Below are 72,089 nucleotides of genomic sequence, written 5' to 3' on the forward strand. Positions count from 1 at the left end.
AACCCTTTCCACCCTGGCATGCTCGTGTCCCGGCATGCGACTTGTCGCTTAGAATCTGGGCAAAGTCGGACACTCCATCATGTGTCTACCTGCAGCTTCATTCAGCACACCGAACTGAATATTCCGACTTCGCGCCAGTCTACACAGACGGTTCGAAGTCAGATTCATATGTGGGATCTGCTGCTGTCTTTACAGACAGGACTATATCAGAGCAGATTCCCTCTGAATGCAGCATATTTACTGCAGAGCTGCACGCTGTTGAGTTAGCCTTGGATCACATTAGTGATTGCCAATATCAACGGTTCATTTTATATACCGACTCTCTTAGCATGTTACAGGCTTTAATATTCTTGAGATATAATCCTCATCCAGTTCTGTCTAGCATTCAGCAGAAGATTCACGTTCTCCATGAACGCGAATATGACATCCGCTTCTGCTGGATTCCGAGCCACATTGGGATTAGGGGAAATGATTTGGCTGACGCTGCAGCCAAATCAGCAATTCCCAATAATACTCGCTGCCTGTTAGTCCCCTATACAGACTACAGGCAAATCATACACTAGAAAATACATTCCCAATGGCAGGATTCGTGGAATAGACAGACTGCGAATAAATTATATCAAATAAAGCCCGTAATTGAGGCCCCGGGTGCCAAGCGAATCCGAGGTCAAGCGTATCTAGTGCGAATCAAAGAGTGATATTTCTGAGAGATAAAAGTTCTTTTTATTTATATCGTTTTCTATCAGCAGTTTATTTCTCATAAATAAGTTCTCCACTTGTAAAGTATCAAGTAAGGACAGAGGAAGGAAATTCACCTTTCTTTTTGTTATATATATTATATTCTTTACTAACAACTAACTTTTCTAACCGCTTGGCCTCCTTGCGGCACTGCTCCTGCCTCCCCGTGGCGGGGCCGGAAATCTTGGCAAGTAAGTCCACTTGCCAAGGGCTAAAAGGAGCAATCATGGATAACACAAACCAAAATGACATGAATAATGACAACCCAAAGAGATTGAAGACAGATCGGATGGAGCAACCCTGCCCATCTTTCCTAATCTTCCACTCTCTCAGTAACCAGCCTATGAGCAAATTGTCTCCCTTTGTTATACAGAAACATCTAGAGGGTATAGCAGGATCTCCCAAGACGGTGAAGAGACTGCAATCAGGAGACTTACTCATAGAAACCATGAATCAAAGACATTCTGAAAAGCTTCTACAACTGACAAGCTTTGCTGGAATTCCTGTAAAAATATCCCCTCACGCAACCCTAAATTCATCTAAGGGTGTCATATCGAGTTGGGATTTATTAACTGTCACCGAGGAAGAAATAACTCAAGAACTGCAGGGACAGAACGTAATTGAAGCGAAAAGAATAATGATTAAAAAAGATAATCAACTGACACCTACAAGAAATATTATTCTCACCTTCAATACGCCAAATTTACCCTCCTCTGTAAAAGCAGGTTATTTATTTTGTCGCATTCGCCCATACATTCCCAACCCTTTAAGATGTTATAAATGCCAAAAGTATGGGCATTCTCAAACTGTATGTCGAGGAATTCCTGTCTGCCCCAACTGTGGGTCCTCAGACCATATACAAAATGACTGTACTGCTACAAAAATGACATGTACAAATTGCAAAGGCGACCATCCTGCATATTCAAAGACCTGTGAAAAGTGGAAAACCGAGAAAAAAATAGTAAAATACAAGGTTGAAAACAAAGTCAGTTATCAAGAAGCAAGAAGACTAGTTGCACCAAATATAAACCAGAATATTACCTATGCAAATGCTGTAAAAAAATATCAAGCAGTCTCCGTTCAAACCGACGTCACAATCCCTACTAATAAATCAATTTCAGATTGGGCTAGAAATGTCCTCTCTGACATGCAACCAAATGTATGCAAGCAACAATCCAAGACCACAGACCAAGCAAATAATACACCTCTGACAATACCAGCGGTAACTCCTCCACCAGTGATTGCTACCACATCTTGTATTACAAACACAAATACTGTGAAAATTATTCAGGACCCAACCATGGACACAGATGGCACATCTATTCAGGAAGATCCTGTTTTAGAAATCCATGCCGAAGAAGAAGAAATGGACATTGGTAGGCCAGTTTTCTCCAAAAAAGATAAATCTAGATTAGAACGCCATAAACCAGTCACCTTCAAAAAGCAGTCAGAATCAGCTCCATCAACTAAACACAAATAATGCCTTGTATTTTACAATGGAACTGCAGAGGCTTTCGGTGCAATACAGACGATATCCAAGATCTAATTAATCGATTTTCTCCAGTTGCCCTTTGCCTTCAGGAAACTTACTTAACTTTGCAAATTTCTCCTTCGATAAAGAACTATTGCCTTTATCGAAGGGATCGTAATACAACAAATGCTGCCCATGGTGGTGTCGCAATCCTGATAAATTCCAAGATCCCAACTAAACATATTCCACTTCAAACTGAAATAGAAGCCGTTGCTGTGCGTATAATGCTCCATATTGAAATAACATTAGTATCAATCTACTTACAGCCAAACCATACTTACTGTTTAAAAGATCTTGAAGATCTCCTTATACAGATACCTCCACCTCTCTGTATGTTAGGGGACTTCAACGGGCACCATCCCTTATGGGGCGATCCTAAATTAGATAGACGAGGACGACTCATTGAGAGCCTAATAGAGGCAGTAAACCTCACTATACTCAATACTGGCACACACACCCACGTTCAGCTCCCAAGTGGACATAGCTCAGCCATAGATCTCTCCATTTGTTCTCCATTACTGGTCCCGACCATAGAATGGTATGTTTTAAATGACATAATGGGTAGTGATCACTTCCCAATCGTATGCAACCTATTAATAGCACAGGCTCCTCCTGCTAAACCCTTCAGAAAATGGAAATTTGCCAGAGCAAACTGGCCAAAATTCCGGTCATCAGTATCTTTTGATGAGGGAAAAATCCGTCTCCAGTCTATCGATGATGTGACAGAATACATCACGTCACATCTGTTAAATGTGGCTAAAGAAGCAATACCACTATCAAATCCCTCGGTTCGTAGGCATTATAATTATTGGTGGAATGAACAATGCACAAAAGCCAAAAAAGCAAAAAATAAAGCCTGGAATTTGTTTAGGCAGTATCCAACAACACCCAATCTAATAAATTATAAGAAGTCAAAAGCAAAAGCACGTTTCATACAAAGGCAAGCCAAGAAAGAATCCTGGACCCGTTTTGCATCAAGCATTAACAAAAACACTGACACCAATATAATATGGAAAAAAATTAGACAGCTTTCTGGTAAGTTTCCTACCGTACCTTCACCAATTCTGTCCTGTAATGGGCAAGATCTATCTGGTCCTCTGGATATCGCAAATAGTTTGGGCAAAACTTTTGCTGAAATCTCAGCGGCAGCAGCTTATACTCCACCTTTCCAGAGAATTAAAAACACTGCAGAACGGCACTCTATTAATTTCCAAACTTCCCTCCTTCTGCCGTATAACAAACCCCTACAATATTCCGAACTCTTGCATGCTATTGGAGCAGCCCACAATGGTGCTGCCGGACCAGATGGAATCTATTACGTCATGCTAAAACATCTTAATGACAAAGCTTTGCGTCTCCTTCTGGTCTTTTACAATCGTATTTTTCTAGAAAATGTCTATCCAACTTCTTGGCATCATTCTACTGTTTTGGCATTCCTTAAACCCGGAAAAGATCCAACCAATCCCCATAGCTACAGACCAATATCTCTTTCCAGCTGCCTCAGCAAAATTCTAGAAAAAATTGTCCACTGTAGACTCGTCTGGATCATTGAGTCAGAACAGCTAATGAGCAATAGTCAGTATGGCTTTCGTCAAAACAGGTCATGCCTGGACCTTATGGTTAAGGCTGAATTTGCCATTCGTAATGCCTTTATTAAGCATGAACATCTAGTAATGGTTTCCATAGATATCGAGAAGGCTTTTGATACCACCTGGCGGCATGGCATACTAAGAGATCTTTACTCTCTTGGTCTACGGGGCAACCTTCCTATATTTATAAAGCATTTTCTACACAGTAGATCGTTTCAAGTACGATACCAACATGCCCTCTCTGCAACTTTCATTCAGGAAGAAGGTGTTCCACAGGGATCAGTACTGAGTGCCACACTTTTTGCTCTAAGAATAGATTCTATCACCAAACAACTTCCAAATACTGTCGAAACTTACCTTTATGCAGATGACCTTTCCATCTCCTGTCATTCCCAAAATATGAGATCTATTGAACGACAGCTTCAGATATCATTAAATAAAATACAGCAATGGGCCAGCCTTAATGGCTATAGGCTATCACAGCAGAAAACAGTTACTATCCACTTTTGCAGACAACGCAAATTTCATCTGGATCCTGAACTTCACATCTCTAATATTTCCATCCCAGTCACTAGTAACATTAGATTTCTAGGTTTAATCATGGACAACAAGCTAAATTTCTTAGAACACATTAAAAAAGTACGTACTGCCTGCTTAAAAAAGATAAACATACTCAGAGCTTTATCTGCACAAACGTGGGGTGCAGATCGTACCTGCCTTCTTCGATTATACAGGGCATTAATCAGATCCCGTCTTGATTATGGAGCTCCCATTTATGACTCTGCCAGAAAGAGCGCATTACGCTGGCTTGATCCAGTACAACACAGTGCACTGAGGATTGCACTTGGCGCATTCAGAACATCGCCAGCACATAGCCTTTACATTGATGCTCACGAGCCGCCACTATCTTTACGTAGGAAATCGCTATTGCTAAAGTATTCTGTCAAGATACAAAGTTGTACTTCGCATCCCATCCAGCCTTATCTTTTCAATCCACCATTAGAAAATCTGTACAGAAATAAACCTAGCATAGGAAAACCAGCTGGTCACCGCCTTCTTGAACTACTGCAGGTTTGGAATATATCCATCCATTCCGTACAACAAGTAGCCACATGTACTCAACCACCATGGGTTCAACCTCCTTTACCAACCTGTGACACTTACCTCTGTCAGTGGGGGAAGAATGTTTTGCAATCATCAAATATCAGACAAGTTCATGCTGTTCACACTCAAAAGTATGTTGATTTTTTACCAATATACACAGATGGCTCTAAATCCAATTCAAAAGTTGGAGCAGCTGCAGTGTTTCCGAATACAATTGTATCAGCAGCCCTTCCTCCTGATTTCAGTATCTTCTCAGCTGAATTATTCGCAATTAAATTAGCTTTAAAAAATCTCCCTTCTGACTGCTCTTTAAAATCAGTAATTTACACTGATTCCCTCAGCTCAATCAAGGCTTTGTGTAATTCCTCAGATAAATTTCACCCTGTTATAAATGAGATTAGAAAATTATTACTAAAGATAAAAGAACATCACCAACTGGTCACCTTCTGCTGGATACCAGCACATTCTGGTATTTTAGGCAATGAACAGGCTGATAAAGCTGCAAAAAACCCAACCAGCTTAGATTTAACCAATATCCCTGTCCCAGCCTCAGACTGTGCACTAATGATTCATACTGCATGCCTATCAGAATGGACAGCACTATGGCATTCCCAAACGAATAATAAACTCTTACAGATTAAACAGGTTCCGAAAATCTGGCTCTCCAGTATCCGGACATCAAGACGGGAAGAAGTAATTCTTTCAAGAGCAAGAATAGGTCATACTTACCTGACCCATCTTCATTTACTCACAGGAGATGATCCACCACAGTGTCCACATTGTTCTCTAAATTTGACAGTGAAACACATTCTCATTGAATGTCCATACTATAAACAAAACAGAAATACAATCCTGCTATCTTTGGTTAACGATCGAAAACCAATAACTCTAGAGAATATCATAGGTGACAATGCAAACATTCCGGAATTTTTTAACTTTCTGAAAAAAATTGGAGTTTTTAGTCATTTCTGATTACTGCCCTTTCTGACGTGACAAGAATTTCTTATATATTATTACATTAAAAGAATAGGCGCATTATAGCCAAAGTTGCTTATGCGCCATAAAACCCCCACAACAACAAACAACAACAACAAGCCCGTAATTGAACCGTGGCAGTCTAGTCTGCGCAGGAATCGCAAGGAGGAAGTTGTTCTAGCTCGCCTCCGCATAGGACACGGTCATCTTACACATTCGTTTTTGCTGAGGGCAGATGACTGTCCTATGTGCGAGAACTGTGGCACCGTTTTATCCATGAGACACATTTTAATTGATTGTCCACATTTTAGAAATATCCGTTTTACCGCTTTTAATTATCTGACTGAGCCATATACACTCAGTCAGATTTTATCCGACAATGGCAATGTGTCTGCAGTTTTTAGGTTTTTAAAATCAATAAATATTTTTAATCGAATATAAAATTTACATTTTCCCTTTATATATTTGTTATACCTTTGGACATAGTGACCTGGTAATTAGGTCACTGAAAGTTTAAATTTTTTTATAACTAACATGGTCTTGGCGCATTATAGCCATAGAAGCTAATGCGCCAAAAAAAACCAAAACCAAACCAACCAAACCAATCTTTCGTACCACATCGAGCGCAGGCAGGATTACCACGACAAGCTGTTTGTGAATGGCCGTATTTCTGACATCTAAAACACCTCAGTGGGTTCGGAATGTAAAGCCGCACTGGGCAGTTTAAGTAGCCTGCCTTGATGGAACTTGGAGGCCGTGGGGTGTTAAATGTTATGATGAGAACTCGGGTAGGGACGAGATTCCCATCCTTCCGCATTGATATTCTCTTGACAGCCGTCACTCCTTGGTCTTTTAATTCAGAGCAGATCTCTTCTTCAGAAACGTGAAGAAGATCCCACTCTGAAATGACACCTCGTGAAGAGTTCAATGTTTTGTGGGGGGTTACGCTGATCGGTATTCCCCCTATGGATGTCGCGTTGAGGATTCTGTCTGCTTGCTTCGTGCTTGAAGCTTCGACTAAAAGATCGCCAGAACGCAGCCGTTTTACAGATTTCGGTGATCCAGCCAACCCTTCTAATCCTTTCTGGATGAAGAAGGGTGACATCTTCCCAATTGACTGCTCTCCGGTAGAATGGAGAATGAGGAAAAGCGGTGTTATAGATGGTGTTTTATCCTCAGTTCTGGCTCTTTTGGCAGTATTGGTGTCAGTATTATCATCTCGGTTAGGTAGGGGCCTTGTTGGGGCCCCAGAAGAAAGGGGATTTAAATTACTCATATGAGTAAAGAGAAAATGTCTGATGCCTAAGTACCTCACCCACCACGGAGCCCTACGAGGGGGCGCCCACTCGTGAACTAGCAGGTACTGCGTACACGAATGGGACGCCGAGTTCGCTTAGAACACCATACCCACGTTACCAATAAGTCTTTATCCCGTCCCAGGACCATAGGGAGGGAGACTTACTGGAACGCAGTTGACCCTAGCAGTATAAAACCACCCGCCGATTGATCCCAGTCGAGCCGGTCCGGGACCACCCGTCTCGTCGAAGCAGGGGCCAAAGTGGTGTATTAAGGCTGGGCCCCTCAACCACCAGGATCCCCCTTTCCGCTTCCACGGGTCGCGGCGCACGGCTGCACACGCCGGATTCCAATGTTGTAACCCTGGAACCAAGGTATGGGCGTTGGATCCCAGTGATGCTAATCTGGAAAACCAGCAGCATCACTGGGAGGTCCCCTCACCACGTACAGGTGCCCACGTCGAGGGGTAGGTATGCTTCTTGACGTATTTCCTTTTATTGCTTAGTAGTCTATAACGAATCGAATTCTGAATAAGGAGGTATCAGCTATTACTGTGTCCAACAAATGAAAGTTGAATATTAAATTCAACAGTGTGCAGTAGTAAATAATAAAATAAAGGAAAATGGATTTTAATACAATAGAAGAACGTATTTGGGAAAATTGTCAAGAGATGAAAGGGCTTGAATAGAAACACAGTACACGTTACAGATACCATATGGATGTCATTGAAAAGAATGTCTAATATCACGAGGTATATAAGCAACTAACATTTTATTTACTTTGAAAATGAAAGAAAACTGGGTGAAGGAAAAAAAAACATTATGAGAAAACAAGTTTAAAGATGAAAGGGCATATCCCTTTATCCATGAAGTTTTCTGAAAGAGAGCTTCACAGATAAAGAAGCAAAGATTCATATCGTTCATTGTTAACCTTCCATGCGTAGCGATTGTGTAGATGTCTCGAAGAAGAATGATATGAATTATTTTTAGAACGTGTCGTGTGATTAAGGAATCTTGACTTATATTTCAGTATTATTTCTTAAGAAACTGCTTGAACCGTATACATGCCTACAATTTTGAAATGTTTGCGCACAATGCGTATGTGCAAAATTTTTGAAAAGTTTAACTTTAGGAACTACTGGAGTAAATTTAGGACAAAACCTTCATAGAGCTAAAGAACACCAATACGCGTGAGTTGATTAGTGTGCATCACTAAAAGAAAACTAAGTTGGCTCCCAAATTCTATACATAAATAGTAACACACTTGTCCGTAGTGAACAATGCTGTTTATTTGAAGTGCAAGATCGGGGCAACTCGTGGTGTCTCGCTTCACGATGTGAGATGGGATTTTGAGCAACCTTGGTTTACTTTGGCTGCGTACATTGCTTTCGCTTTATTTATTTACGCATTTAAATAGCAAAGTTTATTTTCTTTATTACGCGGCGGGATGAACAATAATAATGCACAAATGAGTATGCACATTCAACTTAATGCGTGCCGATATGTTAATGATTTCCCTGTATCAGTCAAACGTTAAAATTAGAACAAAGTAGACTGGTACACTCGTGATGCAACGCACGTCGTGAAGTAAACGAGACAAAAACAAATCAAACTTTGCTTCGTGACGTCATCATCACCAGCGCGCGTGAGCGCCTACCAAAGTGCAGCGACATAAAAAGAGAGGAAGAAAAAACGAAGTCTGTCCCTCCCATGTGACAGGGAAAGCGATGGGGAGTGGGGAGGGGAGAAAGCTGCAAGTGTGTGTGTGTAATTAACGGTTCATTTTTATGCTTAATAATGGCTGCATGGCAGAAGACGATTTAGTGACGCACTCTGAACGAGACGGCAACTCTTCCTCACGGCAACCGGAAATCTTACTTGTCCCACAGCTGCTGCTGACATTATGGTTTTAATAATCTTAAGTAATTTTCCTTTAATGAATTTTCATCATTAATGGCGGCTTCGTTTAGGTTATTTATAGAAATTATCGTTTTATTTCCGTACTCCAATTAACCACGCTGTATATAACGAAGGTAATGATAATAATAAGAACGTTGTTCCTATGTTGATATCAAAACAGACAACTTTGTTGGAAGCCACTGCCATCTAGCGTCAGTTTAGGAAACTGCTGTTCCATCTTTTCTTGTATATGCTTGAGCAGGATGTAACTGTTAGCCTATTTATTGTTTCTCCTTAAATATTCAAAATTAATATAATTTTTAAAGAAGAATGTTTAAGCTTCGGATGTTTCCAGAAGAGGATGCTAACATGTATATTAGCGCTGAAACGTTATTGCTTGTTAACGTGTTTATGAACTCCCTACTTCAAGTTCTCTACAACTTGACCACTTTAATGACTAAAAGGTTTCCATCATTATTATCCTGGCCCGAGTGCCAAGCTAGTGATCAAATCGAATTTCAAAGCATCATCTCCAGAATTAGTAGTTTTCAGAGAAATTTTAAGTGTTTATTTACAAAACTATTTATTTTCTGCTCTTCTAAAAAAAGTAGTAAGCTTTTCAAAAATAAAGGAAAGGTACCTTTCTTCTTCTTATATATAGAACTAACCTACATAACACACTAACCGCTAATCTCTAATCGCTTGGTTAAAATGGAAATTTTCCGAGGCTGATTGGAAGTTATTGGCTTCGAGTATCTCATTCAATGATGAAATTATCAAATACTAATCCATCCCAAAGCCAGGAAAAGACCCAAAAATTCCTAGGAACTATCGTCCAATTGCTCTGACCAGTTGTTTATGTAAGATTCTGGATAAAATGGTGAATGCCCGCCTTTTATATGTTACCTTGAGGCAAACGACCATTTAAACAAGATTCAGCGCGGCTTCCAAAGGAATCGATCCGCTTTGGACCATTTAATCCGATTGGAAACAACGATTCGCGATGCGTTTATGAAGCGTGAGCACTTGGTATCAGTTTTCTTTGACGTGAAAAAAGCTGACGACACAACCTGGAGGTATGGTGTTTTAAAAGACCTCTATTCTTTTGGTCTGAGAGGCCACCTTGCTATTTTTATCAGGAATTTTTTATCTAAACGACTCTTCCAGATTCGTGTTAAATCCAGTGTGTCCCGTCCTTTTTGCCAAGAGGAAGGAGTTCCCCAAGGCTCTGTCCTCAGTGTTACGCTGTTTGCAGTGAAAGTTAACTCCATTACAAAAAAATCCCTTCCATCAGCATTTAGTATCTTTTCTGCTTAATTATATGCAATAAAACTTGCTTTTGAAAATCTATATTCTGACTGTTCTTTAAAATCTGTTATTTATATTGATTCCCTCAGCTCAATCATGTCGCTAAATAATTCCGAACATAAAGTCCACCCTATTCTAGATGAAATCAGAAGCTTGTTATTACAAATCAAAAAACGCCACTAACTGGTCACTTTTTGTTGGATTCCAGCACATTGCGGTATTTTAGGCAATGAACTGGCCGATAAAGCTGCAAAAAATCCGACTACCTTAGATTTAACCAATATCCCTGTTCCAGCAACAGATTATGTACTAACCGTTCATGCTGTTTGCCTATCACAATGGACAGCACTCTGGCACTCTCAGACTAATAATAAACTCTTTCAGTTTAAACAAGATCCGAAAATTTGGCGTTCCAGTGTCCGTACATCTAGACGAGAAGAAGTAGTCCTTTCAAGGGCAAGAATAGGTCATACTCATCTGAGGCCCCGGGTGCCAAGCGTTTCCGTGGCCAAGCGATTCTTGCGAGTTTATAAAGCGTTTTTCCTCCAAGTGACAGAGTTTTCCTTGTTTTTCTCTTAGAATTAAAATTTTCTGTTAAGTAGCTCTACTTACTTAAAAACACTAAGAAGAGAGCCCAGAAGAAGGCAAGTACCTTTTTCTTTAATTTAACTAGCCGTACTAACTTACTAACTCTACGCTTGGCCACCAAGCGGCACTGCTCCTGCCTCCCCGTGGCGGGGCCGGTAACCTGGGTGGTAAAGGCAAACCCCCAGGGCAAAAAGGAGCAAGCATGGATAAAAATCATTATCCAAACTTAGAGCCTTTGAGCTCAAGAGCGGAAGATTCCAACCCTGACCATGACTCAAGTCAACCTAAAAGACTGCGAAGAGAAGCAGAATGTCATGACGATTGCCCAAACTTCCTGGTGATTCATTCCCTGTCCGCCCAACCTGTGGGTAAGTTGTCACCATTCTTAATTCAGAAAATCTTGGAGTCAATTGCAGGATCACCAAAAAAAAAAAAAAAAAAAAGGGCCCCCTCGACGTGGGCACCTGTACGTGGTGAGGGGACCTCCCAGTGACGCTGCTGGACTTCCAGACTAGCATCACTGGGATCCAACGCCCACAGCCTAGGTTCCGGGCTTACATCAATGGAATCCGGCGTGTTTGCCGTGCGCTGCGACCCGTGGAAATTCGGAAAGGGGGATCCTGGTGGTTGAGGGGCCCAGCTTCAATACACCACTTTGGCCCCTGCTTCGACAAGACGGGTGGTCCTGGAAGGCCCGGCTAGGATCAATCGGCTAGTAGGTTCGCCTGCGAGGGTCAACCGTGTCAAAGCCATGCCCCTACCCTCATGGTCCGAGGGACAGGATTCAGGCTGGCGGCGGTGCGGGTATGGTGTCTGGGTAGCCCTGGCGTCCCACTCCCGAGCGCATTTATTGCATGCCGGGTAGTGGGCGTCCCTTTGGGCTCCGTGGTGGGTGGGGAGCCCGGGCACTGAACCACTTAAAAAAACTCATGAATCCTGATAAACTAACTTCTTCAGGGGCCCCAACCCGGTCCCTATCTGCAAACATAGATGAAGATCCAGATAGTACTATTAGTACAAAGAGGCAGCGAACAAAAGTAACATCAGGGCCTGTACCCAGGTTCCTAATTATGCACTCAACCGGTGAAAAACCGATTGGTAAAATGTCGCCCTTTTTCATTCAAAAAGGGTTAGATGGGATAGCAGGTTCCCCCAAATCAGTTAAGAGGCTCCGTTCTGGAGACCTCTTAATTGAAACCAAAACTGACAGGCAATCAGAACATCTACTCCGAACAACATCAATCGGAGGAATCCCTATAACAGTGACACCACACAGAACACTCAATTCATCTAGAGGTGTCATTTCGGAGTGGGACCTTCTCGACGTATACGAGGAGGAAATCTGCTCCGAATTAAAACCACAGGGAGTCATTGCCGTCAAGAGAATCACTGCGCGAAGGGATAGAAAAATTGTTAAAACCAGGAGCGTTATCCTGACTTTTAACACTCCTAAACCTCCTGAGGAGATTAAAGCTGGATATATCAACTGTTCAGTGCGTCCATACATACCAAATCCTTTACGGTGTTTTAAATGCCAAAAGTATGGACATTCCCAAATGGCCTGCCGTGGAGTCCTTGCATGCGCTCGATGCGGTGCAAAGGACCACGAAACAACAGCATGTTCAGCCGCAAAACCCACCTGTATTAACTGTGAGGGCGAACACCCGGCCTACTCACGAGCATGCCAGAGGTGGAAAGAAGAAAAAGAGATTCAACGGCTGAAGGCAGAGCTTAACATGTCATACCAGGAGGCAAGGAAATCGGTCAAACCCCTGAATATCAACAGACCTACCTACGCCCAGAAGGTAGCAGGGAGATGTTCCGTTGGAACTCAGACGGACATGACCATTCCTCCAAAGGAGTCTTTCACTCCCATCGCGCGGTATCTCTTAACATCCCAAAAACCTGCACAAAAGGACCAATCAGATGCCACTCCTATATCGGTACCTCCTAATGCTCCACAAGTTCCAAAGTTAACTATTAAAGAAAAGAATAAAAAAGGGGAAGTACCCCCTAGTACCCAAGAAAAGATGGATGTCGAGCAGAAGGAGGTACACGAAGAGTCCGTCTTGGAACTCTTTGCGGAGGAGGAAATGGACACGGGACAGCGTCCATTCTTCCCCAAAAAAGATAAATCCAAGACTGATAAAAGTAAGCCCTCAGCACCTCGGAAGCCGCCTGACGGACCCAACAAGCCAAAATAATGGCTAAATTCCTACAATGGAATTGTCGTGGATTCCGGCGAAATATAGATGACATCAAGGCCCTCCTGCAAAAGCACGAGCCAGTTTGCTTTTGCTTGCAGGAGACATATCTAAAGGCAAGTGACGATCCCACGTTGCATAACACCACAATTTTTCGTAAGGATAGAATTGCGGATGGCTCTGTACATGGGGGAGTGGCTATCCTTGTGGGTAACCAGACCCCAGTGCAGTCCTTACTAATTACAACTAGCATAGAGGCTGTTGCAATTCGCCTTACGGTGGGATTTTTATTAACTGTGTGCTCTGTCTATTTGCCACCTGGGACTGACATCTCCCAAGCAGACCTTGATGATCTTCTAACGCAGCTGCCTCCCCCTTTCTTACTTCTCGGGGATTTTAACGGACATAACACCCTGTGGGGTAGTGCTAACGTCAACGGAAGGGGACGAGTCATTGAGCGTATGCTCAATGACAATGACCTTTCCCTTCTAAATACTGGAAATAACACCTTCTTCCACATGCCTACCCGTACTTTTTCTGCCATTGATCTATCTATCTGCTCCCCTTCTCTACTCCCTTCACTCACCTGGGAAGTGGAGGAGAATCCATACGGAAGCGATCACTTCCCTGTGATAACCTTGTTACACAGTGGGAGACCATGTCTTCCTTTTAGGTTACCACGGTGGAAGATTGATCAGGCTGACTGGACTGCCTTCCAACAACAGGCAAATTTCGATCTTAGCACAGTCAGTCAAGAGCCGATCAATGACGCAGTAAAGTTCATTACAGAAATCATCGTCCAAGCAGCTGCTAATGCTGTCCCAAAAACATCAGCCCGGTTTCCACCATTTCCCAAACCTTGGTGGAATTCACAATGCACAGCAGCAAAAAAGGCTCAAAACAAAGCGTGGGGGATATTTCGCCGATATCCTACCACGAACAACCTTATAGCCTTCAAACGTGCACGAGCTAAAGCACGCTACATCCGTCGTCAGAGCCAAAAGGAATCTTGGATCCGTTTTACATCATCTATTAACCAGTCTACCAACTCTAAGGTAGTCTGGGATAAAATCCGGAAAATGAAGGGAAAACATACCTCCCACCCTTCTGCAATCCTAGATTATAATGGATGCGCTATTGCAGATCCAACTGCAATAGCCAATGCTCTTGGGGAAACATTCTCTAAGATCTCTGCAACATCTTCGTATTCCCCAGAGTTCCTGGTCCTGAAATATAAAATAGAAAAACAGGCACTTAACTTTAAAACTAAGGGCATTTATCCCTACAACGGGGATTTCACTATTGTGGAATTGAAAAGAGCCCTCGCTCTTTCCAAAGCAAGTGCCGTTGGACCAGATGGCATCCATTATGAAATGATTAAACATCTTTCACCAAAATCTATGGATTGTCTGCTCCTTCTGTATAACAGAATCTTTACTGAAGGGCAGTTTCCGGACTCCTGGCGAAAGGCAATCGTTCTTGCCTTTCCTAAGCCAGGAAAGGATCCAAAAGTCACCACCAATTATCGTCCTATTGCTCTGACTAGCTGTTTGTGCAAAATCCTGGAGAGAATGGTCAATTCTCGTTTACTATGGTATTTAGAATCAAATGACCTTCTCTCCAACATCCAGTGCGGCTTCCGACGGAACCGGTCCACTTTGGACCATCTTATTAGAATGGAAGCATCTATCCGGGATGCATTCCTAAAACGGGAACACTTGGTGTCGGTGTTCTTTGACATGGAAAAAGCGTATGACACAACTTGGAGATTTGGCATTTTAAAAGACTTACATAGCCTTGGCCTAAGAGGGCATCTGCCTCTTTTTTATTCAAAACTTTTTAGCCAATCGATCGTTCCAAGTTCGTGAGGGATCCTCACTCTCTCGCTCCTTTAGCCAAGAGGAGGGAGTACCACAAGGATCAGTATTAAGTGTCACGCTTTTTGCCATAAAAATAAATTCCATCACAGAACAACTTCCTCCGACTGTAAACAGTGCCCTCTATGTTGATGACTTTAGCATTTTTTGCCAGTCGTGCAACATGAGGGTTATTGAAAGACAACTGCAGAAGGCCATTGATAGTCTGAATTCCTGGGCACTTGCTAATGGCTTCAGGTTCTCGCCGGAGAAGACCGTTTGCGTACACTTTTGTCGCAAGCGTAATCTTCATCCTGAACCTGAACTAAGGCTCGGACAAAATGCCATTCCAGTAGCAGCGAACATAAAATTCTTGGGACTCATATTCGATAAAAAACTGACGTTTTTAGATCATATTCGTCAGCTCCGCACAAAGTGCACAAGAGGCCTTAATATGCTTCGCTCGCTCTCCTCTACATCTTGGGGAGCAGACAGATGTATCCTTCTTCGGCTCTACAGTGCACTTGTGCGATCCAAACTAGATTATGGGTCCCATGTATATTCCTCAGCCAGAGACAGTGTCCTGCGATGGCTGGACCCCGTCCATCATCAGGCCCTACGTATTGCTACTGGAGCATATCGCACATCTCCTGTCCAGAGCTTATACGTCGAAGCAAACGAACCACCGATATCACTTCGACGTAAGCAGTTGTCTGTAAAGTATGCTTTAAAATTGAAATCCCTGCCAGACCATCCTACGTGGCCCTTCGTTTTTGAGCCACGATGGGAAAATTTATACAATACCCGTAAGACTGCCAATCGTCCTTTTGGTATTCGTTTCCAAGAGCTACTCAAAGAACTTAATATCAAGGTAGACAAGGTTGCCCAAACATCAAAGCAACCCTTTCCACCCTGGCATGCTCGTGTCCCGGCATGCGACTTGTCGCTTAGAAACTGGGGAAAGTTGGACACGCCATCATGTGTCTACCTGCAGCTTCATTCAGCTCACCGAACTGAATATTCCGACTTCGCGCCAGTCTACACAGACGGTTCGAAGTCGGAGTCATATGTGGGATCTGCTGCTGTCTTCACAGACAGCACTATATCAGAGCAGATTCCCTCTGATTGCAGCATATTTACTGCAGAGCTGCACGCTGTAGAGTTAGCCTTGGATCATATTAGTAAATGACAATACCAACGGTTCATTTTATATTCCGACTCTCTTAGCATGTTACAGGCTTTAATATCTGTGAGGTATAATCCTCATCCAGTACTGTCTAGCATTCAGCAGAAGATTCACGTTCTCCATGAACGCGAATATGACATCCGCTTCTGCTGGATTCCCAGCCACATTGGGATTAGGGGAAATGATTTGGCTGACGCCGCAGCCAAATCAGCAATTCCCAATAATAACCGTTGCCTGTTAGTCCCCTATACAGACTACAGGCAAACAGTACATCAAAAGGTACATTCCCAATGGCAGGATTCGTGGGATAGACAGACTGCGAATAAATTACATCGTATAAAGCCTGTTATTGAACCGTGGCAGTCTTGTCTGCGCAGGAATCGTAAGGAGGAAGTTGTTCTTGCCCGGACCCGCATAGGACATAGTCATTTGACACATTCTTTTCTGCTGAGGGCTGATGACCCTCCTATGTGTGCGTCTTGTGGCACAATTATATCAATTAGACACCTTTTAATCGACTGTCCAGATTTTAGCAATATCCGTTCTAGCATTTTTAATCATCTGACTGAGCCGTATACACTCAGTCAGATTTTATCCGACAACGACAACGTGTCTGCTGTTTTTAGCTATTTCAAATTAATAAAAGTTTTTAATTGTATATAAAAATTTACGTTCTTGTTACATATTTATTGGTTTACCTTTTATATCTTTGTTATTATACATATGGACATGGTGGCCTAACTACTTAGGTCACTGAATTTTTTAACCTTTTATATATGACCGGTATTTGGCGCATTATAGCCTCAGTTGCTGATGCGCCAATAAAACACAAACAAACAAACAAACAAACAAACCAAAAATGGTTAAAAGACTGCAATCCGGAGACCCTTCTGATAGAAACAGCCACCTCCAACCCCTCGACGTGGGCACCTGTACGTGGTGAGGGGACCTCCCAGTGACGCTGCTGGACTTCCAGACTAGCATCACTGGGATCCAACGCCCACAGCCTAGGTTCCTGGCTTACATCAATGGAATCCGGCGTGTTTGCCGTGCGCTGCGACCCGTGGAAATTCGGAAAGGGGGATCCTGGTGGTTGAGGGGCCCAGCTTCAATACACCACTTTGGCCCCTGCTTCGACAAGACGGGTGGTCCTGGAAGGCCCGGCTAGGATCAATCGGCTAGTAGGTTCGCCTGCGAGGGTCAACCGTGTCAATGCCACGCCCCTACCTTCATGGTCCGAGGGACAGGATTCAGGCTGGCGGCGGTGCGGGTATAGTGTCTGGGTAGCCCTGGCGTCCCACTCCCGAGCGCATTTATTGCATGCCGGGTAGTGGGCGTCCCTTTGGGCTCCGTGGTGGATGGGGAGCCCGGGCACTGAACAATTTAATAAACTACATGAATCCTGATAAACTAACTTCTTCAGGGGCCCCAACCCGGTCCCTATCTGAAACTATTGAGAAAGATCCAGATAGCATTATTGCTAATAAGAGGCAGCGAACCGAACTACCATCAGGGCCAGTCCCAAGGTTCTTAATCATGCACTCAACAAGTGAAAAACCGATTGGAAAAATGTCACCCTTCTTTATCCAAAAAGGGTTGGATGGGTTAGCAGGTTCACCCAAGTCAGTTAAGAGGCTCCGTTCTGGAGACCTCTTAATTGAAACTAAAAATGACAGGCAATCAGAACACCTACTCCGAACAACATCAATCGGAGGAATCCCTATAACAGTGACACCACACAGAACACTCAATTCATCTAGAGGTGTCATTTCGGAGTGGGACCTTCTCGACGTATACGAGGAGGAAATCTGCTCCGAATTAAAACCACAGGGAGTCATTGCCGTCAAGAGAATCACTGCGCGAAGGGATGGAAAAATTGTTAAAACCAGGAGCGTTATCCTGACTTTTAACACTCCTAAACCTCCTGATGAGATTAAAGCTGGATACATCAACTGTTCAGTGCGTCCATACATTCCGAACCCTTTACGGTGCTTTAAGTGCCAGAAGTATGGACATTCTCAAATGGCCTGCCGTGGAGTCCTTGCATGCGCTCGATGCGGTGCAAAGGACCACGAAACAACAGCATGTTCAGCCGCAAAACCCACCTGTATTAACTGTGAAGGCGAACACCCGGCCTATTCACGAGCATGCCAGAGGTGGAAAGAAGAAAAAGAAATTCAACGGCTGAAGGCAGAGCTAAATATATCATACCAGGAGGCAAGGAAATCGGTCAAACCCCTGAATATCAACAAACCTACCTACGCCCAGAAGGTAGCAGGGAGATGTTCCGTCGGAACTCAGACGGACATGACCATTCCTCCAAAGGAGTCTTTCACTCCCATCGCGCGGTATCTCTTAAGCTCTCAAAAACCTGCACAAAAGGACCAATCAGCTGCCACTCCTATATCGGTACCTCCTAATGCTCCACAAGTTCCAAAGGTAATTATGAAAGAAAAGAATAAGAAAGGGGAAGTCCCTCCTAGTACCCAAGAAAAGATGGATGTCGAGCAGAAGGAGGTACCCGAAGATTCAGTCTTGGAACTCTTTGCGGAGGAGGAAATGGACACGGGACAGCGTCCATTCTTCCCCAAAAAAGATAAATCCAAGACTGATAAAAGTAAGGCCTCAGCACCTCGGAAGCCGCCTGATGGACCCACCAAGCCAAAATAATGGGTAAATTCCTACAATGGAATTGTCGTGGATTCCGGCGAAATATTGATGACATCAAGGCCCTCCTGCAAAAGCACGAGCCAGTTTGCTTTTGCTTGCAGGAGACATATCTAAAGGCAAATGATGATCCCACGATGCATAACACCACAATTTATCGTAAGGACAGAATTGCGGATGGCTCTGTACATGGGGGAGTGGCTATCCTTGTGGGTAACCAGACCCCAGTGCAGCCCTTACTAATTACAACTAACATAGAGGCTGTTGCAATTCGCCTTACGGTGGGATTTTTATTAACTGTGTGCTCTATCTATTTGCCACCTGGGACCGACATCTCCCAGGCAGACCTTGATGATCTTCTAACGCAGTTGCCTCCCCCTTTCTTACTTCTCGGGGATATGAATGGACATAACACCCTGTGGGGTAGTGCCAACATCAACGGAAGGGGACGAGTCATAGAGCGTATGCTCAATGACAATGACCTTTCCCTTCTAAATACTGGAACAAACACCTTCTTCCACATGCCTACCCGTACCTTTTCTGCCATTGATCTCTCTATCTGCTCCCCTTCTCTACTCCCCTCACTCACTTGGGAAGTGGAGGAGAATCCATACGGAAGCGATCACTTCCCTGTGATAACCTTGTTATACAGTGGGAGACCATGTCTTCCTTTTAGGTTACCACGGTGGAAGATTGATCAGGCTGACTGGACTGCCTTCCAACAACAGGCAAATTTCGATCTTAGCACAGTCAGTCAAGAGCCGATCAATGACGCAGTAAGGTACATCACAGAAATCATCGTCCAAGCAGCTGCTAACGCTGTCCCAAAAACATCTGGCCGGTTTCCACCATTTCCCAAACCTTGGTGGAATTCACAATGCACAACAGCAAAACAGGCTCAAAACAAAGCGTGGGGGATATTTCGCCGATATCCTACCACGAACAACCTTATAGCCTTCAAACGTACACGAGCCAAAGCACGCTACATCCGTCGTCAGAGGCCCCGGGTGCCAAGCGTTCCGTGGCCAAGCGATTTCAGTGCGTTTATACAAGTGAACTATCTAAAGAGCTTTTGCCAATACATATTCTGTTTATTTCTGAATAGCGTTTTCTTCATTTCATTTTATATTTCAGTAGCTCTTTCGTTCTACAAGTAGTAGGCAAAGGCCCAGAAAGGAAAGACACCTTTCTGTTTCTTTTTCCTTTAGTACTAACTCAACTAACAGCCGCTTGGTCACCTCGTGGCACTGCTCCTGCCTCCCCGTGGCGGGGCCGGTAACCTGGGAGGTAAAGAAAAACCCCCAGGGCCAAAAGGAGCCAACATGGATAAAAATACTTATCCACCATTAGAGCCTTCGAGCTCCAGGGCAGAAAATTACAATGACCATGACACAAATCACGATATAGGTAACAACACCAAAAGACTGAAAACTGATAGGATGGAGCAACCCTGCCCATCTTTTCTAATTTTCCACTCGCTATCTAGTCAACCTATGAGTAAACTGTCTCCCTTTGTGATTCAGAAACATCTGGAAAGTATTGCAGGATGTCCAAAGACTGTTAAGAGACTGCAATCAGGAGACCTATTAGTGGAAACCAATAACCACAGACATTCGGAGAAACTTTTGCAACTAAGTAATTTTGCTGGTATCCCAGTAAAAATATCTCCTCACGCAACCCTAAATTCATCGAAGGGTGTGATATCCAGTTGGGATCTTCTAAATGTCAGCGAGGAAGAAATAACCCAAGAGCTGCAGGGACAAAATGTCATTGAAGCAAAGCGCATAATGACTAAAAAAGACAATCAACTTACACCTACCAGAAACATTATCCTCACGTTTAATACCCCTGACTTACCCACCTCTGTAAAAGCAGGTTATTTGCTATGCCGCATTCGCCCATATATTCCCAATCCTTTACGATGTTACAAATGCCAAAAGTATGGCCATTCGCAAACTGTGTGCAGAGGAGTTCCAGTCTGCCCCAATTGTGGGTCCTCTGAACACAATCAAAGTGACTGTTCGGCTACAAAAATGACGTGCGCTAACTGCAAAGGTGACCACCCTGCATATTCCAAAACTTGCGAAAAATGGAAAACAGAGAAAAAAATCGTAAAATACAAGGTTGAGAATAAAGTCAGCTACCAAGAAGCAAGAAAACAAGTTACACCTACTATAAACAAAAATTTAACCTATGCCAATGCAGTAAAAAAATATGAAACAGTCTCCACTCAAACAGATGTCACCGTTTCCACTAATAAATCAATTTCTGATTGGGCTAGAACTGTCCTCTCTGAGAAACAACCAAGTGTACGCAAACAACAGCCCAAAGTCTCAGACCAGGCAAATAATACTCCTCTGACAATACCAGCAGCATCTCCTCCTCCAATGAGTACTACTACGTCCGATATTACAAACTCAAATGCAATGAAAAATACCCAGAACACAACCATGGATACAGATAGCACATCTATACAGGAAGAACCAATTTTAGAAATTCACGCTGAAGAAGAAGAAATGGACACTGGTCGGCCAGTTTTCTCCAAAAAAGATAAATCAAAATTAGAACGTCATAAGCCAGTCACCTTCAAAAAACAGTCAGATACAGCTCCATCAGTTAAACACAAATAATGCCTTGTATTTTGCAATGGAACTGCAGAGGCTTTCGTTGCAATACAGACGATATTCATGACCTGATAAATAGGTATTCGCCAGTTGCTCTTTGTCTCCAAGAAACTTACTTAACTTCACAAATTTCTCCTTCGATAAAGAACTATTGTCTTTATCGAAGAGACCGTAATACAGCAACTGCTGCCCATGGTGGTGTTGCAATTCTGATAAATTCAAAGATCCCAACAAAGCATATCCCACTGCAAACTGAAATAGAAGCTGTTGCTGTTCGTATAACGCTCCATATTTCATTAACACTTGTGTCAATTTACTTGCAGCCAAACCATACATACTGTTTAAAAGAACTTGAAGACCTCATCATACAGATACCTCCACCTTTCTGTATTTTAGGAGACTTTAATGGTCACCACCCACTATGGGGCTCTACTAAATTAGATAGACGAGGTCGACTCATTGAAAGCCTATTAGAAGCACTAAATCTTGCCTTACTGAATACTGGCACGCACACTCACATTCAGCTCCCAACTGGAGATACTTCGGCAATAGATCTTTCCATTTGTTCTCCAGTACTGGTCCCGACCATAGAGTGGTATGTTATAAACGATCCTATGGGCAGTGATCACTTCCCAATCGTATGCAAGGTATTGATAGCACAAGCTCCTTTAACTAAACCTTGCAGGAAATGGAAATTTACAAGAGCAAACTGGGCAAAATTTCAGTCATCAATCTGTTTCGATGAGAAAAAAATCCGTCTCCAGCGTATTGATGATGTGACAGATTACATCACTTCGCATCTCCTAAACGTGGCTAAAGATACAATACCATTATCAAATCCACCGGGCCGTAAACACTATAATTATTGGTGGAATGAGGAATGCACCAAAGCAAAAAAGGCAAAAAATAAAGCGTGGAATTTGTTTCGGCAATATCCAACCACAGCCAATCTGATAAATTATAAGAAAGAAAGGGCAAAAGCACGTTACATACAGAGGCAAGCCAAAAAAGAATCCTGGACCCGTTTTGCATCAACAATTAACAGAAACACTGACAGCAAATTAATTTGGAAAAAAATTAGACAGCTTTCTGGTAAGTTTCCAACCATACCTTCTCCAGTCCTCTCCTGGAATGGGCGAGAATTATCTAGTCCCTCGGATATAGCTAATGCTCTGGGCAATACTTTTGCTGAGATCTCAGCAACATCAGCTTATACTACATCTTTCCAACGAATTAAAAACAGTCGAGAACAGTATTCTGTTAACTTCCAAACTCCCCTCTTTCTACCATATAACAAACCTCTACAATATTCTGAACTATTGCATGCCATTAAAACAGCTCGTAATGGTGCCGCAGGACCAGATGGCATCTATTATATCATGCTGCAACATCTTGATGACAAAGCTTTGAGCCTTCTCCTGGTCTTTTACAACCGTATTTTTTTAGAAAATGTGTATCCAGCTTCTTGGCACCACTCTATTCTTTTGGCTTTCCTGAAGCCTGGAAAAGATCCAACCAATCCCCATAACTATAGACCAATATCTCTGTCCAGCTGCCTCAGCAAAATCCTTGAAAAAATTGTCCACAGTAGACTTGTATGGATAATAGAGTCACAACATCTCATGAGCAATAGTCAGCATGGCTTTCGACAAAACAGATCATGTTTAGATCTCATGATCAAGGCTGAATTTGCCATTCGCAATGCTTTCGTTAAACATGAGCATCTGGTAATGGTTTCTATAGATATACAGAAGGCTTTTGACACCACCTGGCGACATGGCATACTTAGTGATCTTTATTCTCTCGGTCTACGGGGCAATCTTCCCATATTTGTTCAGAACTTTTTATACACTAGATCGTTTCAAGTAAAATACCAAAACGACCTCTCTACAACTTTCATTCAGGAAGAAGGTGTCCCTCAGGGATCTGTACTGAGTGCCACTCTCTTTGCTCTTAGAATCGACTCCATCACTAAACAGCTTCCAAACACAGTTGAATCATATCTTTACGCGGATGACCTTTCCATTTCCTGTCATTCCCAAAGCATGAGATCAATTGAAAGGCAGCTTCAGATATCACTGAATAAAATACAACAATGGGCCAACCTTAACGGCTATCGACTCTCACAACAGAAAACAGTTGCTATCCATTTTTGTCGACAACGCAAGCTCCATCTGGATCCTGAACTTCAAATTTCCAATGTCTCCATCCCAGTCACTACTAACATCAGATTTCTAGGATTAATCCTTGACAACAAATTAAATTTCTTAGACCATATTAAAAATGTACGTACATCCTGTTTAAAAAAGTTAAATATACTGAGAACGTTATCCGCCCTAACCTGGGGTGCAGATCGCACCTCCTTACTTCGGTTATACAGGGCATTAATCCGATCCCGTCTCGATTATGGTGCACCTGTCTATGATTCTGCCAGAGCAAGTGCTTTGCGCTGGCTTGATCCAGTTCAGCACAGCGCCTTGAGGACTGCACTTGGGGCTTTCAGAACATCACCAGCACATAGCCTCTACATCGATGCACATGAGCCCCCTTTAACTCTACGTAGGAAAACACTGCTACTGAAGTATGCCGTTAAAATACAAAGTTGTGCCTCGCATCCAATTCAGCAATACCTATTCAATCCACCATTAGAAAACCTCTACAGAATTAAGCCTAGCATAGTAAAACCAGCTGGTCTTCGCCTTCTTGAACTGATGCAGGTTTGGAATGTCCCCATACATTCTGTACAAGAAGTAGAAACATGCGCTCAACCACCATGGACGTGTACTCCTCTACCCACCTGTGACACTTACCTTAGCCAGTGGGGAAAAAATGTTCTTCAAGCATCAAATGTGAAACAACTTCATGCAATTCACACTCACAGATATTTTGACTTTTCTCCAATTTATACAGATGGCTCTAAATCTAACTCAAACGTTGGAGCAGCAGCAGTGTTCCTAAATACCACTATTTCAGCATCCCTTCCACCTGAATTCAGCATATTCTCAGCAGAATTATATGCAATTAAACTAGCCTTAGAAAATCTCTGTTCTGACTGCTCATTAAAATTTGTTATTTACACTGACTCCCTCAGCTCAATTATGGCATTATCTAACTCCGCAGATAAAGATCACCCTTTTCTAAATGAAATTAGAAGATTATTACTGCAGATTGAAGAGCGCCACCAATTGATCACCTTCTGCTGGATTCCGGCACATTCTGGAATCTCTGGTAATGAACTGGCTGATAAAGCTGCCAAAAATCCATCTACCTTAAATTTAACCAATATACCTGTTCCAGCATCAGACTATCCACAAATCATTCGTTGTGCATGCCTGACAGAATGGACAGCACTCTGGCACTCTCAAACAAATAACAAACTTTTTCAATTTAAACAGGATCCTAGAATTTGGCGTTCCAGTGTCCGTTCATCAAGACGAGAAGAAGTACTTCTTTCAAGATCAAGAATAGGCCATACACATTTGACTCACCTTCATTTACTCACAGGAGATGATCCACCACAGTGTCCACATTGTTCTCTAAATTTGACTGTGAAACACATTCTCATTGAATGCCCACACTATAATCAAGACAGAAATACAACCCTACTATCTTTGGTTAACCTTCGGAAACCAATAACCCTAGAGAATGTCATTGGTGACAATGCAAATATTCCTGAATTTTTTAATTTTCTGAAGAAAATTGGACTTTTTACTCATTTCTGATTTCTCCTTTTCTGACGTGACAGGAATTTCTAATATTTTATTACAATAAAGGAATAGGCGCATTATAGCCAAAGCAGCTTATGCGCCAGAAAACCCCCACAACAACAACAACAACAACAACCGTCGTCAGAGTCAAAAGGAATCATGGATCCGTGTTACATCATCTGTTAACCAGTCTACCAACTCTAAGGTAGTCTGGGATAAAATCCGGAAAATGAAGGGAAAATATACCTCCCAACCTTCTGCAATCCTAGATTATAATGGATGCGCTATTGCAGATCCAACTGCAATAGCCAATGCTCTTGGGGAAACATTCTCTAACATCTCTGCAACATCTTCGTATTCCCCAGAGTTCCTGGTCCTGAAATATAAAATCGAAAAACAGGCACTTAACTTTAAAACTAAGGGCATTTATCCCTACAACGGGGATTTCACTATTCTGGAATTGAAAAGAGCCCTCGCTCTTTCCAAAGCAAGTGCCGTTGGACCAGATGGCATCCATTATGAAATGATTAAGCATCTTTCACCAAAATCTATGGATTGTCTGCTCCTTCTGTATAACAGAATCTTTACTGAAGGGCAGTTTCCGGACTCCTGGCGAAAGGCAATCGTTCTTGCCTTTCCTAAGCCAGGAAAGGATCCAAAGGTCACCACCAATTATCGTCCTATTGCTCTGACTAGCTGTCTGTGCAAAATCCTGGAGAGAATGGTTAATTCCCGTTTAATATGGTACTTAGAATCAAACGACCTTCTCTCCAGAATCCAGTGCGGCTTCCGAAGGAACCGGTCCACTTTGGACCATCTTATTAGATTGGAAGCATCCATCCGGGATGCTTTCCTAAAACGCGAACACTTGGTGTCGGTGTTCTTTGACATGGAGAAAGCGTATGACACAAATTGGAGATTTGGCATTTTAAAAGATTTACATAGCCTAGGCCTAAGAGGGCATCTGCCCTTTTTTATTCAAAATTTTTTAGCCAATCGATCTTTCCAAGTTCGTATGGGATCCTCACTCTCTCGCTCCTTTCGCCAAGAGGAGGGAGTACCACAAGGATCAGTCTTAAGTGTCACGCTTTTTGCCATCAAAGTCAATTCCATCATAGAACAACTTCCTCCAACTGTAAACAGTGCCCTCTTTGTTGATGACTTTAGCATTTTTTGTCAGTCGTGCAACATGAGGGTTATTGAAAGACAACTGCAGAAAGCCATTGATAATCTGAATGTCTGGGCACTTACTAATGGCTTCAGGTTCTCGCCGGAGAAGACCGTTTGCGTACACTTTTGTCGCAAGCGTAATCTTCATCCTGAACCTGAATTAAGGCTCGGGCAAAATGTTATTCCGGTAGTGTCAGACACAAAATTCTTGGGACTTGTGTTTGATAAAAAGTTGACCTTTCTCGAACATATTCGTCAACTTCGTACAAAATGCACGAGGGGTCTCAATATTCTCCGCTCTCTCTCCTCAACGCGTTGGGGAGCAGATCGATGCACCCTACTACGGCTTTACCGTGCACTTGTACGCCCCAAATTAGACTACGGGTCCCAGGTATACTCCTCAGCTAGAGACAGTGTCCTCCGATGGCTGGACCCTGTCCACCATCAGGCCCTCCGTATCGCTACTGGAGCTTTTCGAACATCTCCTGTCCAGAGCTTATACGTCGAAGCAAACGAACCATCATTATCCCTTCGACGTAAGCAGTTGTCTTTAAACTATGCTTTAAAGTTGAAATCCCTGCCAGACCATCCTACGTGGGCATCCGTTTTCGAGCCACGTTGGGAAAACTTGTATAATACCCGTCAGACTGCCAACCGACCTTTTGGTATTCGTGTCCAAGAGCTAATCAGAGAGTTTAACATCATGGTAGACAAGGTGGCAGAAACACCAAAAGAAACTCTTCCACCCTGGCATGCTCATCCCCCACCATGCGACTTTTCCCTTAAGAAATGGGTAAAGTCTGAGACCTCATCATCTGTCTACCAGAAGCTCTACTCTGCACACCAAGCTGAGCACTCAGACTTCCTGTCCGTTTACACAGACGGCTCGAAGTCTGAATCGTGCGTAGGATCTGCTGCTGTCTTTCCGGACACTATAATATCTCAGCAGATTCCTCCTGAATCCAACATATACACTGCAGAGCTGTATGCTATAGAGCTAGCCTTGGATCACATTCGAACTTGTCAATTCCAAAGGTCAATAATATATTCTGACTCTTCCAGTGTACTACAGGCTCTATTATCTCTGAGACACAATTCTCATCCAGTTCTTTGTCGGGTTCAGCAGAAGATACATTCTCTTCATGAATACAAGTTTGACATCCGCTTCTGCTGGATTCCTAGCCACATTGGGATAAAGGGAAATGATTTGGCTGACGCTGCAGCCAAATCAGCAGACCCACTCATAATTGTTGCCTGTCAGTCCCCTATACAGACTACAGGCAAATAATATGTAACAAGATATATTCCCATTGGCAAGAACTGTGGCACAGACAGAGAACAAATAAATTATACCAAATAAAGCCTGTAATAGAAATATGGCAGTCTAGTCTGCGCAGGAATCGGAGCGAGGAAGTTGTTCTTGCCCGACTCCGCATAGGACACAGTCATTTGACACATTCTTTTCTGCTGAGGGCGGATGACCCTCCTATGTGCGAGTCTTGCGACACCGTTTTATCTATAAAGCATATTTTAATAGATTGCGTTCATTTTACCCATGTTCGCAATATATATTTTACCGCTTTTACTCATTCGACTGAGCCTTATACACTCAGTCAGATTTTATCAGACAACGACCACGTGTCGGCAGTTTTTAAATTTTTAAAAGCTACTAATATATACCCACATTTATAAATAACAATTTGACGAGGTAACCTTTTTAAAGGTTACCAGAATTCATCTTTATTGATATTTTAATCGTTTCATGGCGCAGTATAACCTTAGCTGTTTTTGCGCCAATAAACACAAAATCAAATCAAAGCCACCTCCAAACATTCTGAGCGGCTGTTAAAAACAACAACATTTGGTGGGTTGACAGTAGAAATTACTCCCCACAAAACTCTAAATTCATCAAAAGGTGTCATCAGCGAGTGGGACCTAATTACAGTCTCCGAAGAAGAACTACTCCAAGAACTCAGCAGTCAGAAAGTAGTAAATGTAAAACGGATCATGACAAAAAAAGATGGAAATCTTACTCCAACAAGATCCATCATTCTGACATTTAGCACTCCAGACTTACCATCCTGTATTAAAGCTGGTTATTTAAACTGCCGGATTCGACCATACATCCCGAATCCTGTTCGTTGCTTTAAATGTCAGAAATACGGCCATTCCCAGCAGGCTTGTCGCGGGGAAGCCACATGTCCCATCTGTGGCTCTAAAGATCACACCCAAGCGGATTGTTCAGTCAAAACTCCTGTTTGTCCAAACTGCAAAGGAAGCCATCCAGCCTTTTCCAAAACTTGTGAGCTATGGATAACAGGAAAGAAAATACAAAAATACAAAATTGAAAATAAAGTCACGTTTCCTGAGGCACGTAGACAAGTTATGTCGACCATGCCTAGTGGTCGTTCTTATGCAGCTCGAACTAGAAACTTTGTTTCTACTGCAGCTCAAACGGATGTATCAGTTCCGCCTAACACCTCTCTAGCGAATTGGCTTAAAGTTACACTTTCAACCTCTAAAAAAGATAATCCTCATAATCCTCCAAAAAAAACTAGCGAAGCCACAAATACTCCAATCAGTATCCCTACTCATACCCCATTGGTCTCGATTGAAAAAGAACAATTAAAATCTCACTCAGTCTCAAAAAAAATGGAAGCGCCTACCAATAATATGGATGTAGATGAGCTGCTACGTAATGAGGAGCCCATTCTAGAACTCCATGCAGATGACACCATGGATCTTGGACGCCCCACATTCCCAAAAAAAGACCGGAAAAAATGTCCCACGAACAAAAAACAGTCAGACGAATCATCCTCAGCCAAAACTAAATAATGTATAACATCATACAATGGAACTGCAGAGGACTAAGTAGTCATTCTGATGACTTAAGGGATTTACTAGCTCAATTCAATCCCATAGGTGTATGCCTACAGGAAACTTTCTTGTCACCCCAAATTTCACCAAAATTCTCAAATTATGTGATATATAGACGAGACAGGAGTTCAAACTCTGCTGCTCGTGGCGGAGTAGCTATTCTTGTTAACTCTGACATTCCATCCAGGCCGATCCAATTGAGAACCACTCTAGAAGTTGTCGCAGCTCGTATTGCAGTTGGTATTTCAATTACCATTGTTTCCATCTACATTTCACCCTCTCTACCACTTCCTCATTCAGAACTTGACAACCTGATTTCACAACTCCCAACTCCAATTTGTCTCTTTGGTGACTTTAATGGACATCATCCATTGTGGGGGTCTGCTACAATGGATAGAAGAGGCAAATTGGTGGAGGAATTCATGAACAATAACGGTCTTAATTTACTAAATTCTGGATCTCCTACTTACATACACCTAGCAACAGGATCTGTTTCTGCAATCGACTTATCAATTTGTTCACCCTCTGTCTTTCCAATCATGACATGGTCAGTATTAACTGATCCCTTTAACAGTGATCACTTTCCAATTATTTGCTCACTACAAACAAGAGTAACTCCGAATCCTGTTCAACGATCCAACTGGCAGTTTAAAAAGGCAAATTGGGAAGGATATTCTGCCCAAATACTCTTAGACAGATGTTATGTTCAAAGACAACATACTGATGAAGTAAATACTTATATAACCAATCAGATTCTCACTGCAGCTAATGCTTCCATTCCAAAATCCACGCCTTATCACAAACACAGAAATAATTGGTGGAATACAGATTGTTTAATTGCCAAACAGGAAAAAAACCGTGCTTGGAATAATTTCCGCAAGTATCCCACCACTAGTAACCTAATTTCTTATAAAAGACTCAAAGCGAAAGCTAGACAAGTTAGGCGGAAAGCGAAACGGGATTCATGGATTGCTTTTGCCTCAACCATTACCAAAGACACGTATACACGGGTCATCTGGAAAAGAATACAGGCATTAAATGGCAAATTTTCTCGGCTGCCCTCTCCGATACTTCATTGGAAAGGGAAAGACATTTCTACTCCTGAAGAAGTTGCAAATGCATTAGCAGAATCATTTGCAAAAATCTCAGCTTCTGCCACCTATGCGTCTGCCTTTCAGAACATCAAAGCAGGTGCAGAACGGTATAAAATCAACTTCTTCACGCGCCGCTCACTGTCGTACAACCAACCATTTACATTAATAGAACTGCAAGAATCATTAAACAGATCTTCCAATAGCGCTGCAGGACCAGATGGAGTTCACTACGTTATGCTAAAGCATTTACTTGATGAAGACTTGAGAACTCTATTAATTTTTTATAATCGGATCTTCACTGAAAATGCCTATCCTTCTTCATGGCGCCATTCGTTCGTTATCGCCTTACCAAAACCAGGAAAAGATCCTTCCTGTGTTGAAAATTACAGGCCAATATCTCTTACGAGCTGCATGGGAAAAATTTTCGAAAGGATGGTTCATACTAGACTCACCTACATCCTGGAGTCAGAGAATCTTCTTCCAGAACAACAATATGGCTTTCGGAAAAACAGATCAACACTGGACGTGCTTATCAAAGCCGAATCTCATATCCGCAATGCCTTTGTCATGAAACAACATCTAGTCATGGTCAATTTAGATCTTGAAAAGGCATTTGATACAACATGGCGCCATGGTATTATTAGGGACCTTTACCATCTGGGGCTTCGGGGCCATTTGCCGGAAATAATTCAAAATTTCCTGCAATTGCGCTCTTTTCAAGTCCGGTACAAAAACATCCTCTCTACATCTCACATTCAGGAAGAGGGAGTCCCACAGGGATCAATACTCAGTCCAACACTGTTTTCAATCAGAGTTAGTAGTATGACACGAGATATCCCAAAAACTGTACAAACGTTTATGTATGCAGATGACCTTACCATTTCTTGTCAATCTCAAAGTATGAATACCATTGAACGGCAGCTACAACTTGCCATAACCAAAATAGAAACCTGGACTCCACTGAACGGTTACAGACTGTCAGAAAAGAAATGCACTGTCACACACTTTTGCAAGAAGCGAACTCTCCATCCCGAACCTGAACTGCAAATAAACAATACTCCAATCCCGCTTGTTAATACCGTTAAATTTCTTGGACTACTATTAGACCGCAAACTAAATTTCCAAGCTCACATCACTTATTTGAGAACTACTTGTTTAAGGCATTTGAATATACTTCGTTCTGTCTCATCTATGTCATGGGGAGCTGAACGGTGTACTTTGCTGTATCTCTATATAAGTTTAATCCGTTCACGACTAGATTATGGTTGTCCAGTGTATGACTCTGCCAGGAGCACTACATTAAAACAGCTAAATATGATCCATCACAGTGCTCTGAGAACTGCGCTGGGAGCTTTCAGGACTTCTCCGATCCAAAGTCTATATATTGAAGCGCATGATCCCCCATTACACCTGCGTAGAAAAACACTACTGCTTCACTACGCTGCTAAGATCCAAAGTCTACCATCGCACCCAAGTTGGGAGTATCTCTATAATACTCGTTGGGATGCCTTCTACGAGAGCAAACCAAATGAAAATAGACCCGCCTCTCTCAGGATCAAAGAACTTGTTCAGACTTGGAATATCAATTTAAATGACATTTTCCAAGACACAACTACACCTGTTGCTCCTTGGACATATGTGTCTGTCTTTCAAGATACATACTTCCTCCAGTGGGGGAAAAATATACCTTCCTGCAATATCAGACAGTTACATTCAGCTCATGCTACGGACAACCATGCCTGTAAAATTTATACGGATGGTTCAAAAACTGAGAGTATGGTAGGTGCTGCGGCAGTTTTTCCTTTATTTACCCCTCAACGTGGGCACCTGTACGTGGTGAGGGGACCTCCCAGTGATGCTGCTGGGTTTCCAGATTAGCATCACTGGGATCTAACGCCCATACCTTGGTTCCAGGGTTACATCTTTGGAATCCGGGGTGTGCAGCCGTGCGCCGCGACCCGTGGAAGCGGAAAGGGGGATCCTGGTGGTTGAGGGGCCCAGCCTTAATACACCACTTTGGCCCCTGCTTCGACAAGACGGGCGGTCCCGGACCGGCTCGACTGGGATCAATCGGCGGGTGGTTCTATACTGCTAGGGTCAACTGCGTTCCAATAAGTCTCCCTCCCTTTGGTCCTGGGACGGGATAAAGACTTATTGGTGACGTGGGTATGGTGTTCTAAGCGAACTCGGCGTCCCATTCGTGTACGCAGTACCTGCTAGTTCACGGGTGGGCGCCCCCTCGTAGGGCTCCGTGGTGGGTGAGGTACTTAGGCATCAGACATTTTTTCTTTACTCTCATGAGTAATTTAAATCCTTCTTCTGGGGCCCCAACAAGGCCCCTACCTAATCGATCGTTAGATGAGAGTGAAAGTAATTCAGCTAAAAGAGCCAGAACTGAGGAGAAAACAACATCTGTGACACCTCTTTTCCTCATTCTCCATTCCACCGGAGAGCAGTCACTTGGGAAAATGTCACCCTTCTTCATCCAGAAAGGATTAGAAGGGATGGCAGGTTCACCCAAATCCGTAAAACGGCTGCGTTCTGGAGATATTCTAATAGAAGCATCAAATGTAAATCAAGCTGAAAAGTTTTTGAAAGCCACATCTATAGGGGGAATACCCATCATCACAACCCCTCACAAAACTTTGAACTCTTCAAGAGGTGTGATATCAGAGTGGGATCTTCTTCACGTTTCTGAAGAAGAGATCTGCTCTGAATTAAAAGAACAAGGAGTAACAGCTGTCAAGCGAATATCCATGCGTAAGGATGGGAATCTTGTCCCTACCCGAGTTCTCATCCTAACATTCAACACCCCAAGGCCTCCAAGTTCCATCAAGGCAGGGTACTTAAACTGCCCAGTGAGGATTTACGTTCCAAACCCACTGAGGTGTTTTAAATGTCAAAAGTACGGCCACTCACAAACAGCTTGTCGTGGTAACCCTGCCTGTGCTCGATGTGGTGCTAAAGATCACGAGAGCAAGGAATGTATAGCTCCTAAGCCTAACTGTATTAACTGCCAAGGAGAGCACCCTGCATACTCTCGAGCATGCCAGCGGTGGAAGGACGAAAAGGAGATACAAAAGTTAAAAACGGAGCTAAACATCTCCTACCCAGAGGCCAGAAAACGCATACAACCAATAAATAGCGGAAAGCCTTCATATGCTCAGAAGGTTTCTGCGAAGTGCACTATCGGTACACAAACAGATATGACTATACCACCAAGAGAGTCATTCACGCCGATTGCACGCTATTTATTGAGTTCACAAAAGCCCACCACAAAAACACAATCAGCTGCTACTCCAATATCCGTATCTCCTAGGGCTCCACCACTAACAAAACCAAGTGGTAAAAAAGAGCAACCAAAATTAACAGAATCAATGGATGTAGAGGACAAGGAGGTACCGGACGATTCAGTCTTGCAACTCTTCGTGGAGGAAGAAATGGACACCGGACAGCGTCCATTCTTCCCCAAAAAAGATAAAGCCAAGACTGATAAAAGTAAGCCCTCAGCACCTCGGAAGCCGCCTGATGGACCCACCAAGCCAAAATAATGGCTAAATTCCTACAATGGAATTGTCGTGGATTCCGGCGAAATACAGATGACATCAAGGCCCTCCTGCAAAAGCATGAGCCAGTTTGCTTTTGCTTGCAGGAGACATATCTAAAGGCAAATGATGATCCCACCATGCATAACATCACAATCTTTCGTAAGGATAGAATTGCGGATGGTCCTGCTCATGGAGGAGTGGCTATCCTTGTGAGTAATCAGACCCCAGTTCAGCCTTTACTAATTACAACCAGCATAGAGGCTGTTGCAATTCGCCTTACAGTGGGATTTTTATTAACGGTCTGCTCTATTTATTTGCCACCTGGGACTGACATCTCCCAGGAAGACCTTGATGATCTTCTAACGCAGTTGCCACCCCTTTCTTACTTCTTGGGGATTTTAATGGACATAACACCCTGTGGGGTAGTGCTAACATCAATGGAAGGGGACGGGTCATAGAGCGTATGCTCAATGACAATGCCCTTTCCCTTCTAAATACTGGAACAAACACCTTCTTCCATATGCCTACCAGTACTTTTTCTGCCATTGATCTCTCTATCTGCTCCCCTTCTCTACTCCCATCACTCACTTGGGAAGTGGAGGAGAATCCATACGGAAGTGATCACTTCCCTGTGATAACCTTGTTACACAGTGGGAGACCATGTCTTCCTTTTAGGTTACCACGGTGGAAGTTTGATCAGGCTGACTGGAATGCCTTCCAACATCAGGCAAATTTTGAACTCAGTACAGTCAGTCAGGAGCCTATCAATGACGCAGTAACGTACATCACAGAAATCATTGTCCAAGCAGCTGCGAATGCTATTCCAAAAACATCTGCCCGGTTTCCACCATTTCCCAAACCTTGGTGGAATTCACAATGCACAGCAGCAAAAAAGGCTCAAAACAAAGCGTGGGGGATATTCCGTCGATATCCTACCACTTGTAATCTAATAGCCTTCAAGCGTGCACGAGCCAAAGCACGCTACATTCGCCGTCAGAGTCAAAAGGAATCATGGATCCGTTTTACATCATCTATTAACCAGGCTACCAATTCTAAGGTAGTCTGGGATAAAATCCGGAAAATGAAGGGAAAATATACATCCCACCCTTCTTCAATCCTAGATTATTATGGATGCGCTATTGCAGATCCAACTGCAATAGCCAATGCTCTTGGGGAAACATTCTCTAACATCTCCGCAACATCTTCGTATTCCCCAGAGTTCCTGGTCCTGAAACATAAAATTGAAAAGCAGGCACTTAATTTCAAGTCCAAGGGCGTCTATCCCTACAACGGGGCATTCACTATGCAGGAACTGAAGAGAGCTCTCACTCTTTCTAATGCAAGTGCTGTTGGACCAGATGGCATCCATTATGAAATGATTAAACGGCTTTCACCAAAATCTATGGATTATCTGCTCCTTCTTTATAACAGAATCTTTATTGAAGAGCAGTTTCCGGACTCCTGGCGGAAGGCAATCGTCCTTGCTTTTCCTAAGCCAGGAAATCATCCAAAAGTCACCACCAATTATCGTCCTATAGCTCTGACTAGCTGTCTGTGCAAAATCCTGGAGAGAATGGTTAATTCTCGTTTAATATGGTACTTAGAAACAAATGACCTTCTCTCCAACATCCAGTGCGGCTTCCGAAGGAACCGGTCCACTTTGGACCATCTTATTAGATTGGAAACATCCATCCGGGATGCTTTCCTAAAACGCGAACACTTGGTGTCGGTGTTCTTTGACATGGAGAAAGCGTATGACACAACTTGGAGATTTGGCATCATAAAAGATCTGCATAGCCTTGGTCTTAGGGGACGACTCCCCATTTTTATTGAAAACTTTTTAGCCGATCGATCTTTCCAAGTTCGTGTGGGATCCTCACTCTCTCGTTCCTTTAGCCAAGAGGAGGGAGTACCACAGGGATCAGTTTTAAGTGTCACGCTTTTCGCCATCAAAGTAAATTCCATCACAGAACAACTTCCTCCAACCGTAAACGGTGCCCTCTATGTTGATGACTTTAGCATATTTTGTCAGTCATGCAACATGAGGGTTATTGAAAGACAACTGCAGAAAGCCATTGATCGCCTCAATTCCTGGGCACTGGAAAATGGTTTCAGGTTCTCGCCGGAGAAGACCGTTTGCGTACACTTTTGTCGTAAGCGTAATCTTCATCCTGAACCTGAATTAAGGCTCGGACAAAATGCTATTCCAGTTGCGGCGGATACAAAATTTCTGGGACTCGTATTTGATAAAAAGTTGACCTTTCTTGATCACATTCGTCAACTCCGCACCAAGTGCACAAGAGGGCTAAATATCCTCCGCTTTCTCTCCTCTACATCTTGGGGAGCAGACCGATGTACCCTCCTTCGGCTTTACCGTGCACTTGTGCGATCCAGACTAGATTACGGGTCCCTGGTATACAATTCGGCCAGAGACAGTGTACTTCGTTGGCTGGATCCTGTCCATCATCTGGCACTCCGTACCGCTATTGGAGCATATCGAACATCTCCAGTCCAGAGCTTATACGTCGAAGCAAACGAACCGCCGTTATCGCTTCGTCGTAAGCAGTTGTCTCTAAACTACGTTTTCAAACTGAAATCCCTGCCAGACCATCCTACGTGGCTATCCGTTTTTGAGCCACGATGGGAAAATTTGTATAACACACGTAAGACTGCCAACCGACCTTTTGGTATTCGTGTCCAAGAGCTACTCAAAAAATTTAATATCAAGGTAGACAAGGTTGCCCAAACACCGAAGCAACCCCTTCCACCCTGGCATGCTCATTTCCCGGCATGTGACTTGTCACTTAGAAATTGGGGAAAGTCGGACACTCCATCGTCTGTCTACCTGCAGCTTTATTCAGCACACCGAGCTGAATATTCTGACTTCGCGCCAGTCTACACAGACGGCTCGAAGGCGGAATCATATGTGGGATCTGCTGCTGTCTTTACAGACAGCATTACATCAGAGCAGATTCCCTCTGAATGCAGCATATTTACTGCAGAGCTGCTCGCTATAGAGTTAGCCTTGGATCACATTAGTAAATGCCAATACCAACGGTTCATTTTGTATACCGACGCTCTCAGCGTGTTACAGGCTTTAATATCTGTGAGATATAATTCTCATCCAGTTCTGTCTAGCATTCAGCAGAAGATTCACTTCCTCCGAGAACGTGAATATGATATCCGCTTCTGCTGGATTCCCAGCCACATTGGGATTAAGGGAAATGATTTGGCTGACAATGCAGCCAAATCAGCAGTTCCCAATAATAATCGCTGCCTGTCAGTCCCTTATACAGACTGCAGGCGAATAATACAGCAAAATATACATTCCCAATGGCAGGATTCGTGGAATAGACAGACTGCGAATAAATTATATCTTATAAAGCCTTTAATTGAACCGTGGCAGTCTAGTCTGCGCAGGAATCGTAAAGAGGAAGTTGTTCTCGCCCGGACTCGCATAGGACATAGTCATTTGACTCATTCGTTTTTGCTGAGGGCTGATGACCCTCCTATGTGTGAGTCCTGTGGCACAATTTTATCAATTAGACACATTTTAGTTGACTGTCCAGATTTTAGCAATATCCGTTTTACCGCTTTTAGCCATCTGACTGAACCGTATACACTCAGTCAGATTTTATCTGACAATGACAATGTGTCTGCTATTTTTAGCTTTTTGAAAGCAATAAACGTTTTTAATCGTATTTAAAATTCATGTTATTATTATTTCGTTTATTGATTTATCATTGTAATTAGATCTGGACACGGTGGCCTAATTAATTAGGTCACTGAGATGTTAAATTTTTATATATTACCTGGTCTTGGCGCATTATAGCCTTAGATGCTAATGCGCCAATAAAACCAAACCAAACCAAACCAATCCTTTATTTACAAGTTCATCCACATTACCGCTTGCCAGCAGCGTCTTCACAGCTGAATTATATGCTATTAAGTTAGCGCTTAGTAAGATAATTGAGCTCTCCATCTCATCTGCCATAATTTACACAGATTCTCTTAGTGCTGTCTCTGCCATAAGGAAGAATTCCTCCATTTCTCACCCTATATTGAAACAGATTCATTCCCAGCTATTCGCTTGCAGTGTGTCCAATCAGTCAATCAGTTTTTACTGGATCCCTGGCCATTCAGGCATTCCGGGAAATGAAAGTGCTGACTTTGCCGCTAAACATCCCCAACCCGCTCTCTCACAACATCCTCAGGTTCCTTTCTCTGATTTTAAGTCGGTCATACGCAAAGCCTGCTATGATAAATGGTCACAGACCTGGAAAAGTGAGCCTAACGATAAACTTTATCAGATAAAAGAAGATCCAAAGCTGTGGCTGTCTGGCTTCCGAAGAAATAGACGAGAGGAAGTGGTACTGGCAAGACTCAGAATTGGACACACTCACTATACTCATCTCTTCCTATTATTGGGGGAAAGTCCACCGCAGTGCTCATCCTGTCAGACGCAACTTACAGTCCGTCATTTCCTGGTTGATTGTCCCTTACATTCAACCATCCGGTCAAACACTTTTCAGTCACTCTCTACATTGAATATATCACCTGATTTATCTCGCATCTTAGGAAATGAAGCAAATATTTAAGAACTTTTATTATATCTAAAACATATTGGTTTGTACAGAAGCATATAATTTAATCTCTCTAACAATACGCTTTTGTGAATTAACGATGAAGAGACACAATTTGGCCGTAGTAGCCCTTGTGTCGTTAAACCGAACAACAACAACATACTCATCTGACACATCTTTATTTACTCACAGGAGGTGATCCACCACAGTGTACACATTGCTCTAACAACTTGACTGTTAGACCTATTCCATTGGCTGCCCCTAATATAACCAACAAAGAGCTTCATCTTTGATCTCACTGATAAATAATCGTAAACCAATAACTCTTGAAAATCTCATTGGTGATAAGGCAAATATTTCTGAATTTTTTGACTTCCTCAAGCAAGCTGGACTTTTTAATAATTTCTGATTTCAAATTTTCTTTTAATTTTATGGAAATTCCTCATCTCTTAAAATAATAAGTGAATAGACACATTATAGCCATATCAGCTTATGTGCCATTAAGCCTCCATAACAACAACAACCATTACAAAACAGCTTCCTCCTTCTTGTACGCTGATGATTTTAGTATTTTTTGTCACTCCTGTAGCATTAGAGTAATTGAACGACAATTGCAACAAGCAATCAATCACCTCAGTTCACGGGCTTTCACCAATGGGTTTAGGTTTTCTGCCCAAAAGACCGTTGTGTGCACTTCTGCCGCAAACGGAATCTACATCCTGACCCGGAACTCAGACTTGGACAAAATCCAATTCCTGTGGTAGCAGAAACAAAATTTTTGGGACTTATCTTTGATACAAAACTGACATTCCTTCATCATATCCGTCAGCTTACAGCAAAATGCTCGAAGAAGAAGAAATGGACACTGGTCGTCCAATTTTCTCGAAAAAAGATAAATCAAAATTAGAACGTCATAGGCCCGGGTGCCAAGCGTTCCGTGACAAAGTGATTTTTGTGTGTTCCAAAAAGCGTTATATCCAAAGAGCCTTTGAACAAATTATATTTCGTTCCAACTACCGTTTTCTTTATTTATAAATTACTGCAGCACTTTCGCACTACAAGAAGTAGGCAAAGGCCCAGAAAGGGAAGCCACCTTTCTGTTTCTATTTCTAACAGTACTAATCAAATAACTCAGCCGCTTGGTCACCTAGTGGCACTGCTCCTGCCTCCACGTGCTGGGGCCGGAAACCTGGGAGGTAAAGCAAACCCCCAGGGCCAAAAGGAGCAAAACATGGAATATGACAACTTCCCCCCGATTAAGACTGCAAATCTGAATAATACGGATTTGCATCAACCTGATATCGACTCTACCAATCCAAAGAGACTGAAGACGGATACTCCTCGAATTAAACACCCGAGTTTTCTGATTCTCCATTCACTGACAAACCAGCCCTTAGGCAATCTATCGTCATTTCTCATTCAAAAATGTCTTGAGAACGTAGCTGGTTCCCCGAAAATGGTGAGGCGACTAAAATCTGGCGACCTGCTTGTAGAGACCACAAGTTCTAAACACTCTGAATCTCTACTTAGACTCAACTCATTTGGTGGAATTCAAGTCAAGGTGTCCCCACATACCACACTAAACACATCCAAAGGCGTAATTTCAGAATGGGACGTAATGAATGTTTCAGAGTAGGAAATTGTTCAGGAAATGCAGAATCAGAAAGTCACACAGGCCAAAAGAATCATGATGAAAAAAGATGGCGAGCTAACTCCAAATCGGAGCATCATACTAACATTCAGCTCACCAGACCTACCTTCGTCAGTGAAAGCAGGGTATTTGCATTGTCGCATCTGTCCATACATTCCGAACCCAATAAGAGGATATAAGTGTCAGAAATTTGGACACTCACAAACAGTCTGCCGAGGTGACCCAGTATGCCCAACCCCTCGACGTGGGCACCTGTACGAGGTGAGGGGACCTCCCAGTGACGCTGCTGGACTTCCAGAATAGCATCACTGGGATCCAACGCCCACAGCCCAGGTTCCAGGCTTACATCAATGGAATCTGGCGTGTTTGCCGTGCGCTGCGACCCGTGGAAATTCGGAAAGGGGGATCCTGGTGGTTGAGGGGCCCAGCTTCAATACACCACTTTGGCCCCTGCTTCGACAAGACGAGAGGTCCTGGAAGGCCCGGCTAGGATCAATCGGCTAGTAGGCTCGCTTGCGAGGGTCAACCGTGTCAATGCCATGCCCCTACTCTCATGGTCCGAGGGACAGGATTCAGGCTGGCGGCGGTGCGGGTATGGTGTCTGGGTAGCCCTGGCGTTCCACTCCCGAGCGCATTTATTGCATGCCGGGTAGTGGGCGTTCCTTTGGGCTCCATGGTGGGTGGGGAGCCCGTCCACTGAACCACTTAAAAAACTGCATGAATCCTGATAAATTAATTTCTTCTGGGGCCCCAGCCCGGTCCCTAACTGAAAACTTTACCGTAGACCAAGAGAACGTCAATTCTGCAAAAAGACAGAAAAAGGAGGTTATATCAGGTCCTACACCTCGGTTCCTGATAATTCACTCAACTAGTGAGAAGCCTATAGGAAAAATGTCACCCTTCTTTATCCAGAAGGGTTTGGAAGGGTTGGCAGGCTCTCCTAAGTCTGTCAAACGGCTTCGTTCGGGTGACATACTTGTAGAAACCAGAAGTGATATACACTCAGAACAGCTTCTCCGTGCTACATCTATCGGGGGAATGCATGTCACCATAACCCCCCACAAGACACTGAACTCATCCCTTGGTGTTATCGCGGAATGGGATCTGATGGACGTAACTGAAGAGGAAATCTGTTCAGAGTTAAAACCCCAGGGAGTGACAGCTGCTAAACGTATATCCATGCGTAGGGATGGAAAATTAGTTTCCACTAGAAATATCATCTTAACATTCAATTCACCAACTATTCCTCATGAAATTAAAGCTGGCTATATTAACTGCCCAGTGCGTCCGTATATCCCAAATCCGTTACGGTGCTTTAAGTGCCAGAAATACGGACATTCACAGATGGCTTGTCGTGGAACCCTTGTAAGCGCTCGGTGTGGCGCAAAGGACCACGAAACAACTTCATGCTCAGCTGCAAAACCAACCTGCATTAACTGCCAAGAAGAACACCCGGCCTACTCAAGGGCATGCCAGAGGTGGAAACAAGAAAAAGAAATTCAGCGACTTAAGGCAGAGTTGAACATATCTTATCAAGAGGCAAGGAGAACGGTGAAACCTATAAATATAAATAAACCAACCTATGCTCAGAAGGTAGCTGGGAGTTGTTCCATCGGAACTCAGACCGAAATGACCATACCACCAAAGGAGTCATTCACTCCTATTGCGGCCCCGGGTGCCAAGCGTTCCGTGGCCAAGCGATTATAGTGCGTCTCTGAAAGCGTTTTCTAAAAAGAGAATTTAAGCAATCAGTTTATATTTTTAGTTTCAAACATCGTTCTCTTTATTTCTATATTAGAGTAGCTGTCTCGCACTACAAAGAGTAGGCAGAAGCCCAGAAAGGAAAACCACCTTTCTGTTTCCTTTTTCTATTAGTACTAACTTACTAACACAGCCGCTTGGTCACCTCGTGGCACTGCTCCTGCCTCCCCGTGGCGGGGCCGGAAACCTGGGTGGTAAAGCAAACCCCCAGGGCCAAAAGGAGCAAAACATGGATTTCGACAACTTTCCCCCGATCCAGACAGCAAATCCTAACTCATTGGATTTGCACCATCCCGATGATGACACAAACACCAGAAAGAGACTGAAGACGGATGCTTGCAGGATAGAACATCCTACTTTCCTGATCTTGCATTCTTTAACAAACCAGGCCATAGGCAATCTATCTCCATTTCTCATACAGAAATGTCTGGAAGGTGTAGCAGGTTCCCCGAAAATGGTAAGACGGCTAAAATCTGGCGACCTACTGGTTGAGACCACCAGTTCCAAACACTCTGATTCCCTTCTGAAACTCTCCACATTTGGTGGAATTTCAGTCAAGGTGTCACCACATGCTACACTCAATACCTCCAAAGGTGTCATCTCAGAATGTGACCTAATGAATGTCTCAGAGGAGGAAATTGTAAATGAATTGCAAGATCAGAAGGTCACACAGGCGAAAAGAATTATGCTGAAGAAAGATGGCGAACTTATCCCAACTCGAAGCATCATACTGACATTTAGTTCACCAAACCTACCTACATCGGTGAAAGCCGGGTATCTGAACTGCCGCATTCGCCCGTATATTCCAAATCCATTAAGATGTTATAAATGTCAGAAATTCGGACACTCCCAAACAGTCTGTCGAGGTGATGCTGTATGCCCTAACTGTGGCTCGAAGGAGCATACCCAAGCTGAATGTAAATCACAGTCCTCGCTCTGCCCTAATTGCAAAGGCAACCACCCAGCCTTCTCTAAAACATGTGACCAATGGAAATATGAAAAGAAAATTCAGAAGTACAAGGTAGAAAAAAAAGTCTCATTTTCAGAAGCAAGGAAACAAATACAGCAAGTGATACCAAAACATACATATGCTGATGCTACCAAAAGATTTCATACAATATCTGTTCAGACTGACACATCAATACCACCAAACATTTCTATTTCTGAGTGGGCTCGATCTATACTCTCTTCCGTACCACAGTCCTCAAAGCAACAGACTTCAACCAGATCTTGTAACACACCAGTTACGATACCACCTGTTGCTGCTGCAACTTCCGTAAGACCTGCTCAAAAAGAAAATGCTGATCCCATTAATAAGCAGCATGCTGAATCCTCTTCCGCTATGGACACAAATGAGACTTGCAATCAAGAAGAAAATGAAACCATTTTGGAAATCCATCCAGAAGACGAAATAGAAACCAGACCTGTTTTTTCAAAGAGAGAGAAGATGAAAGCTGACCGCCTGAAACAGATTTCCAAAAAGCAGACAGATGCAGCTACTCCATATAAACCCAAACAATGAAAAACATTGTACAATGGAATTGCAGAGGCTTTCGCAGCAATATTGACGACATCCACGAAATAATTATGAACCATAATCCAATTGGAATCTGCTTACAGGAGACATATTTAACACCGCAGTTGTCTCCCTCGATAAAAAATTATACTCTCTTTCGGCAAGACAGACTTACAACCACAAATGCTCATGGAGGGGTAGCCATACTCGTGGACTCACGAGTCCCTTGTAAACGCATTCCGCTAGGCCCCGGGTGCCAAGCGTTCCGTGACCAAGTGATTTTTGTGCGTTCCAAAAAGCGTTATATCCAAAGAGCCTTTGAACAAATTATATTTCGTTCCAACTACCGTTTTCTTTATTTATAAATTACTGCAGCACTTTCACACTACAAGAAGTAGGCAAAGGCCCAGAAAGGGAAGCCACCTTTCTGTTTCTATTTCTAACAGTACTAACCAATTAACTCAGCCGCTTGGTCACCTAGTGGCACTGCTCCTGCCTCCCCGTGGCGGGGCCGGAAACCTGGGAGGTAAAGCAAACCCCCAGGGCCAAAAGGAGCAAAACATGGAATATGACAACTTCCCCCCGATTAAGACTGCAAATCTGAATAATGCGGATTTGCATCAACCTGATATCGACTCTACCAATCCAAAGAGACTGAAAACGGATACTCATCGAATTGAACATCCGAGTTTTCTGATTCTCCATTCACTGACAAACCAACCCTTAGGCAATCTATCGCCTTTTCTAATTCAAAAATGTCTTGAGAATGTAGCTGGTTCCCCGAAAATGGTGAGGCGACTAAAATCTGGCGACTTGCTTGTAGAGACCACAAGCTCTAAACACTCTGAGTCTCTACTTAGACTCAATTCATTTGGTGGAATTCAAGTCAAGGTGTCCCCACATGCCACACTAAATACATCCAAAGGCGTCATTTCAGAATGGGACCTAATGAATGTTTCAGAGGAGGAAATTGTACAGGAATTGCAGGAACAGAAAGTCACACAGGCCAAAAGAATCATGATGAAAAAAGATGGCGAGCTCACTCCAACTCGGAGCATCATACTAACATTCAGCTCACCAAACCTACCTTCGTCAGTGAAAGCAGGGTATTTGCATTGTCGCATACGGCCATACATTCCAAACCCAATAAGATGTCGTACTGCTCTCTTCTTCTGCTGATCGCTTGGTCACTGGTTGGCACCGCTCCTGCCTCCACGTGGCGGGGTCGGTAACCTGGGAGAAGGAATTCCCTCTTCCAGGGCTAAAAGGAGCAACAATGGATTGTGATGCATATCCACCGCTAGAGCCCACGGGCTCCAGACCTGTCAACTCTGATTCAGAGCATGACTTGAATCGTCCGAAGAGACAGCGGACTGAAAAACAGAGTGCAGATATGCCAGCATTTCTAATAATGCACTCATTATCCACACAACCTGTAGGCAAGTTATCGCCATTTCTAATACAGAAATGTTTAGAATCGGTTGTTGGATCGCCTAAAATGGTGAAGCGTCTTCAATCTGGAGACCTTCTAATTGAAGCTTCGAAGCCAAGCCATTCAGAAAAATTGTTAAAATTGACAACTTTTAACAACATTCCAGTGTCAGTTACGCCACATAACACCCTGAACACCTCTAAAGGCGTCATCAGCGAATGGGACTTACTGAATGTCTCTGAACAAGAAATAATACAAGAGCTTAGTGATCAAAAAGTGACTCATGCACGGAGAATCATGACTAAAAAAGATGGCAACCTACTACCAACCAGGTCCATCATTTTAACTTTCAGTACTCCGACTCTTCCATCTTCTGTTAAAGCAGGTTACCTAAATTGTAAGATTCGTCCTTACATCCCAAACCCCATTCGCTGCTTTAAATGTCAGAAGTACGGTCATTCTCAAACAGCATGCCGAGGCGATGCTGTGTGTCCTCTTTGTGGTTCCAAGGAGCATTCTCAAGAAGACTGTACAGCTTCCACTCCTATTTGTCCAAACTGTAAGGAAAACCACCCTGCATTTTCTAAAGCATGTGACCTTTGGAAAACAGGAAAAAAATCCAGAAATATAAAGTTGAACATAAAGTCACTTACCCTGAAGCAAGAAAGCAAGTGCTACTAACCATTCCTAGCCGATCATATGCATCTGTTACTAGAACCAGCCGCTCAGCTGCAACTCAAACAGATGTGTCCATAGAACCGAGAATTTCCTTTGCCACCTGGGCCAAAACTATTTTATCATGCAATAAGAAACCTACAGTCAACGAAACCAGCAATACGCCGATCAGCATCCCAACTGATGCTATCTCAACTTTTCCCGAAACAACAAAATCAACTACCGTTGAAAATCAGAAAAAGGTGAAGCCACGAAATATCAACATGGAAACTGATGTTCAATCGGAGGATGACGACACAGTACTAGAATTACATGCTAATGATATCATGGATACAGGACGCCCAATCTTTCCCAGAAATGAGAAACCAAAACCAAGCAGACAGAAACCTTCTCAGAAAAAACAGTCAGATCAATCTTCCTCAAACAAATCCAACCAATGAATAAATTCCTACAATGGAACTGTCGAGGATTACGCAGTAATATAGACGACCTCAGTGATTTACTCAGTCAAACTAATGCAGTAGGTGCGTGCTTACAAGAAACATTCTTATCACCACACGCTTCGGTCAAAATCAAAAACTATACTATGTTTAGGCGAGACAGGGTTTCTAACTCTCCTGCTCGTGGTGGGGTAGCTATACTTGTGAAATCTACAATTCCCTCACGACATCTCCAACTAAATACCTCCTTAGAAGTTGTAGCAGTCCGGATAGCAATGGGAATATCGTTATCACTTGCATCCATCTATATATCACCGAATTATCCTTGCTCCCAGACTGAACTGGACAGTCTCATTACGCAACTTCCACCTCCCGTCTGTTTACTTGGTGATTTCAATGGTCACCATCCATTGTGGGGATCCTCCACCATGGATGGTAGAGGCAAACTAATCGAAACATTCCTGGATAACCATAACCTGACTCTTTTAAACTCTGGTTCTCCAACTCATATTCAACTACCTGCTGGTACTACATCCGCCATAGACCTATCCATCTGTTCAGCATCTCTTTTTCCAAGCATGGAATGGTTAGTGCTAAATGATCCATTCCACAGTGACCATTTCCCTATCATTAGTTCAATACAAACACAGGTCATGTCATACCCTAAAGGCCGTATTTCTTGGAGCTTCCAAAAAGCAGACTGGAAAACCTATTCCAGTTGTGTTACATTTGAAAAGCAATATGTACAGCAACAGAATCTTGATAACGTAACTGACCACATTACCAGCCAACTATTATCTGCAGCAGAAATTTCCATTCCAAAATCTAATCTGCACAAGAGTGTACACCAAAATCAGTGGTGGAATGAAGAATGCTCCAAAGCAAAGCGTGATAAAAACAGAGCTTGGAACCACTTTCGTAAATTCCCAACTACCGCCAACCTAATTGTTTACGGCCCCGGGTGCCAAGCGAATCTTGAGGCCAAGCGATCTTCCCTGCGAATTCTATTGCGATTATATTAGATAGATAAGCTTTTCACTTTAAGTTCACACGTTTTTTTTCTTCCGTTATTCAAATATATAATAAAAGTTCTCTTTCTTAAAGTATAAGGAAGAAGTTTCAGAAAGGAAAGTAACCTTTCTTAATTTTTCTGTGTACTAACCTTCTATTTTACTCGCTTGGTCACTTGGTGGCACTACTCCTGCCTCCCCGTGGCGGGGCTGGACCTGGGTGAAAATACATCACCCAGGACTAAAAGGAGTTGAAAATGGACCAAAATACTAATAACACAAGATTGGAGAAAGCTAACTCCAATAAATGTGACGACTTACAGCTGAACATGTCTCAGGCTAAGAGAATGAAAATCAACAGCTCTCAGCCTACTGTCCCTTTTTTTTTGGTGATACATTCGTTATCATCACAACCCGTGGGAAAATTATCCCCTTTCTTAGTTCAGAAGACTATAGAGTCCATGGTTGGATCACCAAAAATGATAAAACGATTACAATCAGGTGATCTCTTAGTAGAAACCTCATTAAGTCATCAATCGGAAAAATTACTACAAATGAAAACTTTTGCAGGACTACCAGTTGAAATTACCCCACATAATTCCCTGAATACATCGAAAGGTGTTATTACTGAATGGGACCTTTTGACTGTTTCAGAGGAAGAACTACTGAGCGAGCTAACAGAACAACAAGTAATTCATGTTAGGAGGATAATGATGAAGAAAGACGGAATTCTCATTCCAACCCGATCAGTAATTCTCACATTTAACAATCCTTCTCTTCCCCATTCAGTTAAAGCAGGATATTTAAATTGCAAAATCCGACCATATATACCAAATCCAATAAGGTGTTACAACTGTCAGCGATACGGACACTCTCAGGCGACATGTCGCAGTGATCCCATCTGTCCACTCTGTGGATCAAAAGACCACAATCAAGCAAACTGCACATTGACTACACCACTCTGTCCCAATTGTCACGAAAATCATCCTGCTTTTTCGAAGACATGCGAAATGTGGGTATTGGGAAAGCAAATTCAAAAATACAAAGTAGAAAATAAAGTGTCTTATCCGGAAGCAAGAAAACAGATACTTGCAACCAAACCTTCACGTTCCTATGCTTCAGCAGTGAAACGACAGCAAACTATAGCCACTCAAACGGAGGTAGTAATACCTCTAAATCACATTATAGACTGGAGTAAAGTAATATTGATGACAAAAACAGTTTCACAAGAAACATCCAGTGGTAAAGAGCAGGATACTTCCATGCCTGGAAAGCAGAAATCAGAAGTAAAATCTTCAAAAACAAAGCAAACATCATCTAATAAACCGTGTGAACAGAAACAAACAAATATAGATCAAATGGACACTGATGAACAGAGAGAGAACATACTAGAACTACACCCTGCAGAAGATATTGATACACCTCGTCCTAATTTTCCGAAGAAAGATAGACCCAAATATGATAAACGGAAAAACTCAAAAGCGCAGTCAGATTCAGCAAATCGTCCCGAGACCTAAATAATGCAACATATTATTATACAGTGGAACTGTCGTGGTTTACGTGGAAAATTGGATGAAATAAAAGATATAATTCAGCAGTATAAACCGGCCTGCATTTGCCTTCAGGAGCCCCTCGACGTGGGCACCTGTACGTGGTGAGGGGACCTCCCAGTGATGCTGCTGGTTTTCCAGATTAGCATCACTGGGATCCAACGCCCATACCTTGGTTCCAGGGTTACAACATTGGAATCCGGCGTGTGCAGCCGTGCGCCGCGACCCGTGGAAGCGGAAAGGGGGATCCTGGTGGTTGAGGGGCCCAGCCTTAATACACCACTTTGGCCCCTGCTTCGACGAGACGGGTGGTCCCGGACCGGCTCGACTGGGATCAATCGGCGGGTGGTTTTATACTGCTAGGGTCAACTGCGTTCCAGTAAGTCTCCCTCCCTATGGTCCTGGGACGGGATAAAGACTTATTGGTAACGTGGGTATGGTGTTCTAAGCGAACTCGGCGTCCCATTCGTGTACGCAGTACCTGCTAGTTCACGAGTGGGCGCCCCCTCGTAGGGCTCCGTGGTGGGTGAGGTACTTAGGCGTCAGACATTTTCTCTTTACTCATATGAGTAATTTAAATCCCCTTTCTTCTGGGGCCCCAACAAGGCCCCTACCTAACCGAGATGATAATACTGACACCAATACTGCCAAAAGAGCCAGAACTGAGGATAAAACACCATCTATAACACCGCTTTTCCTCATTCTCCATTCTACCGGAGAGCAGTCAATTGGGAAGATGTCACCCTTCTTCATCCAGAAAGGATTAGAAGGGTTGGCTGGATCACCGAAATCTGTAAAACGGCTGCGTTCTGGCGATCTTTTAGTCGAAGCGTCAAGCACGAAGCAAGCAGACAGAATCCTCAACGCGACATCCATAGGGGGAATACCGATCAGCGTAACCCCCCACAAAACATTGAACTCTTCACGAGGTGTCATTTCAGAGTGGGATCTTCTTCACGTTTCTGAAGAGGAGATCTGCTCTGAATTAAAAGACCAAGGAGTGACGGCTGTCAAGAGAATATCAATGCGGAAGGATGGGAATCTCGTCCCTACCCGAGTTCTCATCATAACATTTAACACCCCACGGCCTCCAAGTTCCATCAAGGCAGGCTACTTAAACTGCCCAGTGCGGCTTTACATTCCGAACCCACTGAGGTGTTTTAGATGTCAGAAATACGGCCATTCACAAACAGCTTGTCGTGGTAATCCTGCCTGCGCTCGATGTGGTACGAAAGACCACGAGAGCAAGGAGTGTTCAGCTTCCAAACCAATTTGTATAAATTGTCAAGGAGAACACCCTGCCTATTCTAGAGCATGCCAGAAGTGGAAGGACGAGAAAGAAATTCAAAAAATAAAAACAGAACTGAACATATCCTATCAGGAGGCCAGAAAACGCATTCAACCAATAAATAGCGGGAAACCTTCATACGCCCAGAAGGTTTCTGCAAAGTGCACCATCGGTACACAAACGGAGATGACTATACCACCAAAAGAGTCATTTACTCCGATTGCACGCTATTTATTGCATTCACAAAAGCCCACCCAAAAAACACAGTCAGCTGCCACTCCTATTTCCGTACCTCCTAATGCTCCACCACTACCAAAACCAAGTGGTAAAGTAAAGGTGCAAACATCGGAAGGGTCACCTGCAATACGAGAAACAATGGATGTCGAAGATAAGGAGGTATCGGATGACCCAGTTCTGGAAATCTTTGCAGAAGAAGATATGGACACAGGCCAAAGACCTGTGTTTCCAAAGAAAGATAAAGCCAGGACTGAGAAAATGAAGCCCTCAGCCCTTCGGAAACCACCTGATGGACCCAACAAATCCAAATAATGGGAAAGTTTAAATTTCTACAATGGAATTGTCGTGGATTCCGTCGAAATAGTGACGACATCAAGGCGCTCCTGAGTAAGCATGAGCCTACTTGCTTTTGCTTACAGGAGACGTATTTAAAGGCAAATGAGGACCCATACTTGCGTAACGTTTTCGTTATACGAAAAGACAGAGATGCGGATGGACCTGCCCACGGAGGCGTCGCAATCCTTGTGGGTAACCACATCCCATTTCAAGCTACACCACTTACCACCAACTTAGAGGCTGTAGCAGTTCAAGTTACTGTAGGGTTTCTTTTAACTGTTTGTTCCATCTATTTGCCACCTGGGAATGACATCCCCCAGGCAGACCTTGATGATCTCATTAGACAATTGCCGCCACCTTTTCTGTTACTAGGGGATTTTACCCCTCGACGTGGGCACCTGTACGTGGTGAGGGGACCTCCCAGTGATGCTGCTGGTTTTTCCAGATTAGCATCACTGGGATCCAACGCCCATACCTTGGTTCCAGGGTTACACCATTGGAATCCGGCGTGTGCAGCCGTGCGCCGCGACCCGTGGAAGCGGAAAGGGGGATCCTGGTGGTTGAGGGGCCCAGCCTTAATACACCACTTTGGCCCCTGCTTCGACAAGACGGGCGGTCCCGGACCGGCTCGACTGGGATCAATCGGCGGGTGGTTTTATACTGCTAGGGTCAACTGCGTTCCAATAAGTCTCCCTCCCTTTGGTCCTGGGACGGGATAAAGACTTATTGGTAACGTGAGTATGGTGTTCTAAGCGAACTCGGCGTCCCATTCGTGTACGCAGTACCTGCTAGTTCACGAGTGGGCGCCCCCTCGTAGGGCTCCGTGGTGGGTGAGGTACTTAGGCATCAGACACTTTCTCTTTACTCCTATGAGTAATTTAAATCTTTCTTCTGGGGCCCCAACAAGGCCCCTACCTAATCGAGACGAAACCACAGAAAATACCTCTGCAAAAAGAGCCAGAACTGAGGATACACCACCATCTGTGACACCGCTTTTCCTCATTCTCCATTCCACCGGAGAGCAGACACTCGGGAAAATGTCACCCTTTTTCATCCAGAAAGGATTAGAAGGGTTGACAGGATCTCCAAAATCTGTAAAAAGGCTACGTTCTGGAGACATTTTAGTCGAGGCTGCAAGCCAAAAACATGCACAAAAACTACTGAAAGCAACATCGTTAGGGGGACTACCCATCGTCGTTACACCCCATAAAACCTTGAATTTCTCACGCGGTGTCATATCAGAGTGGGATCTTCTTCATGTTTCTGAAGAAGAGATCTGCTCTGAACTTAAAGACCAAGGAGTGACGGCTGTGAAAAGAATATCGATGCGGAAGGATGGGAATCTCGTCCCTACCCGAGTTCTCATCGTGACGTTCAACACCCCACGGCCTCCAAGTTCTATAAAAGCAGGCTATTTAAACTGCCCATTGAGGATTTATATCCCGAACCCACTGAGGTGTTTTAAATGCCAAAAGTATGGCCACTCTCAAACAGCTTGTCGTGGTAACCCTGCCTGTGCTCGATGTGGTGCCAAAGACCACGAGAGCAAGGAATGTTTAGCTTCTAAGCCAAGTTGTACAAACTGCCAAGGGGAACACCCTGCATACTCTCGAGCATGCCAGCGGTGGAAAGAGGAGAAAGAAATTCAGAAACTAAAAACAGAGCTAAACATCTCCTATCAGGAGGCCAGAAGACGCATCCAACCTATAAATAGCGCCAAGCCCTCATATGCCCAGAAAGCTTCTGGGAAAAGTACCATTGGTACTCAGACTGATATGAGTATTCCACCAAGGGAGTCTTTTACCCCCATTGCGCGCTATTTATTAAGTTCCGAAAAGCCCACCCAAAAATCACAGTCAGCCGCCACTGCTATATCCGTACCTCCTAGTGCTCCACCACTTCCAAAACAGAGTACTAAAGAAACTCTGAAGAAAGTGGAACAGGCATCTACAATTCAAGAGACAATGGATGTCGAAAATAAGGAGGTACAGGACGACTCTGTCCTGGAACTCTTTGCGAAAGACGAAGAAGAAATGGATACAGGCCAACGTCCAGTCTTTCCAAAGAGAGATAAACCCAGGACTGAGAAAATCAAGCCCTCAGCCCTTCGGAAGCCACCAGACGGACCCAGTAAATCAAAATAATGGGTACATTTAAATTTCTCCAATGGAATTGCCGTGGATTTCGTAGAAATAGAGATGACATCAAGGTTCTCCTGAGTAAGCATGAACCAACTTGCTTTTGCTTACAGGAGACGTATTTAAAGGCAAACGAGGACCCTTACTTACGTAACTGCTCAGTTATTCGCAGAGACAGAGCTGGGGATGGACCTGCCCACGGAGGAGTCGCTATCCTTGTGGGTAACCATAACCCGTTTCAAGTTTTGCTTCTTACCACTAATCTGGAGGCTGTAGCAGTTCGTCTTACAGTTGGGTTCCTTTTAACTGTCTGCTCCATTTATTTGCCACCTGGGAACGACACCGCCCAGGCAGACCTTGATGATCTCATCAAGCAACTGCCACCCCCTTTTCTATTATTGGGGGATTTCAATGGACATAATCCGCTGTGGGGTAGTTCTGACATCAACAGAAGAGGTCGGATTATCGAGCGATTGCTTGAAAACAATGATCTGGCCCTTCTAAATGTGGGATCTAACACCTTTTTTCACTCGGCTACCCGTTCATTTACTGCCATTGATCTTTCCATCTGCTCCCCTTCCCTCCTGCCTCTGAGTACATGGGAGGTTGAAGAAAACCTTTATGGTAGTGATCACTTCCCCGTGTTATCCACCATTTTAAATGGGAGACAATGTCACCAGTCGAGGATACCACGTTGGAAGATCGATCATGCCGACTGGAATGCCTTTCGTCATCTGGCAACGTTTAATACCACTATAGTCGGCCAGGAGCCAATTAATGAGGCAGTAAAAGACATCACAGAAAGTATAGTCCAGGCAGCAGCAGTTGCAATTCCCAGGACATCATCCCGCTTTCCACGTTTTCCAAAACCATGGTGGAATGGAGAATGCACAGCAGCTAGGAAGGCTCAAAACAAAGCATGGGGAATATTTCGTCGTTACCCCACCACAGATAATTTAATAGCCTTCAAACGTGCACGTGCCAAAGCACGGTACATTAGACGTCAGAGCCAAAAGGAATCTTGGATCAAATTTACATCTTCCCTTACACGGGCCGCCAATCCCAAAGCCATCTGGGACAAAGTTCGGAAAATGAAGGGCAAATACAACTCACACCCTTCATCGATCCTGGAACATAATGGATGTAAAATTGCAGATGTAACTGCAATTGCAAATACTCTCGGGGAGACATTTGCTAAAGTGTCTTCAGAAACAGCTTACCCCCCCAGAGTTCCTCGCACACAAGCAGAGAGCAGAAAAACATCACCTGAAGCTGTCCTCTAACAATCGCGAGGAATACAATCAGCCCTTTACACAATGGGAGCTGAAAGCAGCACTCTCGCTATCCAAGGCGAGTGCTGTTGGGCCAGACGACATCCATTATGAGATGATAAAACACCTTTCATCAGAATCTATGGATCATTTGCTCCGTCTCTATAATAGAATCTATTTTGAAGTGACATTTCCGGACTCATGGCATATGGCAACCGTCCTTCCCTTTCCGAAACCTGGAAAGGATCCAAAAATAGCAAAAAATTATCGTCCTATCGCTCTGACGAGCTGCTTGTGCAAGATTCTGGAAAGAATGGTCAATGCTCGTCTTTTGTGGTATTTAGAAGCTAACGACCTTCTTTCCAGAATACAGTGTGGCTTCCGAAGGAACAGGTCAACACTTGACCATTTAATCCGCTTGGAAACATCTATACGTGATGCTTTCCTGAAACGTGAGCACCAGGTGTCGGTTTTCTTTGATATGGAAAAAGCGTACGACACGGCTTGGAGATATGGAATTTTAAAAGACATATATAACTTTGGTCTTCGAGGACACATTGCCCTCTTTATTAAAAACTTCCTTACAGACCGGTCTTTCCAAGTTCGTGTAGGATCCACTCTCTCCCGGCCATTCTGCCAAGAAGAGGGAGTTCCACAAGGATCAGTTTTAAGCGTTACGCTTTTTGCTATCAAAGTTAACTCTATAACTGAACAACTTCCTCCAATCGTAAACAGTGCCCTCTTTGTAGATGATTTTAGCATCTTTTTGCAGTCATGCAATATGAGGGTCATTGAAAGGCAATTGCAGCATGCCATAGACCACGTCAACACTTGGGCAATGACTAATGGGTTTAGGTTCTCGCCACAGAAGACTGTCTGCGTACACTTTTGTCGCAAACGGAACCTTCACCCTGAACCAGAACTTAAACTCGGACAAGACATCATTCCAGTAGCACCCGAGACAAAATTCTTGGGGCTCATTTTCGACAAGAAGTTGACATTTTTACCTTATATTCGTCAACTGCGGACAAAGTGCACAAGAGGGTTGAATCTCCTACGCTCTATTTCCTCCAATAAATGGGGAGCAGACCGCTCCACTTTGCTCAGCCTCTATCGTGCACTTCTCCGATCTAAACTAGACTATGGGTCCCAAGTGTACGCATCGGCCAGAAATAGCGTACTTAGGTGGCTGGACCCAGTTCACCACCAAGCCATCCGCATTGCTACTGGAGCATTTAGAACATCCCCTGTCCAGAGTTTATATGTTGAAGCAACTGAACCACCACTGTCATTTCGACGAAAGCAATTGTCTTTAAAATATACTTTTAAATTAAAATCCCTGCCAGACAACCCTACGTGGACATCCGTTTTCAAGCCACGATGGGAAAACCTATATAACACTCGTCAGACTGCCAACCGGCCTTTTGGTATCCGCGTCCAAGAGCTGCTAAGAGAGCTCGACATCATGGTAGACAATGTTGCCCAGTCACCAAGGCAACCACTTCCACCCTGGCATGCTCGCTTACCATCATGTGACTTCTCCCTTAAAAATTGGGATAAGTCAGTAACTCCACCTGCTGTCTACCACCAACTCTACGCTGCCCACCGGGCCGAATATTCCAACTTCTTGCCTGTCTTCACTGATGGCTCGAAGTCGGAGTTGTCTGTTGGATCTGCTGCTATCTTTCCAGGTCTTTCTATATCTGGAAAGATTCCCCAACAATGCAGCATATATACAGCCGAGTTGTATGCTATAGAGTTAGCCTTGGACCATATTAAAACCCACAGGTATCAAAGGTGTATGGTGTACACTGACTCTCTCAGTACACTGCAGGCTTTATCTAGTATGAGGTATAATCCTCATCCATTTGTGATCCGGATTCAGCAGATGCTACACTCTCTGTCTGAGTGTTCTTTCGACATTCGTTTCTGCTGGATTCCAAGCCACATTGGGATCGTGGGAAATGAACTGGCAGATGCTGCGGCTAGGTCACCAGAACCCCACAGCACTTACTGCCTGTTAGTCCCCTATACAGACTACAGGCAGCTAATACAGGCTAAATTACTGTCCCAATGGCAAAATTCTTGGCATGATCATGTCACAAACAAGATTTATCAGATAAAGCCTGTAATCCGACATTGGCAGTCTAGTCTGCGCAGAAGTCGCAGAGAGGAAGTTGTTCTAGCTCGCCTCCGCATAGGACACAGTCATCTTACGCATGCATTTCTGCTGAGGGCAGATGACTGTCCTATGTGTGAGAACTGTGACACCTATTTAAGTATACGTCACATTTTAATCGAGTGTCCACGTTTTAGACATGAACGTGACTTTTATTTTACCGATTTTAGTCATCTGGCTGAGCCGTATACACTCAGTCAGATTTTATCTGACAATGACAATGTGTCTGCTGTTTTTAGCTTTTTAAAATCAGTAAGCCTTTTTACCCGTATTTAAAATTGAATTTTTATTGCTTTGCTGATATACTTTTATACCTTTAACATCTATGTTATATCTCGACATGGGGGCCTAATTAACTAGGTCACTGAATACTTTAATTTTTTACACATGACCAGGATTTGGCGCATTATAGCCTTAGTTGCTAATGCGCCAATAAACCCCAAACCAAACCCAAACCCAAACTAGGGGATTTTAATGGACACAATACTCTGTGGGGTAGTGTAGACATTAATGGAAGGGGTCGGACTATAGAGCACATGCTTGAAAACAATGACCTGGCCCTTCTAAATGTTGGACTTAACACCTTTTGCCACACCCCTCGACGTGGGCACCTGTACGTGGTGAGGGGACCTCCCAGTGACGCTGCTGGACTCCCAGACTAGCATCACTGGGATCCAACGCCCACAGCCCAGGTTCCAGGCTTACATCAATGGAATCCGGCGTGTTTGCCGTGCGCTGCGACCCGTGGAAATTCAGAAAGGGGGATCCTGGTGGTTGAGGGGCCCAGCTTCAATACACCACTTTGGCCCCTGCTTCGACAAGACGGGTGGTCCTGGAAGGCCCGGCTAGGATCAATCGGCTAGTAGGCTCGCCTGCGAGGGTCAACCGTGTCAATGCCACGCCCCTACCCTCATGGTCCGAGGGACAGGATTCAGGCTGGCGGCGGTGCGGGTATGGTGTCTGGGTAGCCCTGGCGTCCCACTCCCGAGCGCATTTATTGCATGCCGGGTAGTGGGCGTCCCTTTGGGCTCCGTGGTGGGTGGGGAGCCCGGGCACTGAACAATTAAAAAAACTCCATGAATCCTGATAAACGTATTCCTTCAGGGGCCCCAACCCGGTCCCTATCTGAAAATAACGACGGAGAGGCAGATAGCATTATTGCTACAAAGAGGCAGCGAACCGAACTACCATCAGGGCCTGTCCCAAGGTTCTTAATAATGCATTCCACCAATGAAACACCGATTGGTAAAATGTCACCCTTTTTTATACAAAAAGGGTTGGATGGGTTAGTAGGTACACCCAAGTCAGTTAAGAGGCTCCGTTCTGGGGACCTCTTGATTGAAACAAAAAATGACGGGCAGTCTGAACATCTACTCCGAGTAACATCAATCGGAGGTATACCCATAACAGTGACACCACACAGAACACTAAATTCATCGAGAGGTGTCATTTCGGAGTGGGACCTTCTCGACGTCACCGAGGAGGAAATCTGCTCCGAATTACAACCACAGGGAGTTACTGCCGTCAAGAGAATCACTGCGCGAAGGGATGGGAAAATTGTTAAAACCAGGAGTGTTATCCTGACTTTTAACTCTCCCAAACCTCCTGATGAGATTAAAGCTGGATACATCAACTGTCCAGTACGTCCATACATTCCGAACCCTTTACGGTGTTTTAAATGTCAGAAGTATGGACATTCTCAAATGGCCTGCCGTGGAGTCCTTGCATGCGCCCGGTGCGGTGCAAAGGACCACGAAACAACAGCATGTTCAGCCACTAAACCCACCTGCATTAACTGTGAGGGAGAACATCCGGCCTATTCAAGGGCATGCCAGAGGTGGAAAGAAGAAAAAGAGATTCAACGGCTGAAGGCAGAGCTAAACATATCGTACCAGGAGGCAAGAAAAGCAGTGAAACCTCTTAACATCAAAAAACCTACCTACGCCCAGAAGGTAGCAGGGAGATGTTCGATTGGGACTCAGACGGACATGTCTGTCCCTCCAAAAGAATCATTTACTCCCATTGCACGTTATCTTTTAAGCTCCCAAAAACCTGCACAAAAGGACCAGTCAGCTGCCACTCCTATATCGATACCTCCTAATGCTCCACAAGTAACAAAAGCAAAAGAAAAGAATAAGAAAGGGGAAGTAACACTTAGTACCCAGGAAAACATGGATGTCGAGCAGAAGGAGGTACATGATGAGTCAGTTTTGGAACTCTTCACTGAGGAAGAAATGGACACAGGACAGCGTCCGTACTTCCCCAGGAAAGATAAATCCAAGACTGACAAAATTAAGCCCTCAGCACCTCGGAAGCCGCCTGATGGACCCACCAAGTCCAAATAATGGCTAAATTCCTACAGTGGAATTGTCGTGGATTCCGGCAAAATACTGACGACATCAAGGCACTCCTGCAAAAGCACAAACCAGTTTGCTTTTGCATACAGGAGACTTATTTAAAGGCAAATGATGACCCCACCATGCATAACATTACCATCATTCGTAAGGATAGAATTGTGGATGGTTCTGCCCACGGAGGAGTCGCAATCCTCGTCGGCAACCAGATCCCATTTCAGGCTTTGCAGCTTACAACTAGCATTGAAGCTGTAGCAATTCGCCTTACAGTGGGGTCCTTATTAACTGTCTGCTCTGTTTATTTGCCACCTGGGATTGACATCCCCCAGAAAGACCTTGATGATCTTATCATGCAATTGCCTTCCCCTTGTTTAATTCTTGGGGATTTCAATGGACATAACACTCTGTGGGGTAGTGCTGACATCAATGGAAGGGGACGAGTCATAGAGCATATGCTCACTGACAATGATCTCTCCCTCCTAAATGTGGGAACAAACACCTTCTTCCACATGCCTACCCGTACATTCTCTGCCATTGATCTTTCTATCTGCTCCCCTTCTCTCCTTCCTTCACTTACTTGGGAAGTAGAAGAAAATCCATATGGAAGTGATCACTTCCCCGTGATAACAACCCTAACTAGTGGTAGACCCTGCCTGCCATTTAGTTTACCGCGGTGGAAGATTGATCAGGCTGACTGGAATGCCTTTCAATATCTGGCAAACTTTGACATCACTACAGTCAGTCAGGAGCCAATCAATGAGGCAGTCATGTATGTCACAGAAACGATTGTCCAAGCAGCTGCAATTGCAATCCCAAAATCATCCAGCCGGTTCCCACTATTCCCCAAACCTTGGTGGAATTCAGAATGCACGGCAGCAAAAAAAGCACAAAACAAAGCGTGGGGGATATTCCGCCGATATCCCACCACTGAAAATTTAATATCATTCAAACGTGCACGTGCAAAAGCACGTTATGTACGACGTCAGAGTCAAAGGAAATCTTGGATTCGTTTTACATCTTCCATAACTCAGGCTGCTAGCTCAAAAGTAGTCTGGGATAAGATCCGGAAAATGAAGGGAAAATATCCACCATGCCCTTCAGTGATCCTCGAACATAACGGATGTCCAATTGCAGATCGAACTGCAGTTGCAAACAGTCTAGGGGAAACATTTGCAAAAATCTCTGCGATAACATCTTTTCCCACGGAGTTTTTGGCCCTGAAAAAGAAAATTGAGAAAAACCCACCGAACTTCTCTTCAAAAGGGCTTGAATCGTATAACAAGCCCTTTTTACATGAAGAGTTAAATGCAGCACTTGCCCTCACGCATGCAAGTGCTGTAGGGCCCGATGACATCCACTACGAAATGTTAAAACACCTTTCACCACAATCTAAGGATCACCTTTTAATTCTGTTTAACAGAATTTTTATTCAGAAACAATTTCCGGATTCCTGGCAAAGGGCTATCGTCCTTGCTTTTCCAAAACCAGGAAAAGATCCCAGCAATCCAAGTAACTATCGTCCTATTGCTCTGACAAGCTGTTTGTGCAAAGTCCTGGAAAGAATGGTTAATGCACGCCTCGTATGGTATTTAGAAACAAATGGTTTGCTTTCCAGGACACAGTGCGGCTTCCGAAGAAATAGATCCACTCTCGATCATTTAATCCGATTGGAAACGTCCATTCGTGATGCTTTTATTAAATCCGAGCATTTGGTAGCAGTTTTCTTTGATATTGAAAAAGCGTACGACACAGCCTGGCGATTTGGAATTTTAAAAGACCTCTATAACTTTGGTCTTAGAGGTAACCTTCCTGTTTTTATTAAAAACTTTGTTTCAAATCGCCAATTTCAAGTCCGTTTAGGATCCACCCTCTCTCGAGTTTTCTCTCAGGAAGAGGGAGTCCCACAAGGATCCGTTCTAAGTGTTACGCTTTTCGCAATTAAAATAAACTCTATCACAGAACAACTTCCTCCCACTGTAAACAATGCCCTCTATGTAGACGACTTTGCTATATTTTGCAATTCATGCAATATGAGGGTCATTGAAAGGCAACTGCAGAAAACCATTGATCGTCTCACAGCTTGGTCTTTAGCTAATGGGTTCAGATTTTCATCACAGAAGACCGTTTGTGTACACTTCTGTCGCAAACGTAATCTTCATCCTGACCCAGAATTAAGGCTTGGGCAAAATAACATCCCAGTTGTAGCAGAATTCAAATTCCTTGGACTTATTTTCGACAAAAAGCTGACATTTTTACAACACATTCGTCAGCTGAGGACAAGATGTGTCAAAGGGCTTAACATCCTTCGTGCCCTTTCGTCAACCTCGTGGGGCGCAGATCGTTCTACCCTTCTTCGCCTTTACCGAGCACTCGTCCGTTCCAAACTCGACTATGGGTCTCAGGTTTATGGTTCTGCTAGAGATAGTGCACTTCGGTGGTTAGATCCAATCCACCATCAAGCCATCCGGACAGCCACTGGAGCATTTCGCACATCTCCTGTCCAAAGCCTTTACGTTGAAGCAAATGAACCATCTCTGTGTCTTCGTCGTATGCAGTTGTCGTTACAGTACGCCTTCAAATTAAAATCCCTGCCCGATCATCCCACGTGGCCATCCGTGTTTGAGCCGCGCTGGGAAAACCTCTACAACACGCGTCGGACAGCCAACAAACCTTTTGGTATTCGAATTCAAGGGCTGTTGAATGAACTAGGCTTGACGGTAGACAACGTTGCCCAGTCACCAAGGCAATTCCTTCCACCCTGGCATGCCTGTTTTCCAACTTGTGACTTCTCCCTTAAGATCTGGGAGAAGGCTACTACACCGCCATCTGTCTACCAGCAACTCTTTGCATCACATAGACAGCAGTATTCTGACTTTGTGCCTGTCTATACAGATGGCTCAAAGTTAGAATGTTATGTGGGATCTGCTGTTGTGTTCCCTCACAAAACATTGTCTTATAAGATCCCACATGAAAGTAGCATTTATACTGCGGAGTTGCGTGCTATAGAAACAGCCCTAGATCACATTAAAAATCACGACTACCAGAGGTATATGATCTATTGCGATTCATTAAGCGTGTTACAGGCTCTAGTATCGGTGGGGTATAACCCTCATCCGATCCTGTCCAGGATCCGGCACATTCTATTTTCTCTTGTAGAATTGGAGTTTGATATTCGCTTTTGCTGGATCCCAAGCCACATTGGGATTCGGGGAAATGAACTAGCTGATACCGCTGCCAAATCAGCCATTTCCCTGGATAGTCATTGCCTGTTAGTCCCCTATACAGACTACAGGCAAATAATACGCTCTAGATTATATTCCCAATGGCAAGATTCTTGGCACGGACAGACCACAAATAAACTACGTCATATTAAGCCTGTAATTACGCAATGGCTGTCCAGTTTACGCAGGGTCCGAAGAGAGGAAGTTGTTCTTGCTCGGCTCCGCATAGGTCATAGTCATCTAACCCATTCCTACTTGCTGAGGGCGGATGACCCACCTATGTGCGAGATGTGTAATGTCATTTTAACCATCAGTCATATTTTAATAGAATGTCCTACTTTTATTGAAGCACGGTGCTTGTGTTTTACCGCTTTTAATAATTTGACTGAGCCATTTACACTCAGTCAGTTAATAGGCGACAGAGACAACATGTCTGACGTTTTTAACTTTTTACATTCTATTAATTTCTATACAAAGATATAAGTTTTATACTTTTAATTACTACCTCTTTTACCTAAAAACTAATTGCCTGACGTGGTAGCCTTGGCTACCAAAATTTTTAGTAGTATTTTAAATGTGACTTGGCGCATTATGGTCTTAGCTGCCGATGCGCCATAAAAAATCAAATCAAATCAAATCAAACCTTTTGCCACATGCCTACCCGTACATTTACCGCGATCGATCTCTCTATATGCTCGCCCTCTCTCCTTCCCATGTGTACATGGGAGGTTGAAGACAATATTTATGGCAGTGACCACTTCCCCGTGATATCCACCCTTTGTAAAGGGAGACCATGCCACCCGTCCAGGATGCCACGGTGGAAGATCGGTCATGCTGACTGGAATGCCTTCAAAAATCTAGCACTATTTGATATCAACACAGTCAGCAAGGAACCGATTAATGACGCGGTAAAGTACATTACAGACGCTGTTGTCCTAGCAGCGGCAATTGCAATACCAAAGACTTCGTCTCGGTTTCCACCATTTCCAAAACCCTGGTGGAATTCCAATTGCACTGCAGCAAGAAAGTCTCAAAACAAGGCGTGGGGTATTTTTCGCCGGTACCCCACCGCAGATAACTTAATAACATTCAAACGTGCACGTGCGAAAGCACGTTACGTAAGACGTCAGAGTCAGAAGGAATCTTGGATCAAATTCACATCTTCTATCAATCAGGCTTCATCATCTAAGCTTGTGTGGGATAAAGTCCGAAAAATGAAGGGGAAATATATATCCCACCCTTTTTCGATTCTGGAGTATAATGGATCTGCAATTGCAGACCAAACTGCAATTGCAAATACTCTTGGGGAGGTATTTGCTAAAGTGTCTGCCAAAACATCTTACCACCCTGAGTTTCTGGCCCTCAAACAAAATGTTGAAAGGCAACCTTTGAAATTGTCGTCAAAGAACTGTGAAGAATACAATCAACCCTTCACTGAATGGGAAATGAAAGCGGCACTATCACTATCCCAGGCGAGTGCCGTAGGGCCGGATGACATCCATTATGAGATGATAAAACATCTTTCGTCTCAATCTCTGGATCAGTTGCTCTGTTTGTACAACAGAGTTTATCTTGAAGATGAGTTTCCGGACTCCTGGCATAAGGCAATCGTGCTTGCGTTTCCAAAACCAGGAAAAGATCCAAAATCTCCGAGTAATTACCGTCCCATTGCTTTGACAAGCTGCTTGTGCAAGATCCTGGAAAGGATGGTGAATGCCCGTCTCATGTGGTATTTAGAAGGGAATGACCTCCTTTCCAAAGTTCAATGTGGTTTCCGAAGGAACAGGTCAACACTTGACCATCTTATAAGACTGGAAACATCTATCCGAGATGCTTTCCTTAAACGTGAAAACCTGGTGTCAATTTTCTTTGATATCGAAAAAGCGTATGACACGGCCTGGAGATTTGGAATCTTAAAGGATATCCATGATCTGGGTCTGAGGGGCCATCTAGCCTTCTTCATTAAAAATTTCTTATTGAACCGGTCATTCCAAGTTCGTGTCGGCTCTGTTTATTCTCAATCTTTTTGTCAAGAAGAAGGAGTCCCCCAAGGGTCAGTGTTAAGTGTTACGCTTTTCGCTATCAAAGTTAATTCTATTACTGAACAACTTCCTCCAACCGTAAACAGCGCCCTCTTTGTTGATGACTTTACCATCTTCTGTCAGTCATGCAACATGAGGGTTATTGAACGACAATTGCAGCATGCCATTGACCATGTAAAAACTTGGGCAATGGCTAATGGTTTCAGGCTATCACCACAGAAGACCGTCTGCGTACATTTTTGTCGCAAACGGAACCTTCACCCTGAACCAGAACTCAAACTTGGACAACACATCATTCCAGTAGTACCTGAGACAAAATTCTTAGGTCTCACATTCGATAAGAAGTTGACATTTTTACCACACATCCGTCAACTGCGAACAAGGTGCACGAGGGGATTGAATCTCCTTCGTGCCATCTCCTCAAATAAATGGGGGGCAGACCGATGCACTTTACTGCGTCTTTATCGTACACTTGTTCGTTCAAAATTAGACTATGGGTCCCAAGTGTACGCATCGGCTAGAAATAGAGTACTACGGTGGCTAGACCCACTGCACCACCAAGCCATCCGTACTGCAACTGGAGCATTCAGAACATCTCCCGTCCAGAGTTTATACGTCGAAGCAGGTGAACCACCACTATTGCTCCGACGAAAGCAATTGTCGCTAAACTATACCTTCAAACTAAAATCCCTGCCAGACAACCCAACGTGGGCTTGTGTTTTTGAGCCACGATGGGAAACGCTTTATAAAACCCGTCAGACTGCTAACCGATCCTTTGGCATCCGTGTCCAAGATCTGCTCAGAGAGCTCAACATTACGGTAGACAATGTTGCAAAGTCACCAAGGCATCTACTTCCACCCTGGCATGCTCGCTTACCATCATGTGACTTCTCCATAAAAAGTTGGGGTAAAGCCATAACTCCGTCCTCTGTCTACCAACAACTCTATGCTGCCCATCGATCCGATTACTCTGATTTCTTGCCTGTTCACTGATGGCTCGAAGTCAGAGTTGTCTGTAGGATCTGCTGCTGTCTTTCCAGATTGTACTATATCTGGGAAGATTCCCCTCGAATGCACCATATATACAGCTGAGTTGTATGCTATAGAGCTAGCCTTGGACCACATTAAAACCCGGAAGCATCAAAGATGTATGGTGTACACTGACTCTTCAAGTACACTGCAGGCTTTATCGGGGATGAGATATAATCCTCATCCAATATTGACCCGGGTTCAGCAGACTTTACATTCTTTGTTTGAGAGTTCACTCGATATCCGTTTCTGCTGGATCCCAAGCCACATTGGGATCAGGGGAAATGAACTGGCTGATGCTGCGGCCAGATCACCAGAACCCCAAAACACGTATTGCCTGTTAGTCCCCTATACAGACTACAGGCAAATAATACACCAAAAGATTAATTCCCAATGGCAACAATCTTGGCATGAGCAAGTCACAAACAAGCTCTATCAGATAAAGCCTGTAATCGGACATTGGCAGTCTAGTCTGCGCAGGAACCGCAGAGAGGAAGTTGTTTTAGCTCGCCTCCGCATAGGACACAGTCATCTTACACATGCTTTTCTGCTGAGGGCAGATGACTGTCCTATGTGCGAGAACTGTGGCACCATTTTAACTATTTATCACATTTTAACCGTGTGTCCACGTTTTACCCCTGAACGTGATTTTTATTTTACGCTTTTAGTCATCTGGCTGAGCCTTATACACTCAGCCAGATTTTATCCGACAATGACCACGTGTCTGCTGTTTTTAGCTTTTTAAAATCAATAAACGTTTTCGCTTATATATAAGGCCCCGGGTGCCAAGCGTATGTCGAGGCCAAGCGATATTCTGGTGATATATAGAGCGCTCTTCTAAAGTGATTGAAGTTATTTCCTTTTAAGTTCCTACGTTTCTAGCAAAAGCCTTTCTTTTATAACTAGTTCTATACTTGAAAACCACAAGTTAGAACACAGAAAGGAAACACACCTTTCTTTTTCCTATATTTCTTGTTTTATTAACCAACTAACACTTCAACCGCTTGGCCTCCGAGCGGCACTGCTCCTGCCTCCCCGTGGCGGGGCCGGTAATCTGGGGGAAAAGTTATCCCCCAGGGCTAAAAGGAGCAACGATGGATAAAAATGAATATCCACCTCTAGAGCCTTCAAACTCAAGGCTAGACAAACCTAATGATGAAGACGTGAACCAAGCAAAAAGGCTCCGAAGAGAAGTTCAGTGCAATGAAATGCCAAACTTTCTGGTGATACACTCTCTCTCCAACCAACCTGTAGGCAAATTATCACCATTCGTCATCCAAAGATTTCTGGAATCGATTGCTGGAACACCAAAAATGGTTAAACGACTGCAATCTGGAGACCTATTAATTGAAACAGCCAACTCCAAACATTCCGAGTGGCTGCTCAAAACAACGACATTCGGTGGCCTGCCAGTATCTATTACTCCGCACAACACCTTGAATTCCTCGAAAGGCGTTATAACCGAATGGGACCTACTTACAATATCAGAAGAGGAATTAGTTAAAGAACTGAGTAATCAAAAAGTAATCAACGCCAAACGCATAATGACCAAAAAAGATGGAAATCTCGTCCCAACTAGGTCAATCATTTTAACCTTCAGTACCCCAGATTTGCCATCCTCAGTAAAAGCTGGCTATTTAAACTGCCGAATTCGGGCTTATATTCCTAACCCGATTCGTTGTTTTAAATGCCAAAAATATGGACATTCCCAACAAGCATGCAGAGGAGAAGCTATTTGTCCTATTTGTGGTTCCAAGGAACATACACAAGCAGACTGTTCAGCATCAAGTCCCATTTGCCCTAACTGCAAAGAAAGTCACCCAGCATTTTCAAAATCCTGTGAAATGTGGAAAACAGGGAAGAAAATTCAAAAGTATAAAATTGAACACAAAGTCACATACCCTGAGGCACGCAGACAGGTTATGTTGACCATGCCCAGTCGTTCATATGCGTCTCACACTCGAAGCTTTATTTCAACAGCAGTACAAACAGATGTATCAATACCCCCCAGCACATCTATGGCTAATTGGGTTAAAAATACACTATCTAATTCAGGAAAAGACACACATCAAACTAAAACCAGTGAATCGACCAACACTCCAATCAGCATCCCAACTGATACTCGGACAGTCTCGCATGATAAAGGAAAATTAAAAACTACCAAAGACAACAAGAAACCTGAATCATCCACCAATAGTATGGAAGTAGATGTACACTCAGATCTTGAGGAACCCATACTAGAACTTCATGCAAATGACACTATGGATACTGGGCGCCCCAGCTTCCCAAAAAAAGACCGGAAAAAGTGCTCAAACAAAAAACAGTCTGATGAATCATCCTCAACTAAACCTAAATGAACCACAATATCTTACAATGGAATTGCAGAGGTTTTCGTTGCAACACTGACGATATTCAATACTTAATTAACCGATATTCTCCAGCTGCCTTCTGTCTACAGGAAACTTACCTGACCTCACAAATTTCTCCTTCGATAAAGAACTATTGCCTTTATCGAAGAGATCGAAATACCGCTAATGCTGCCCATGGTGGGGTAGCAATCCTAGTAAACTCGAAGATCCCAACTCGACATATCCCAATCCAAACTGAAATAGAAGCTGTTGCTGTTCGCATAACTCTCCATAGTGCAATAACACTTATCTCAATCTACCTACCACCAAACCGTTCTTACTCTTTAAGAGATCTTGAAGACCTGTTTATACAGATACCTCCACCTCTCTGTATATTAGGGGACTTTAACGGGCACCACCCATTATGGGGTTCTCCCAAATTGGATAGACGTGGCCGACTAATTGAAAGCTTTTTAGAGGCACTAAATTTCAGTATACTCAATACTGGTGAACCGACACACGTACAGCTCCCAGCAGGACACACATCAGCAATAGACCTCACAATTTGTTCACCAGTACTAGTCCCAACCATAGAGTGGAATGTAATAAATGATCCCATGGGCAGTGACCACTTTCCAATAGTATGCAACTTTCTGATAGCAAAGACTCCTTCAATTCAACCGTGCAGAAAGTGGAAATTTGTCCGAGCAGACTGGGCAAAATTTCAATCGTCAATCGACCTTGATGAGGAAAAAATCCGCCTCCAACATATTGATGATGCCACAGATTACATCACGTCGCATTTTCTAAATGTGGCTAAAAATACAATACCACTATCAAATCCCCCGGGCTGAAAACATCATAATTACTGGTGGAATGACAAATGCACCACAGCAAAGAGAGCAAAAAATAAAGCTTGGAATTTGTTTCGGCAATGTCCGAGCACAGTCAATCTTATTAACTATAAGAAATTAAGGGCAAAAGCACGCTTCATACAAAAGCAAGCAAAGAAAGAATCCTGGATCCGTTTTGCCTCTAGTTTTCACAGAAATACTGATTCCAAAATAATATGGAAAAAAATTAGACAGCTGTCTGGTAAGTTTCCTACCATACCTTCTCCAATCCTCTCTTGGAATGGGAAAGATCTCTCTAATCCAGTAGATATAGCTAATGCTTTGGGAAATACTTTTGCCGAAATTTCAGCAGCAACAGCCTATCCTACCTCATTCCAAAGAATTAAAAACACTGAAGAAAAGCATGCTATTCATTTTCAAACTGCCCGTCTTCTCCCATATAACAAACCTCTGCAATATTCTGAACTTTTACATGTCATTAAAACTGCCCGCAATGGTGCTGCCGGGCCAGATGGGATTTATTATGTCATGCTACAACATCTTGATGACAAAGCTTTGCGCTGCCTCCTGGTCTTTTACAATCGCATATTTTTAGAAAATGTTTTTCCAGCTTCTTGGCATCACTGTACAGTTTTGGCATTCCTGAAACCTGGAAAAGATCCATCCAACCCGAATAGCTATAGACCCATATCTCTCTCAAGCTGCCTCAGCAAAATTCTTGAGAAAATTATCCACAGAAGACTCGTCTGGATCATAGAGTCGGAACAGCTAATGAGCCATAGTCAATATGGCTTTCGTCAAAACAGGTCATGCCTAGATCTTATGGTCAAGGCTGAATTTGCCGTCCGTAATGCTTTTGTCAAACGTGAACATCTAGTAATGGTTTCAATAGACATAGAGAAGGCTTTTGATACCACTTGGCGGTATGGTATACTTAGTGATCTTTACCTTCTAGGATTACGAGGCAACCTCCCTATATTTATTGAGAACTTCTTACATACTAGATCATTTCAAGTTCGATACCAACATGCCCTTTCCACAACTTTCATCCAGGAAGAAGGTGTTCCACAGGGATCAGTACTGAGTGCCACTCTTTTTGCTCTGAGAATAGATTCTATCACTAAGCAGCTTCCAAATACAGTTGAGACTTACCTTTATGCAGATGACCTTTCCATCTCCTGTCATTCTCAAAACATGAGGTCTGTTGAAAGACAGCTTCAGATATCACTTAATAAAATTCAACAATGGGCAAGCCTCAACGGCTATCGGCTCTCGCAGCAGAAAACAGTTGCCATCCACTTCTGTAGACAACGCAAACTCCATCCAGATCCTGAACTTCAAATTTCTAACATCGTTGTCCCAGTCACCAGCAACATCAGATTTCTTGGATTAATCCTTGACAACAAGTTAAATTTCCTAGACCATATTAAAAATGTACGGACGTCATGTCTAAAAAAGTTAAACATACTCAGAGCTTTATCTGCCCAAACATGGGGTGCAGATCGTACCTCGCTTCTTCGTTTATACAGGGCATTAATCAGATCCCGTCTCGATTATGGTGCTCCTGTCTATGATTCTGCCAGAAAGAGTGTATTACGCTGGCTTGATCCAATTCAGCACAGTGCTTTGAGAATTGCAATTGGTGCATTCAGAACGTCGCCAGCACATAGTCTCTACATTGATGCTCACGAGCCCCCACTAGCTTTACGCAGGAAAACACTGTTACTCAAATATGCTGTAAAGATACAAAGTTGTGCCTCTCATCCCGTTCAGTCATACCTTTTCAACCCACCATTTGAAATCTTATACAGAAACAAACCTAGCATAGTAAAGCCAGCTGGTCTTCGCCTTCTTGAATTGGAGCAAGTTTGGAATATTTCCGTCCATTCCGTACAACAAGTAGCCACATGTACTCAGCCACCATGGACTCCTCCTCCTCTTCCAACCTGTGACACTTACCTCTGTCAATGGAGAAAGAATACTTTGCAAGCATCAAATGTCAAACAAATTCATGCAGTTCACACTCAAAGATATACTGACTTCTCCCCAATCTATACAGATGGCTCTAAATCTAATTCAAATGTTGGAGCAGCTGCAGTGTTTCCGAATACAACTGTATCAGTTTCCCTTCCATCAGAATTTAGTATATTTTCTGCTGAATTATATGCAATCAAACTAGCTTTAGAAAATCTCTGTTCAGACAGTTCCTTCAAATCAGTTATTTACACTGATTCCCTTAGCTCAATCATGTCGTTATGTAATTCCTCAGATGAAGTCCACCCTATTCTTAATGAAATCAGAAGCTTATTACTGAAAATTAAAAAATGCAACCAACTGGTCACTTTTTGCTGGATTCCATCCCATTCTGGTATTTTAGGCAATGAACTGGCCGATAAAGCTGCAAAAAATCCAACTACTTTTGATTTAACCAATATCCCTGTTCCAGCATCAGATTATGCACTAACAGTTCATGCTGCTTGCATATCACAATGGACAGCACTCTGGCACTCTCAGACTAATAATAAACTCTTTCAGTTTAAACATGATCCAAAAATCTGGCACTCCAGTATCCGTACATCGAGACAAGAAGAAGTAGTCCTTTCAAGGGCAAGAATAGGACATACCCATCTGACCCACCTTCATTTACTCACAGGAGATGATCCACCACAATGTACACATTGTTCTAATAATTTGACAGTAAAACATATTCTTATTGGCTGCCCCTATTATAAACAAGCCAGAACTTCATCCTTGATCTCACTGGTTAATCTCCATAAACCAATAACTCTTGAAAATCTCATTGGTGATAAGGCAAATATTTCTGAATTTTTTGACTTTCTCAGGCAAACTGGGCTTTTCAATTATTTCTGATTTCAAATTTTCTTTTGATTTAGGGAAAACTCATGTTTTAATATAATCAGTGAATAGGCACATTATAGCCTTAGCAGCTTATGTGCCATTAAGCCTCCAGAACAACAACAACAACAACAGCTTATATATAAAATTTACATTTTATTGTGAATTTTTGTTGATTTACCTTTTATACATTTGCTAAATTTTTTGACATAGTGACCTAATTAATTAGGTCACTGAAAGTTTACTCTTTTATACATGACCTGGTCTTGGCGCATTATAGCCTAAGTTGCTAATGCGCCAATAAAACCCAAATCAAACTCAAACTCAAAGCCTTCAGGAGACCCATCTAACACCTCAATCTTCACCCACATTTCAAAATTATACACTTTTCCGGAGAGACAGGAATGATAACAGAACTGCCAAAGGAGGAGTGGCAATTTTGGTAAATACTCATATACCAGCTAAGCAAACAACATTAAGAACCAACTTAGAAGCAGTAGCAGTAAGAATAGCCATCGGAATTTCTATCACAATCTCGTCCATTTATCTTCCACCAAATATCCCCCTCTCCAGGGCCCCAGGTGCCAAGCGATTTTGTGAGCAAGTGTCTTTGCCAGTGAATTTGCGCTCTCTTGAATAAATAAAATCGTCTTCTTTATTTACAGCGTTACACTAACAATCAATTACATAAGCTTAAGTAAAGAAATCACTTTACTTGAACAGGAGGAAAAGTAACCTTCTTTCTTCTTTTTCTTTTATTTCGCATTACTACTAACCCACTACCGCTTGGTCACAAAGGTGGCACTGCTCCTGCCTCCACGTGGCGGGGCTGGTAACCTGGAGGGGAAAAGGTCTCCCTTCCAGGGCGAAATGGAGCAAGAAGTCCGTAAAACCCAGAAAAACACTGGGTGCATAGAAGAGACCTTGACACGGCAAGAACAAGAGGAGTCTGGTTCTGTCGCAGCAAAACGTCAAAAGACTGACGTAGGCAGAATCCGAACTCCAACCTTCTTGATTATTCATTCAACTGAAGAACAACCAGTTGGAAAGCTCTCTCCATTTCTAGTGCAGAAATGCCTAGAAAGCACAATAGGAACTCCAAAGACAGTTCGTCGTCTAAGATCAGGTGACCTACTAGTTGAAGTTGCCACTGCTCGACAGGCTGAGCAACTACAAAAAATGAAAACTTTTGGTGGAACTTCTATCACCGTTTCACCCCACATTTCCCTGAACACGTCAAGAGGTGTCATCACCGAATGGGACCTCATGAACGTGTCAGACGAAGAACTAAAACAAGAATTACACGACCAAGGAATCATTAATGTCAGACGAATTATGACAAAAAAGATGGCATACTA

The sequence above is a fragment of the Mastigoproctus giganteus genome, unplaced genomic scaffold, assembly GCF_048544385.1.
Source record: "Mastigoproctus giganteus isolate SK-2022 unplaced genomic scaffold, ASM4854438v1 scaffold_17, whole genome shotgun sequence".
Classification (NCBI taxonomy): domain Eukaryota; kingdom Metazoa; phylum Arthropoda; class Arachnida; order Uropygi; family Thelyphonidae; genus Mastigoproctus; species Mastigoproctus giganteus.